Raw genomic sequence first — 71,324 nt, forward strand, 5'->3', positions numbered from 1 at the left:
AACATGCAGGACAGTGGCTCCTCTGGACCAGGAGTGAGAAACCCTGCTTTAGAAGGACAACAAATGCAAGATGTGAATTGTGAGTAACACAAATGATCTTTCTCTTCTTTTCAGTACGGTCACTTACTCAAACCAGAGCTCCCCCACATGCTCCCCTGTGCTGCCAAACCCCTCCCCGTCACCTGTGCCCCAGCTGAGCCCCAGGGCTGACGGGACGATGGTGGAGAAGGGAGCATCGGACCAGGCATCGGACCGATCGCCCACCAACCCCGAACAGCAGCAACCGACCACCCGGCACCAGCGCTCCTGCTCCCAACCCGTGCAGCCCACCAACAGCAACACACGCAGCGGAGGCAAGAACTCCAAGGTGAGTAAAGCAGCTGTCACGACCAGTTGTGTATTTACTCTTTAAGTGTTTCACAATACAACACATAATGAAGGTTTCACAGTTAACTGGTCAATAGCCTCGAGCATCAAGCAGCAAGCGCGCTCATCTTTAAGCATATAAACAAAGTCTAAATATGAGTCAGCGGAAAAACCAACACTCTTTAATGAGAGTAAATGTTTACTGACGTCTATGTCTTTGTCACTAACGTCAGTTTAGCGTCACTCTTGAACTTATTGAGCCGATGACTTAGTAACACACTTTTCATAGTGTTCCTAACTTCTCCATCAGTGCGGTATGGTATGTATTTTTCACATTTCCCTTAGGAATAGTACCAAAATAACCGGCCCAGCTGATTGGTACGACCAAGTAAAGTAAAGGTACTGTTCTCAGTGGAAATGCAAGCCTGACCCAGGCCTTTACCGTTCCAAACCGTACCGTACTGTACCAAACCAAAGAGTTCCATGATGGAAACACGGCTTATTACAGTGTTTCCCAACCCTGCCCTGCATGTTTTAGATGTTGCCCTGCTCCAACACACCTGATTCAGATGGTGATAGAGCTCTGCAGAAGCCAGATCACGAGCTGTTCATCTGAATCAGATGTGTTGGAGCAGGGCTGGGAAACACTGGATTCATACATGCACGTGCATCGAGCAAGGACAGAGGTTAAAGTGCGTTCAAGAGTGGAAATGGAAGAGGCAACTAGTGTTGCTTTAATAACAATTTGGGCATTACCTTGCATGATTTACAGCAAGCAAAAGTGACGATGTGGGCTCACAGGCCTCTCGTATCAAAGAGCTGATCAGTGAATCCAAATCATTCAACGTCATTGATGTTTTTTCCCACTTTAAAGATAAGATTATTTTAAATAGAAGCTTATTTAAAGCCCATAAAGTGGTATATATGAGATACAGTGAGCAGGTTCATCCATGTTGGTGGTCAGAGGATATTTTTGTCACATCATATGAACTAATAGTTTACTAATAGGTCATTATACTGCACAGGCAGTAGGTGATAGTGGATTTTGACACTGCCCTCTGCTGGACTACAAGGCAAACACACACAGTGTTAAGCTTCCCATACAAATGTAACACTTCATATTGAAGAAGTAATACTGTAAAATTGCAAATTATACAGTTATTTATGTATCTCCTTGGTGACTATATACATAATATTATTAGTGTTAAAACTGGTTTATCTGTGACCTGTCACAGCTCTGGTCAGCTGCCTCCACAGTGGAGTGTAGAAAATGACCATCTTTTCCATCTTATCCATCATCGTCGACTTTAGCTGACAGAACCTAACCATTTTCTCTGTTCCAATCTAAGTAAATCATAGCTGATTCTTGTTCTTCAACAAGAACAAACAAAGAAGTGCTCCAATGACGTCACCTGTGAACAGTTCATTTATTTATTTTCTTATTTTGTCCTTCTCTCACTTTCCCCTCCGCCACAACAACAGAAAAGCCAGAGCTGGTACAATGTAAGTACTTTGTTTTTTCTCTCCATGATTAAGATTTACAGTATGCACTTATTTGAAGGTGTGATATGAAGAGTAATTATTTTGGACCATTTTACACACAATACACAACAGATATTTCTGTGTGTGTGTGTGTACTTGTTGCAGCATGTCATTTTTGTGTGTGTGGGTCTTTATGGCTCCATTCACTGCCCATGTCATAGTTCACTCGGCCTTTGCACAAACACCAAATCGACAAAAGGGAGACATTGTCATTGCTGAGTGGTGTCTTCGTGCTGCAGCTGGACTGAGAGACTCATTGTTTCTCATGTTTTTTTCTCTCAGAGAACAGGGTGTGACTTCTTTCCTTCACAGTTCCCACTGTAATATTGTTTTACTAGTATACATTTTTTTTTGCAAATCTCATATTACAGGGATTCTGCAAATCTGTCTCCTATTGTGAGGAGTTTTAGTGTGAAGTTTTGGTGCCAAGAAGTCATAATATGTGTCCCTCTGAGCCAAAATTACCTATTTTCTCTGTGGACTTTGGTGCAAGAGACTAATGGTAGATTATACTTAAACTGTCATCTGTGAGCCTATTCTCTATTATTCCTTCTCTGACAGCCATGTAATCATTGTGTTAGTACCTCTTACAACCGCACTTCAACAAAAAACCTGAACTACCCCTTTATCTTGTAAGGAATGCATTACATAAATGGCCAACACATGAGAGTAAAAAGAATTTTAAGAAGACAGTGTCGTTGGGTTCGCACAGAGTGAATCCTGCAGTTGTATAATTTTGACTAAACACACATTTATTTATTCATTTGTGTCGTGGCTTCTCCTCTCTGTTGGTTTCCTTCACACCCTGTTGTGTTTGTTATTGTTAGTCACAGTTCACATTACTGACAGGCCAAAGAAAAAGAGAAAATAAGCAGGAACATGAGAAACAGTTTAAAAAGAGGACTCCCGTATAACACGTTTTATATCGGAGGCCTCGTCCAAGTGTTGGCACATGAGGAAGAAACGCACACACACACACATTCTGAACTCTAGTAAACCCATAGTCTTCTAGGACTTCCCTCCTTCTATGTTCTCTTTCACTCAGACCACAAAAACACGCTCACACTGGCTCCTCCCACCTCCATGCCTGTTTCCAAACCAGCCTTGGGGCTGTCAAAGAACAAAGTCAAAGAAGGAATCTTTGAGTTTTGCAGCCACATGCAGCTCAACGTGTCTTACGTGCGGACACGAGGAGCATGAGTTCTGTGAGTGGATTTGTGGTACTGATGATGATTCTGAGTCCTCGCTGCTTTACATCAGGCATTGCTGTGGAATTGTGGAAACAATCGACAATTTGCAAAGCCCAGCAGAGGAAACTACTTTGAAGAAACTTCTCTCAGTCGCACTTTTGCTACTTTCAAGACAAGACTTTTTTTGGGGGGGTTTGGGAAACACCTGAGACTGTTGCTGCTGTCAGGGACGGCAGATGAGAAATAAAGCAAGGACGAAAGCATGAGACAAGACAAAAGACAGATAAACAGAAGAGAGATGGCACCAGTGGAAAAGCCCTGTTTATCCTCCCTGGACTCAGAAGCTAAACCCAAAAGGAGACAGGACACGGAGTGTGGAGCCAAGCAGCAGAGCCAGTGGCAGCAGTTGGAATGGTACTCAGAGAGGATCCCTGCTGTAAGTCAGTCAACAAGAGTTTGATTAATGCCAGCCAGACTAGAAGCATTCATTATTCTGCAGAATCTTTGTTGGTTTCGGACTTTAAAATATGTCAAATAACCCCATATTTAATATTAAAGCTACAGTAAGAATTAGTGGCATCTAGTAGTGAGACAGCAGATCACAAACGGAGGACTCCTCCTCCTCCTCCTCCTCCACACACTCACTCCTCGCTTCCCCAAGCACATCAAGAAACTATGGTGGCCTTTGCAGACCAGAAAGGATGATATTCTTCATCCTAACTTCTACATACTGGACCTTTAAAGTGTAGAACCCTCTGCTGTTAGTGGCTGTCTGCAGAATTAGCATTTTCTTTTGTGACATTATTTTCACTCTGAAGCTTATTGTATTGTTGTGGGGGGTTTGTGGGTGGGGTTCCACAGAATGCTTTGCATGATGCTGCAGTTTAGAGGTGTTATTTGGCACATGCACATTACATTAATGACCTAAATGTCATAGTTCCTCTCTGTTGGTTGTGTTGTGTTTCACAAGCTCTGTTATAAAGGATGCACGTTGGCACCAGAGGTGAAACTATCACCCCGTATCAGTGACATCGAGACGTGGGCGTGTAGTGGTTTAACAAACAGGCGGTAATTGTTTTCAGGGTTGTTGTGTGTTTGTTTTTAGGGTTGTTGTCGTCATTGCTTATTGTTGGAATATCGTCACATGAGATCAGATCATTTGCATCCGCGCTGCTGCTCTCGTCAGCTGAGGTGGAGGCTATCTACGTAGGATTCAAGTAGTCCAAGTGTCCAGTTACTGAGCTGTATTTAGTGTTCAAGCTAAATGTGTGTCTCTATATAATGAAATGAATCTACCCAAGATAGGCATATTCTGTTTCAAATTGGTAATTCTCAAGATGTTCAAATGACGTCTGAAGTGTAAAGCAGTGAAAATGTCATTGCTTCTCATGGAATTTTGGACATAATATGCAAATCTGGGCATTTCAGCCTTCAGCCATGACACTTCGTCTGTCGTGTGGCCTCTGGCGTTCTCACGACAGGCACAGACTCGTCCCTTTCGACGTGTTCTCACAAGTGTTGAAAAGCGTTTGACTCTGTTGTCTCTGTTGCGCTTTGACATGCGACACATTAAGGTAGAGATCACCCAATGTTCCCAGGCGTTTACTGCGCACGACAAATGGTTCTCTATGTGTCCCTGGGCAAAACACTTAACAGGTCACTTTTACAGGCACTGCATGTGCATGCTGCAAGTGTATATTTATATACTCAACATTCCTGATTGGCTTGTTTTGGAGAGCCCTGATTATGACACATTAAGTGCAGGTGTGTGAGCACAGGAAGAAATCTACTTTGCAACAGATTTAATCCCCAGGACTATGGTTCATAAGCACTGCTCTGGAGGGGACTTCTCCTTTTACGCCTTATTATTAATGAAACTCTTAATTGAAGTCATGTTATTTCAAAGAAACACCATGTTGACACACACTGGCTTGTCATCAAAGACAGACGTCCCTGTGGTTGCATGTTGTTGATGCACGAGCATTAACTGACGCACGTAGTTTCTGTTGTCATCTGCAGGTCCTCAGTCCAACCTACAAGCAACGCAACGAAGACTTCAGGAAGCTGTTCAAGCAGTTGCCTGACACTGAGCGCCTCATCGTGGGTAAGATGAAACCACACGATTATTATTATTATCATTATTATTATTATTATGCTCCATTTCCATAGATAGTAGTAAATAACGTGACCTTTAACTCCTCCTCCTCCTCCAGACTATTCCTGTGCACTACAGCGGGACATCCTCCTGCAGGGACGCCTCTACCTCTCAGAAAACTGGATTTGTTTCTACAGCAATATATTCAGATGGGAAACACTGGTGAGTGAAAGGATGCCACGCAATTAGATTTTTTCGAATTTCCGTCAAGTCAGTGAGGGGGTGAAAAGCTCAGCTATAAAGAAAGCAAATAAATCATTTAAATTGGAGCTACCAGCAGTATAGCTGGGGTATGCGATGGGTATAGCATAGCGTGAACATAGTATCATTCTCTGCAATACAAAAAACAAGATTAGCAGGAACATTTGCAGAAACAAGACCTTCAATGGTCAAATAATCCACAGATATAAGGTGACAGTATATACTTGTACCACCATTTAATTTGTTTTCTAGTTTTTTACAGAGTTCTTCTTAAATAATCTCAGCTATCCTAGTTATCCATTTGTTAAAACACAACTATAACATCTGGATACCAGATACCTGGATATCTTTGGTCCACATCAGATCCATAGAACCATTGTTTAACTCCAACTAATACATATTTATTCAAACAAAACAGCAGCTGCTTATATTGTACTTAGAGCAGGATGAGCTGGTGAGCTCGTTAAAAGCAAACGAATAACAATTCTTGAATAACAAAGAATATGTGCATGTTTGGTTTAAGCATGGACTTTAGATACTCAGTTGGGACTGTGTAGTTTCGCAATTTGGATGACGGCGTCTTCTGTTTAATCCAAAGCTGGTGGTTCGACTGAAGGACATCTGCTCCATGACCAAGGAGAAGACGGCCCGTCTCATTCCCAATGCTATCCAGCTGTGCACTGACAATGAAAAGGTAGAGATCCTTGCATCCTTTCTTATGCAATAACACAGTCCTCGTCCACTCGATACACAAAGTGATTCAGACCTGCATCACCCTGCCTGTTGGGACAAACTGTGTGATGCTTGTTGATCATTTAGAAGCACACGAATAGTAGTCTGAAATGTTTACAATTGTCATTTATACTGTACTAGATTATATTAGATTTAAAGCGCCCATATTGTGCAAAATCAACTTTTTAATAATTTTAGTACAGATATTTGGGACTCAGGGGGCCATACCAGTCCCCAAAATGTGAAAAAACAAGACTCAGTCATGTTTTAGTGGTTCCACTTAGTGTAAGTATAGGCGATAAAACACGCGATGTTTAAACCTCCCTTGGAATGACGACATAACGACACATTTCACCGCGAATGTTGGCACCCCGCCAGGCAGAGTACTTCAGAGCTCCACCGTAGCTCCCCCTTGTCCCTGTGAAATACGAGAGTGCAGGCGAGGGAGGAAGAGTGGCTGCACAGCGGAGCACAGTGTTTTACACAAACTTCCAGCCTCAGAGGATTTTTGTGTCCAGTGGATATATTTTATTTATGAAAAAAATGTTCACAAGCTTCACAAGCCCTTTGTTGTTGATCGTGTATGTAAATTCCTATGCTAGAAAAACACCTTGAACGCACCAGTTACGTGCCTGCAGTTAGCGAGTGACATGTGTGGAATAATATGAAGAGCATGTGTTTGAAAGCACTGCAGAAAGATGTAGATGTTGTCCTACATTTCTTCTCAACCAAAGGCTACCTTTCTGTTGTGTTTCCACGTTCTCTGCTCATTATTGATCCACACACGTCATTTTCAGCCGCAGTAACACTGGTGCATTCAAGGTCTTTTTCTAGCGTAGGAATTTTTTCTTCGATTCTAATGTTACTCGAGAAGCCAAAATCGTGATCACTCTATGCATTACGGTGAAAAGCAGTGACAACGGGTAAACGGACATTACTATGGGGTATATGGAGCGGGGGTTGGGACGACGGTGCATGACAATAGGTGATAAGTGGTGAAAGTATGGCTGTGGATAGTAAGGCCCAATTTATACTTCTGCGTAAAGTGCTCTGCGTAGGTTACGCAGAGTCCTCTGCGTCGATGCAGAACCTGTTGTAGAGTCTCTGCATCGTCTCCGGCTGCACGGAATGTTTTTTAAGTGTCCGTCACTCCGTCAAGGGACAACGGAGACGGCAAGAGCTGCGATTGGTCCTCAGGACAGGCCGAGCGAAGCTGCTCTGTGCCGGCTCTCAGTGCGCACCGGGCGTCCTGACAGAGGCGGAGCTGAGCACCACCGACTTCGTCGATGCCGAACTATAAATACGTCATATCTTTACACACACAGCACATGTTTAGACTCTGAATGGCCAATTTCTCACCTCAAATTATCTTAAAACTGCGTTCCGGGACACAGAAAAGTGACAAACGGCCACTGTTTCATCAACAACAGTCTTTCTCCCTCGGACGCCATTGCTTACTGTAGCCAAAAGCACAACAACCTTGCGCAGCGACCCCTACTGATCGGGCAGGAAATTGCAGCGCCTATCCGTCACCACGACGCAGAAGTATAAAGGCTCGAGTGGTCTACGTGGTGACGCAGACGGATAACGCATTACGCAGTCGGAGAAGTATAATGTGGCCTTAAGTTAGATCGACACTCCCCTGGAAGCAGCGGGTGTGTGTGTTTACCTGGGTCTCATTCACATGTAAATGACACAGGCACAAAACCGAGCATTCTGAAAAGGGCTGTTTTGGCAGGGTTATTGAACTGCTATTGTGCTTCATCCTTATGATATTTTGACTAAAGCATGACACAGACATGTTCATTAGGGCATCAGGAACTAGTTTAACTTGGGTTAATAGGGTATAATATGGGCTCTTTAAACATTAAACCAAATTAAAAGTCTAGGACAAGTTTGTTCAAATACCATTGGTGCGAAATCACCAAAATTACTTCCGAGTCGGTGTTCAATCCAAGATGGCCGACTTCCTGTTGGGTTTACAGCATAGGCCATCGTTGACTTTTTTGAACATCAGAACCTAATAGACATATGTACCAAGTTTCATTCATGTATGTTTTTGCGTTTATGCAATAGTAACAACAACCAGAAAGAGAACAAATGCACAAACAGAGGGTAACAAGTTTAATACTAATACCATTTTTCTCTACAAAACAAATGTGAAGCATCACCCATTTAACGAATAACACAGTTATGCAACATGACCCTGAACCTAGTTTTTGCTTCACCCTCACAGTGATTTCCTACATTATTTATTGTTTTTCTTCCTTCTGTCTGTATTTTCAAGTTTTTTTAAAGCTGTGGTCTCTGCACTTCTCACTAACCTGTATGTATTAAATAATTTAAAACTAGACAAAGACATTATTATGGGATGGGGGCAGTCCTATTTGTAAAATGTGAGCAGATCACAATTTTGCAGCAGAGTTTTAATCGACCTCCTCAATGGTTGGTTCAGAGCAGCCACCACCAGGAGTTGCACCAGGCATACCACCAGGCATACCGCCGGGCATACCGCCGGGCATACCACCGGGCATCCCACCCGGCATACCACCGGGCATACCACCAGGTATGCCATCGGGCATGCCAGCGCTTTGGTACAGCTTTCTTATAATGGGGATGCACATCTTCTCCAGCTCCTTCTGTTGATGCTCATATTCGTCCTTCTCTGCAGTCTGTAAAACAAAGAACACGTTAGTTTTCAGGCAAATGTCACGCCATCAGGACTAAGAGAAAACTGTATCTACCTGGTTCTGGTCCAACCAGCTGATGACATCGTTACACTTGTTCAAGATGGTCTGCTTGTCGCCGTCACTGATCTTGCCAGCCAGCTTCTCATCCTCCACGGTGGATTTCATATTGAAAGCGTACGACTCTAGACTGTTCTTAGCAGACACCTTGTCGCGCTGCAGGTCGTCCTCTGCCTTGTATTGCTCAGCTTCCTGGACCATGCGTTCAATGTCATTCTTGCTGAGACGACCTGTCGTGAAATGAGCAAGATTAGCAACTGATTATTCTTTGTGGGGAGAACACTGCGGTTACGATAGGGTGATTTTCTAATTCATACCATTGTCATTGGTGATGGTGATCTTGTTCTCCTTCCCAGTGCTCTTGTCAGCAGCAGAAACATTCATGATGCCGTTGGCATCGATATCGAATGTCACCTCAATCTGGGGAACACCACGGGGAGCAGGAGGGATTCCGGTCAGCTCAAACTTGCCCAGCAAGTTGTTGTCTTTGGTCATAGCACGCTCACCCTCATACACCTGTTGGATGTGAGAAGTGTTTATTTATTAGCTCAGACATTCAACAATGCTCTGGTAAAAACAACCAAATATAATTGTCCTTACCTGGACAAGCACACGTGGCTGGTTGTCAGAGTAGGTGGTGAAGATCTGTGTCTGCTTGGTGGGAATGGTGGTGTTACGTTTGATCAGGACAGTCATGACACCTCCAGCGGTCTCAATACCCAGGGACAGAGGGGTGACGTCCAGAAGCAGCAGATCCCGCACATTCTCAGACTTGTCTCCAGTCAGGATGGCGGCCTGGACAGCTACAGAGACACATTAAGCAATGGTTAGGTCTCATCAGCTGTAAAATATGATTAGATCTTACATTTTGAGCAGGGTCTCGTTCAGCTACAGACACTTACCAGCTCCATAGGCCACAGCTTCATCTGGATTGATGCTCTTGTTGAGTTCCTTTCCATTGAAGAAGTCCTGGAGAAGCTTCTGGATCCTGGGGATACGAGTGGAGCCACCGACCAGCACAATGTCATGAATCTGCCCCTTATCCATCTTAGCGTCACGGAGGGACTTCTCCACAGGGTCCAAGGTGCCACGGAAGAGGTCAGCGTTGAGCTCCTCAAAGCGAGCCCTGGTGATGGAGGTGTAGAAGTCAACTCCCTCATACAGGGAGTCGATTTCAATGCTGGCCTGGGTGCTGGAAGACAGTGTGCGCTTTGCTCTTTCACAAGCTGTGCGCAGACGACGGACAGCTCTCTTGTTGTCGCTGATGTCCTTCTTGTACTTGCGCTTGAACTCTGCGATGAAGTGGTTCACCATGCGGTTGTCAAAGTCTTCACCACCAAGATGAGTATCTCCAGCAGTGGATTTGACCTCAAAGATGCCATCGTCGATGGTCAGGATGGACACATCGAAGGTTCCACCGCCAAGATCAAAGATGAGGACGTTCCTCTCTGTGCCAACCTTAGATATTAACATTTTCAAAGTTACTCAGAATAAATGACAATTTATTTATGAACCATGGACATTATTCAAGTACAATTTTGGGCGTTTATTTACCTTCTTGTCTAAACCATAGGCGATGGCAGCGGCAGTTGGTTCGTTGATGATACGCAGAACATTGAGGCCAGAGATGGTACCAGCATCCTTAGTCGCCTGTCGCTGGGAGTCGTTGAAGTAGGCGGGCACTGTGATTACAGCATTGTTGACAGTCTGAAAGGAAATGAAACAAATTTCCGAACATTTCATACAGCATGCACTTTTTATAGGTTGCTTACAGAGCTATGCCAGATAACTTACTCTTCCGAGGTAGGCTTCAGCAATCTCCTTCATCTTGATCAGCACCATGGAGGAGATCTCCTCTGGGTAGAAGGACTTTGTCTCACCCATGTGCTCAACTTCAACCTTGGGGCGACCGCTGTCATTGACGACGTTAAATGGCCAGTGCTTCATGTCCGACTGCACAACTGCATCATCAAACCTCCGGCCAATCAGCCTCTTGGCATCTGAAAGAAGTTTGATTTTAAACATCTCAAGACTCAGACTTACAAGAAAGGTCTTCCAAACTCTGGAGGAGTCTTGTATCATTCTTGTTTTTACATCATAGCATTGTTTATACTCACTTTCTGCAGATCATAGTAACAAGAATGGCACAAGCTCGCTATTGTTCATCTTACCAAAGACCGTGTTGGTGGGGTTCATGGCAACCTGATTCTTGGCTGCATCTCCAATCAGCCTCTCGACATCTGTGAAGGCCACATAGCTGGGTGTGGTCCTGTTGCCCTGGTCATTGGCGATGATCTCAACTTTGCCATGCTGGAACACTCCGACACAGGAGTATGTGGTTCCAAGGTCAATACCAATAGCTAGTTCCTTAGGCATTATTGCTGACAGAAAAAGTGGATAAGAGTTAAGAGCATAAGCAGCCAAAAGACAATTGAACGATTTAAGATAATCAAAGATTTAGGATATTTAATGTTAATATATTGAGACTTAAATACCGTACAAGATTAATAGCTGGCGATTCTTCTTCGTCTTTTTCTTTTTCCAATAAGTGGGTGGCTGTACACTACCAGATGATAAATCCTGAGTGTTAAATGATAGTTAGCTCATGTATTGTTGGATAAAAGCAACACTTTCCTTTCTTGTCACACATGAAAGGAAAGCTTTCTTTCTTTTCTTATGTACACTGAGGGGTGTAATGCTGCCCTCTGTACGAAAAAAACAAAAATAACAGTGTCTCTGCAGTTGCCTGAAGAAACCTTGTCCCTTCTGTTTCAACTTAATTAAAAGCCACTTTATTTCTAACAGAGGGCTACAAAGAATGATAATGCTGACCCTTCTTTTCCATCTCCCACTCCACTTGCCACTTTCTCACAGCGTTTCCCTTTTAATAGACACATCATTTCCCCAGTCAAAGCTTCTTTAACCAGTTTATCACACATTTAATTCCCTTCAACCCCTGAATGTCCAGAGACCCACATAAATATAATAAAGCACATTTTCCCCAACCCTGAATGGGCAAAATATGATTTCAGAAAGTGACTGTCCAACTGTTCAAATGTGCTGTTAAACCCCAAGAACAACAACATAGTAATGTCATAATACTGTGTTATTCTAGATTCATCTTCCTTTTTACGCTTTAGATGGACAAAAGGGCAAAGATTGGATGGAAAAGAAGACAAATCCAGAGGAAGGCAGTTGTGCAAAATTATGGATGCCAACTGCTCATGAAAAACAGTACCAACCAACTGTGTAATATTTTGAGAGAAGCAGCTCAATTTCTTCTGATATCTCGTACATTTCTTATCCAAAGTTGGCACTGCACACACTGGTGCCCTTGATAAGTAACCTGTCAAGTTAAGCAACCCCACATTGGAAAGGTTATGCTATCAACAGTCAGTCAGATTACAGACTTTAATACGTCGCCGTTTAAAATGCAGATGATGCTTCTTGTCTGGAAAGTTGACAGTGGGCCAAACATCTCAATAAACTGTATTTGTATTCCCAGATTAAGATGACGCTGGTTGTGTAGAGCATAGATGCAGAAATAAAACGAATAATATGACTACAAAGTCTTGAAAGGAACACTGTGATCAGAGTCAGTTTCGGCACTGCATTTATTTTTCAGTCACACAGAACTCAGACTGTTGCATGTGTGTCATCCTCATTTATCCATCACATTATTTTATTATTTTCTTTGCTCTTCTCTCAGCACTTTTTCACTTCATTTGGGGCGAGGGACCGGACGTACATGATGATGTTCAGACTGTGGCAGAATGCTCTTCTAGAAAAGGTAAGACCAACACCTTTGTAGTGCAGTAATACACGATTTTGCTTCAAGACCCATCCCCAACCACACCTGCACAACCGTATTTTTAATTAAACGTGTCAAAATGTTTGGTTTCATGTCTCATTCTGTGTTCCTAACACCCTGCCTTTCTTCTCTTTGTATGGATACTCTCTCAGCCGTTATGTCCTAAAGAGCTGTGGCACTTTGTCCATCAGTGTTATGGTAATGAACTTGGTCTAACCAGTGATGATGAGGACTACGTCCCACCTGACGAGGACTTTAACACCATGGGGTGAGTTTCAAAGCCATAAAAGTCGCAGTCAGATCACGCATCAGTCACGTGTCATTTCTGGTCCATCACAAGATTATGTCACCAGGTTTAGATTTATACCTTCACACCAGTGATGACCGTGGTTTTGACCCATTCCTATGATTTGGGTGACCAAAAGATTCCTTTCAAGACAGTGGCATTGTATTTGTGATTCAAACATTCTAAATATCCAGTCTCCATCTCTCAGGAGACTCGGTAAACATTTTATCGCCTTCATCACACCCATTGCCATGCATGCGTAAAGCCCAGTGCTGGCAGTGTGCAGCAAGCTGGTAATCTTGACCTACAGCTGCTGTCCATCTCCATGGTGCAGGTATTGCGAGGAGCTTCCTGTTGAGGAAAACACAGAGAACAACGACACCAGCAACAACCTCACCAAGAACACCGAGGCTAAGCCTGACATCAGCCCTGTTCTGCCCCTCAGAAGCTTCAGCAGTGCTCATCTAGAGCTGCCCAGAACCGACTCTCCAGTCCCTGTGAGTAGACCTAATAACTATTGACAGTTTTTATATCATTACAGCATTTGAGGAGGAGGAAAATCTCTGCATTTTCTTTACATGCTCTTTAATGAGATAATCTATGCCCACAAGTGTGACGTGTCCCCCATGGAGGACGTGTCCAGCCCTCTCCTCGATGCAGACCTCCTGATCCTCCCCACACCTGAGGACCACGGCGACCAAACCCCTTCGCCGTCACTGGGCCTCGACGACAACGAGGAGCTGCCAACTGAGCTCAGTGACTCTTCTGAGACCCATGACGAAGGTGTGTACATTAATATACATTAATTGTTGGTTCTATAGATCATTATTGTCCATATCACATAGTGAAACACTCTTTTTGCAGCTGAGGTGCAAGCTTTCCACCAGGACTTGGGTGGCAGGCAATACATCAACAGGGTGTACAAGCTGGGTGTCGACAAAATGTATGAATTACTCTTCACCGAGTCTGAGTTCATCAGGGAATTCCGGACACAGAGGGGTTTCTCAGGTACAGTCATGATAAAACAATCGCCATCCATTTCCTCTCCTTGCTGCATTGTACTGGTCTCAGTTCTTTGTTCATAAATATCAGTTGTAGATCATGTGATAATGTCAAATATATAACGTTAGTGATCTCACAAAGACGATCAAACAATAATCTCTATGTTATTATTACTCAGATAGATTTATACCTGCACCATGGTGAGAAGACCTTGACGAGGTTAGTTCCATGTTGACATCTTTGATCTTCTGTTGCAGATCTTGTGTATCACCCGTGGACAAAAGAGCAAGACGGAAACAAGACCAGAGATGTCATGTACACCGTTGCCCTGAGTAATCCTCTGGCTCCAAAGCTGGCCACAGTCACGGAGACGCAGGTTGGTGAACATTCCTGTGAGCCTTCTTCTCAGTTGAGTTTGAGTTTGTCAGCAGAAGATCTGACTGTGTACTGTTTTGAGTGCAGACGCTGTACAAGGCCAGCCATGCAAATGGCTGCTACATCATTGATGCTGAGGTGATCGCCCACGATGTCCCCTACCACGACTACTTCTACACTCTCAACCGCTACATGCTCACCAGAGTGGCCAAGAATAAGAGTCGTCTGAGGTTAGCACAGAGCTTTTTTCCTACCTTTATTCAAGTATTCATTTCACACTGAGCATTTTTAAATTTGGAAAGTATTTGAAAGGAAAACCAACATAATTTTGTGTGTGTATTTCCTCTAGGGTGTCAACAGAGCTTCATTACAAGAAGCAGCCATGGGGGATCGTGAAGGGTTTCATCGAAAGGAACTGCTGGAGTAGCCTCGATGACTACTTCAGGAACTTGGGTAAGCACTAAAACGCAAACAGTTATAGAAATTATCGCCACTTTGATACAGGATCTTACTCTCAACACAAAGGTATCTTCTGAGTTTGACTTAATTTATTTGATTTAGCCTGAGGTTAAGGCTGCTGTTGCACAGTATGATACTTGTAGGTAGGATGCAAAATCTGATCTGTCATAGTAGTAACACAATCCAGGGTGGAAACAGAGCAATGTTTATCAGTCCAATTCATGAAAGTTGGAGGGTTAGCAGGAAAAGCAGCAGCATGCACAAATATTAACTGGAATTGCTCTGGAAATTTCACAAGAAGTGAGTGGGTGAGTGTCCTGCCTCCTGCATGCAGGCCTAGACTCCACCCCCTCGCCTGGACCTTCCTGACAATCTTCTGCTGTAGTGAATGCATCTGACCCAGATAATCTCCCACTGCATTCGTCATTATGTGAACGGCAAACTCGATTCTGGAGCTCCTGTTTGAAAGCAGCTGGCAACTAAGACAGGTTAATAGTTGTCAAAAAGTGACCACTCAGCCTAAAATCTTTCCCAAAGTGTAATGGAACGAATCAGCTGATTTCAAAAACTTTTTTTTCTAAATGTTAACCACTCAAACAACCCTTCCTGTGACTCCGAATATAGACCTGGATCTGAATAAGTTGGATCTGATGTTGATGGAGCCCCACAGCCAGTCGCCCAGGACCAAGGCTCTGAGGACGAGCACGAGCCGGAGGAGGAAACAGACGCTGGTCAATCACCTCAGGCCTCCGGGAAACATGGACGCAGTCCTGAGTCCTTCCACCACTCCGGAGGATGAGGAGGACATCCGTCACATCAAGCACGTGGCAGGTCAGTATCACGGGGAACACTGTGACGGAGAGGCACAATGACAGAACAGTACGTAGACGTCAGCACTTTTCTCTTTCTCGCGCAGGTTCCACTCAGACGAGACACATTCCTGATTCTCCGGGGGGCCTTGCACTTTACAACTTCTCCAAACTGCTGCTGTTTGTCAGCCTCGTGTGAGTTACGGTTGTCATAAGTATTCACTTGTATCTGTTAAGCGATCCTAAAAATGCAGACTTGGCGTTCTGTGCTCTTCCCATCTATTCTGCATCATCTACTCTTGACCCAATCTGATTTGCACAATCGCTTCGTTGTTTTGTTCACGGAATGTGAAGAAAAGAAAGAAAATCCTCACTTTTTTTGACAAAGTACTTGACAAACTGTTTTGTTCTTTAAAGCTGCTGTCAGTGAAACGCTTAAATTCTAATCTGTGTTCATCATCTACTCACACTATAATCTGACAGATTCACTTTGAGTGTTGTGTCGGTGACATTTCAGTGTCAGACAGTAAATCTAGAAGAAACATCTTCAGATACAAATGAATATTTCCCTTTTGTTCTTATTTTCCTTTTCCTTTGCCGTGTTCATCTTCAAATGTGATTTAGTTGATAAGTCTCTGTGTTTTCCTCTCACTTCCCCCCCTTCTCTCTTGTGTAGCCTGATACTGCTGGTGGTTCTAAATGTCATGCTGTTTTATAAGCTGTGGATGCTGGAGTACACCGCACAGAGACTCACCGCAGTGCAGGGATTCACCGCACACGAAAGGTAAATCTGGAGCACGGATGTCGACTAAGGAGAAAGAAATCATGGTGTCCAGCTGTGCCCATTAGGATTTGCTCCAGATCTGTAATAAAACATGTGTAGACTATGAGGTCACAGGTGAAGGATAACATACCCACCATCAAGTGTTAAAGTGACATGTACATGTGTCTCATCTGCAGAACCCCTCAGTCCCAGATGGAATGGGTACAACTCCTGGACTCTCAGCAGCGTTACCATGACAATGAGCTCCTGAAATGGAAACTGCTAATCAAATCATCATTGCTGCTGCTCGACGAGGTAAGACAGGTCAAACGCTGCTTAGTTTCTTTGTTGTTGTTGTTGTCATAACTCTCTATTACACTCTCATGTTAGAGAATCTAACATATTTCTCTACTGCCTTTTCGTCCAGCTGAAAGAATCCCTCATCGACCTCCATAAAAGCATCGGCCTCAGAGACGACGACGACGGCGGCCGCGACAACTCAGACGCTGCCGAAGAAGAAAACGACCAGAATCACTGACGGATAATCTGGAGGTGTGTGTGGACATGATGTGCAATATTTAACCGATACCTTCACTGGTTGTGTGGTAGAGTCAAGGCCACGCCTGGAGTTAACAAAAAACACCACAGTACAACCTTCCTTGGTAGCCTCACTTCTTCTATACATCGACCTGGTGCAGCTTTATATTCATCCTTACGGTTCTTCACAAAGGCTTTATTTATTAATTTTTTATCGTTTTTTGTCACAAGCAGAGAAAGATCGGACTGAACCAAAGCAACTTCTGTTTCTTTCTATATATATACACAACTCCAACAGCTGTTGCATCATTTCACTCAGCAGAACAATGAGGAATCAACATGTAACATATGTACAGTGTGTGAGTGTGAGTGAGTGAGAGATTTATAATGTGAATAGCAATCAGGGCTATTTGTACCAGACATGAGATTTGTCAGATCGGGGCAGGAATCCCTGAGACATTATGCCATGATTTTGTGACTCAACATAGTAGAATTTGTTTTTTAAGGCATTAAATATCCGGAACGAGAGAAAACGCAAAGAAAACAGGACGCTGGCTTGGTTCAAAGTCGCCACGGCTCCAAGTTTCTCCAAGCGTTGCCATGGGAATAAAACAGTGTTTGTGCTTACGTTGAAATAATAACGTTACGCCATCTTTTTAAATCATTCTTTGACTCCCCCCCCCGCTGCATCATCATCACTGCCAAGATTCACATTTCTGTGGATTGCGTCATTTCACAGTTGCAAGTGGACCAACAATTAAGCTATGTGTCAGCAATAAAACAAAACATAGAAAATGAGAGACTTTATTTATGGATTCAAAATCTGTGCAAAATAGGATCTGGAATTGAAATAATACAGAAATTAAAATTAAAACCATTTTGTGCTTATTTATTTTTCCACTGACCCCACTTTGAGAACAGCTGTATTAAAGAATGTGTCCATGTGTCAGTGTAGGTTATCTTGGCTTCTGTATCTTCAGCATGTGTATTGTACTCATCTGTAATCGATACGAGACATCGCACACCCTGATCCACGTGTTTAGGGTCAGTTTCGTGACCTGAATTCAGCGGCATGAGCATGAAAGTCACACACACACATACACACTGAGAGTGAAACACGTGTGACAACATTTCAAAAGCCATCACGAAGCTGTAACTTCTCCTGAAGGTTCTGTACCACGGTGATGCATGCAGAATCCCCTTTTATGACTGTTTCTCACAAGTGACCCCTCCCCCCCTGAGGAGACACTGCTACGTGTTGCACTCAAGGACAGTCACAAAAAACAATGTAAATGACCTAATGATATGTATACTTGCATCGAGTGCTTTGTATCTGCAATACTGAACCGACATGTATTAATGAATTGGACGGGGGTAAAAGAGAGGAAGGTGTCGCCAAAACATCAAACTGTAACTGTTGTGTCTTTGAGAGGAAGCAGGGAAGGGTCTTTGTGTGCAGAATCTGTCATCATGACACAACTTTGTGTCCTAAAGGAAACACACAAATTAACTGCATTCTCAATTATCTTTCGTAGGAGCTTAATTTATCTTAATCTTAAAGGTGCATTATGTAATAAATCTAAAGCAACTGGCCATAAAATCCTCCTAATATGTCACAGAGACTCAGGAATAATGTTCATATAACAAACTGAACTCACCAACAACAGTACAGACAAAATATTTGCATTTTAAAAAATATTTTGCAGACTGCAAATCATGTTTATGTTTTGAAATCATGTTTTGGCATGTGGCGCCACCTACCGCCGTCTACCAATCATTGCAGTCAGTAGAGTCTCAGCTGCTGAGCAACCACGGGTTGCCAGTTAGGTCAGAAAACGAAACCTAAAAGACCTCGGTATTTTGAATTTGAATGTCGTCACCGTTTTTGGCCACATTCTTACATATGGCACCTTTAACCCATATTATGTCACTTATTTACATGTCTACAGACACGCATATCAGTGAGTTTGATAGTATTTAAACTATTTGTGGCGCTTAAGGTGATTACACCCAGTTCCTGTTTATGAATTTTAGTTTGGTTTGTGCTATGAGGAAAGAGGAATAAAATATCAATATAGCTTGGTGGACATTGCAAAAGTGTAATCAAGAATGCAGTTTATTTGTGTGAATTTCACAGTGTTGAGTTGCATCACAGTGTGTCTATATTGATCTGCATATTAATATTATATTATATTATATATTATATTGAGCTAATGTATTTATACAGATACGATTCTGTGTATAGTTGTGTTTGAAACCACGCTGGCAGTGGAATCAATGACAATGTTTATTAGAAAAAGAAAAAACAACATGTTCTTACAGAGGCCTCACAGTCATATCAGAGGAAATGAATAAAAGTGCAAAAAAGAAATGATGCGTGTGTGTGAATTTTCTTACACTGCTCAAAAAAATAAAGGGAAACAATCATTACATTATAACTCAAAGTCAGTCACACTTTTCTGTGATATTGGGAGGCAGCACTGATTGTGGATCAGTTTCACCTGCTGTTGTGCAACTGGAACTGACAACAGGTGGAAATGAGAGGAAATTAGCTCAGAAAACCTCTATAAAGGAGTGCTTCTGCAGGCTGTGGTGCCCACAGACCATGTCCTCATCTTTTTGGGTCACTTTTTCCGTTTTTCGATGTTTTGTTGTGGCATGAAGAGCATGGAGGAGTGATACCAGGAGACATGGAGGGGGCCATAGGAGGACAACAACCCAGCAGCAGCACCGCTATCTGCCAGATCCCTAAAAAAATGACCTCCAGCAGACCCACGAATGTGCATGTTTCTGCTCAAACTGTCAGATGAGGGGCCTAAAACATAAGAATGTTATTTAGTTCTCAACGCATTCCAACATGTAATGAATAAACTCATTCCAATATTTCATCTAGATTTATGATGTGTTCCCTTTAACCCTTTCTTATGACTCTTTATAAACACACCGCTGTGTTAAGGTCATTATACAGATCCTATACTGCATATGTGTAGTACACAGGTCATGTCCACTAGGTGGCGGGCTTCGCTTTGCCTCTATCCAACCTTCTGCTAAGGCATTCGCCCCAAACTGTGTGCATTTTATTATTCACACCCAGACACATTTATGATCATTTAAAGCCATAACTTACTGGTCATTGTTGAAGGTTATATACCTCAGGTATATGTTCACAGAACATCTGTATATATGCAGCTACTGTATGTACTTTAAAGAACACCTGCTGTGTGCCCTTCACTTCACTGTACTGTTGGCACTCAACACTGTATATGTGCGTTAGAACATCTGCATTATGTTTTATATCAACTATACACAGAAATCTGGTTTACATTATATGTATTGTGTGCACACAGTGTATAGTTAACACTATATACAGAGGTGACCCTAGACTCTGGGGGGCCCCAGGGCAAAGCTGTGTGCACCCTAAGCCCTCATAAAAGTGGAATCGGAGCAATTTTGAAACATGAACAAATTAATACTATACACACTTAAAATCATCAAATAATCAAATATTTGCAATGCCACACACACAGAAATATAAAAACACATGTTTGGGTTCATCTTAACACTGTTCCTGACCAGAAACGGTCTAAATGTGCTGCTTTTGCACCTTTTTTTGCAGCAAAAGCTGCCATTAAATCTTCCAAGTCTTCTAAAATGCACCGGGGGATCTGTCCTGTCAGTTCATCTCTGATTATATGGCATCCTTGCCAATATTTTCACATAAATATTCTCAATTATTTTGTTTCAAGCTGTTTTTTGTTTAAAATGACTGCACAAGATGAAGTGAAGAGTGTTTTCTGCTCATTTTATAGTTCTTTAATGTGTTCTGAGCAAAGAGACAAACGCACATCCATCACTCCAACTGTCCTAATCCTCACCAAACAACATATTTTTATGGACTCGTTTTTGTGTGGTTTGATATTTATTAGTCATTGTTACTTTATAGAGGATCCCACTCGAGTACAATGAGAGTACAGTGACCTCAGTGGACTGTGGGTGTCTGGCAGAGCCAACAAAAGGCTGCGTGCTTTCATAGGCTCCTCCAACAGCTGTCCAAGTGAGACAGCGCAGCAGAGCGCAGGCTGGAGGGAGGGAGAGAGAGAGGAGGAGGAGGAGGAGGTGGTGGTGGAGGGGGAGATGGGTTCAAGCCCGACAGCGGTGAGTTGAGCAGCCGCAGCCTGCAGCTGATGCCGCTTCACTGTAGATAACCAGAGACATTTGAGGAGATTGGATCATAAGTGGACATATTGAACGTCCTTTTGTTGGGACAGTGGGTGGAGAGAGAGAAAAAAAACAACATAACGGGGAGGCTCCATGTCTTTACAAGAACTCCCGGGCTCGTTTGGAGTCATGTTCCCTGCGTTCTCTCTGCCCATGAAAGCGGAGCGCAGTCGAAATAAGGAGCGGCTGGAGGCCAGTCTGGCCGGCCTGTGTGAGCTGGAGCTGCTGAAACAGAGGCAGGAATGCAGGGTGCTGAGCGCTCTCTGCCTCGGGGACGTTCCTGTGTCCGGGCGTCCGCCTTGGGGAGCGCTGCGCTCGGCCCGTTGCGCACTGGACGCACCAAACGGCAACGCGTCGGATGAAAATGGCCTCAGGCTCCAGAATGTAAGTGTTATCTCTCTATCTCTGTTCTGATTCTTCTTCTTATGTGCAAAAATTTGTAAAAAAAAGAAAGGGGTCCCATTTTGAAGTTTTGGATGCAAAAGGGGCACTTAAGTGAAAGTTCCTGTGCGTCGTGCGCCACTTTCCAAAACTTTGCGCATGAATGACTCAGTGTTTGACAACAAACTCCACTGTGTTAAAAGGTATTGTTGTCAGCAGAAAGATGACAGAGTCAGCAGTTAGTTTTATACATTTAGAAGGATGTTATGGAAACATTTCCCTGGAAAACTGGACATCCATGTTGATCCACTCCAGATTGCTTCAAACTGTCCCACAATATCATCAGCAGTTATTTCTATTCCCCAGGAGAAAGTATAAGGTAACCAGTTTCGTAGTACTTAATGTCCATGGCAGATGATGATGGATATGAAAGACAAGCCTCAGGGTATGAGCCAGCATTTAGCATTTAATGTCATTTCAAGATATGGTTCATACTGAAGACTTATCTGCAATTTGAGACCCTGGATTCCTACAAGTCTGGATCCAATCTCACCAGTATTTAAATAAATAAATAAATAAATAATAATAATAATTTATCTCACATTGGATACTTGATCTCAGTTCCCCAGTAACAAAACCAGATGATCGAAACAGACCATAGGAACAATATTAGTCATTGGTGTTTGAAAGACGTAAGCAGATGTGGTATGATCCAGGAGGACGCTGGTGAGTCTGCAGTCCATCAGCTCTGTGCAGTGGTGGTGAGACGATTGTTTCCCTGGGAAAGGATGCAGCAGAAACACACATTAACCTCCCACCTCCACCACCACCCCGTTTTCGTTCTGCTATACAGCCATGATTCCTGTCTGCATCTGTTTATTCACTGAGATCAACATTTCTTCAGACTTGAGAAGGAGGAAAAAAAAAAAACCTTTACAGTCGGTCCAAGAATATGTCCACGTTTTCAAAGGAATCGCTGCCCTCATCTTGTCCTTGTTGTCTTTACTGAAGAGTTTCCTTCTTCGTTGGAACTTAACGGGAACAGATCACAGGCCTTGTTTTGTGCGTTTCTCTGTGAACGCTGTATGATGCTCCTGCATCGGTGGATCACTTCCAACGTTTTTAGTGTTTTTGTATAAAGTTCAACAAGACAACACCCAGACACTGACTATGAAATAACAAAGAACTGAAGCAGATTTATTTGTAGATAGTGGCCAAGAGTTATGCTTGGACCCATGACCAATGGAATACAATTGGAACAATCCTTAGCACAATGGCGTATTTATGAAATAAATGTCAGATGAAATAACAGTCATCACACTGACAAATCTTTGTTTGCTTTGGACAAGAGTGAACCTGAAGTCAGTTCACCTTCCATCAGACAACAGTTGGTCCTCTGTAACACAGATACCACAGATGTGTACCTGTGATGTCACCGCCAACCATTGTACCATTTGATAAACAGTTTTGACAGGCGGTGATTGCTTTTGTGTGAGGACAGTAAGCAGACGGGTGAAAAAAAAGGTGGAAAATGGTTCAAACTGAGATTAACGTGTTGACGCTCGTTTGTTTAATCCGTATAAACAGCAGAGGAACAGTAGTGTGTCGGGTTGTGGTTGTGGGAACGGAACATGTTTGTTGAAACTCACAGCTCGCTGCGTAATTAGTGAGACGTCACTCAAAAACATGACACCACCGAATTCCATCCACCTCTGGTAATACAGTAGTATCACAATGTTATCGGCACGATATCGTTATGGGCAGATAGTGGCTTTAACCTTTTAACACTGAGCGTATCACTGAGCGCTCTTTATACGATTGCAATTACGCAACAGTTTGTGCGATTGGAAAAATTCCAACTTGAAGACGGTGCTTTCGGGCGATAAAACCACCACTGAGGTTTGGTGATGCGTTTCAGATCAGAAGGAGCTTGTATTGTGTGGTGACTTTGTGTTTGATTGGAAATATGTTTTATACGGTTCAAATTTCCAAATAAAAATGCAACAATATATCTCTGTACAACTAAAAAGCCAGTTTTTCCTGACTGCAAACTGTTGATACACTCTTGCAACATGCAGTAAATTGTTAATAACTCACTAAGTGTTCGGGAAAAATGGGCAAAAGCACTTTGTCACAGGACTTTTAGCAAAAAAAGGCGACCAGGTGGACAAAAAACTACTGATATATCTGCATCTGCCAGGTAGGCAGTGAGACTGACTATCAAATACTGAAATTGGCAATGATTCCTTAGCTTAACCAACTTGAAATGTAGCTAAAGGTGCATTATGTAATAAATCTAAATCAACTGGCCATAACATCCTCCTAATATGTCACAGAGACTCAGGAATAATGTTCATATAACAAACTGAACTCACCAACAACAACAGTACAGCCAAAATATTTGCATTAAAAAAAATCTTTTGCAGACTGCAAATCATGTTTATGTTTTGAAATCATGTTTTGGCATGTGGCGCCACCTACCACCGTCTACCAATCATTGCAGTCAGTAGAGTCTCAGCTGCCGAGCAACCACGGGTTGCCAGTTAAGTCAGAAAACGAAACCTAAAAGACGTCTGTATTTTGAATTTGAATGTAGTAACCGTTTTTGGCCACATTCTTACATATGGCACCTTTAAGGTTTGATATTTAGTTCTTAAACAAGATTATGAATAAACTATGTCTAAAGAAAGTACAATTCAACAAATTATATTGAAGTTTCACTTAGAAAAACTGTTTTTTAAATGTAAAATTCACACATAAATGCACATATTTTCTTCTGTGGTAACTCCTTTCTAAAAAAGTACAGTTAGACAGTAGTTATTACATACATACAGTGCTAGCCAGGCTCTTTCTAAAGGTTCCTGGATCACTTATAATAGTCTCTTAAGATCATCTTGTTGATATCTGACCTTTATGAGGTCTCCATGAGTCCAGGTAAACACCGTGCGTCGTTTGGATCATTTGTTGCCTTTGTTGATATGAACACATTTGCTTTTCACTCAACTCAGCACTTTGGAGAGCAAAGGAAACTACTGTCCGTCGTAAAAGCTTTATCTGACTCGGGTTGATTGTTGATATTTAGGGCCATCTCTTCTGTACAGTACGTGTGTGTTATGTGTTTGGAAGTAAGTGAAGCTCAAGAGGAAACGGATCCAGGCACAGAAAGAATGTGTCTGTATATGTGTGTGTGTGTGAGGGTGAGGGAGAGACACAGAGAAGGAGAGTAGGTGTATTTAATCCTCAGCAGGAGCTGCTGACAGCCATGTGACAGCCGACAGCAGCTGGAGAAGCAGCACAACCTTCACTGTGGCCTCATGCATGTCCAGGGACTAATCAGAGGGTCCATTGAAATGTTGACTCAAAACATGTGGTGCATGCGTGTGTGTTTGTGTAAACCATTGAAAAGTAACAACATTACTTTAAAATAAAGAATGTGTACCCTAACCCACATCAATAAAATACATATTTTAGTAAAATATCAGGATCTGAATCATCTCCTTATGTGATTTCTACCATAAGATGCCACAGCCTTATTCAACTTAAATGTTTATATCGTGTTGTGAAAATCTATTTCTATAGATATTAATTAGAAATTCAGACAATAGAAGTCCAGATACATAGATGCGTGTTCACATATACAGTAGACAGCATGTGTCTTAGAGATAGTGAAGTGATAAGACAGACACGGCATCATGAGGGGAGCTTCTGTAAACACCAGAGCAGCTGATACAACACGATGAGGAAAGTACACAGAAACACTCTCCCCTCCTCCACAGCTGCTGCCGCCGCCGCCGCCACTGACTTGTACTTGAGCAAGGCAGTGATTCCACCGCAAACACTGGGTGCGTGTGTTCACATTTTTACTCAGGTGGTGTTTGTTTGCGTTTCCAAACATCCAAGTGTTGTTGCCAAGCACGACATCGAACTAAAGGCTCTCGTTTACCTTGGCTGTGATGAATATGTGGCACGGAGAGCAAAGAGGGAGAGACGGAAACCAATCTGATACAGGACTTACAGACCTCTGCGTGGGTGAGTCCACGTCATTGTCAAGGGGTTAAGGAGAATTTCCAGTGTATTATTCAGACACATTTTTTCATCCAGAGTACACTTTATCTCAAAATCCACGGAGAGAGAGAACTACGTAGAACATCTTTCGTAACATGGACGAACAGAAAGCAAATCTTGGAGTCAGCGAGTCTACAACACAACTGCAGCAACAGAAATACGGTTTGTGTTCGTAACTCAAGGAAAATACATTAAGCCCTACGATGTGTTCAAGGTCTGGCTTTAATCAACCGAGAGCAAAAAAATGGCCGCGATCTCTCCAGAACACTGGATGCGATTTCCTGTGCTAATCAATCGAGGGATCAACTTATTTCAGTAGACAGAGGAAGAAACAATCCCTTAAACGGCTCCATCTGACTCTGATAAACAATCAGCTGAAAGACACAGGCTCCTGCGCAATGTTATAGACTGATAGCAGCAGAGCAGGCATGCACAGTCCGACGTCAACACACACACACACACACACGTGTACACTAGTTGTTTGAATTCCTTTAAAGCCCCTATATGTGCTGCTGTAGATTCCGTTCAAATGCTTTTGGCAGCAAAACAGCCTGAAGTGCAGCCATGGATGTCTTATTTATTTATATATGTATAAAAAGACTGCATTTATAACACGTTTCTATTCCAGATTGTCCTATAAGTGAGTGTCTTCTAATACCACCGAGTCGTACATGTGGAACACGCCACACACACAGTCGAACTATATTTGAAAGAGTATTTATAGTTTATTCACTGCTGGGTTTAAACAAAGCTGTAGTGCATTTTTATTATGTGAGAAAGAAAAAAAAGGCGTGCGCAGAATTTGATCCTTCACCCACTCCAGAGTCAACACGACACCACACCACAACAGAGTGCTGTACGACAAGCTTTTACGTTGTTTAACTCACACAGATATGCCGAATGAGAAATTTAATCGCCGGGTCGGTCGGTCGGTCTGGGAGGACGCGCGGTGGGTCAGCGGTTTTTTTTTTTGTCTCTGTGTTGTCAACTGAGCTGATTCCCGGGCCCCACAGACAGAGCTCAGAGGAGATTTGGTGGAGGTATGCACAAACTGAATAGGACGGGATGTGGGAAGGAATGAGATAGGAGGATGACGGGATGAGAGTGGGTGGAGAAAACTGGGACAGAGTGTGATGGATTGACCAGGTACAGAAAACAAGCAGGCTGGACAGATGTTTCCTGAACTTGGGATAATTAGTTAGTTACTCAATATGGTACTTTTGGCAAAAGGGTCCTGTAATATCTCACTTCACCATCGGATGGCGGTACATGTGTGAACGCAGGGAATAGGACGCCAAAGAAGAAGAGTACGATGCTACAAGTCCCTCGGACACGGCTCATTGGGCAGGGGAGTTGGGGGTGTTAGCCGGTTCGAGGGTTGCCAGGTCGAGGCTCAGGTGACCATCCTTGGCGACGACTTCTTCTGTTGTTGAAATGGTTTTTCTGCTTGGTGGGCGGGGCTTATACTCCACCTACTGGTAGGGCTGAATATCAATTACCCACGTACCCAACACGCTCTCTGCGCGTGGTTCCAAAATCTTGGCGTTGACGGTGTGCGTTGACATACGTTTATGCTACAAATAAAAATTCAAATAGTTGCCTGCAAAAGCAGATAGAAATGCAGATGCAGATTGGAGAGGCATTTGTTATTTTTAAACTGTGATATTTTATCACATGGAGGAAAAAAGGTAAACCAGTCTCATATATCGACCATCGGCTGCACTGACTCCACTGTTAAAGATCGGCACCAGCCCTGGAAAAACAAATATTGATCAAACCCTAGAATGTAACTCTAGCATCATTTAATTCAGTCAATGTTTACTTGTTGGCTGACTCGTGAGCTTCCAGCTCAGTGTTTACCGTCTCACTATACCAACCGTTATAGAGTTTGGATCGTGTGCAGCCAGAGCCGATCAGATAACACTAATGGGAATCACCACAAATATCAACTGGCAGTGAAATGTCTTCATCAGCATTTGTTTATAAACAGAGAACTTTGGGCGGATTTTAATTACAACCAGTAGCACAGTAACAAGACGCTCGCTACAGCCATGAAACGACTCATTTTGCTTTCAGTAATAAAGCTTGACATAAAGAACGTTTTTGTGATATAATGGTTTATTCTCAACTGCACAAACATCAATAAAACTCATAGACTTTTCTGTTGCTGAGGAATCATTCGTCTGTTTAAAAACTCTGTCGCTGTTCAGTCTGCTACTGTTTATTTTTACTCCTTTGAAACATTAATCCCATTTACTGTTTCCTGTTTCCCCTCAGTTGTTTTCCTTCTCCTCTTCGTCTCTTGACTGGAGTCCTGTCATCCCACTAAAATTATACAACTTCTTACATCTCGATCTTTATCTCTCCATCGTTTACATCTTTAATCATCCATGTTCTGCTGCTGAAACGATAAAAGCACCGACATTTTGGGGGGTATTTATGACTGATGATATGACCTCCACTCACAGCACAACGACCATGGGATAAAGACACAGATTCAACAGTTTTGTGAGAACTGCTGACTCACTGTTTAATATTTGCAAAATACTCTGTGCCCACAGAGTTTAGGCATCATCAAACATCCCTCTCATCTCTCCCACAACTTCACCTCCCTCTTGTTTTCCGTCAGAAGGTGCAGGAGCAGCTACTCCAGGGCTGAACAGCTTCTTCACCACAGCAATCAGGCTGCTAAATCTTAAAATGGAAACTGCATGACACAAATTATATATTTTGTTATTTACTTACTACTGAAGCAAGTCTGAAGTCTGAACCTTTAAGTCTCAAGCAAGTCTGAAGTCTTTATCTTCAAGTTTCAAGCAAGTCTGGAGTCTTAATCTTCAAGTTTCAATCAAATCTGAAGTCTTAACCTTCAAGTCTCAAACAAATCTGGAGTCTTAACCTTCAAGTCTCATCAAGTCTGAAGTCTTAACCTTCAAGTCTGAAGTCTTAACCTTCAAGTCTCAAGCAAGTCTGAAGTCTCAACCTTCAAGTCTCATCAAGTCTGAAGTCTCAACCTTCAAGTCTCATCAAGTCTGAAGTCTCAACCTTCAAGTCTCACCAAGTCTGAAGTCTTAACCTTCAAGTCTCACCAAGTCTGAAGTCTTAACCTTCAAGTCTGAAGTCTTAACCTTCAAGTCTCAAACAAGTCTGAAGTCTCAACCTTACTGTTTCAAGCAAGTCTGAAGTCTTAACCTTCACCTTCAAGTCTGAAGTCTTAACCTTCAAGTCTGAAGTCTTAACCTTCAAGTCTCATCAAGTCTGCAGGCTGAACCTTCAAGTCTCAAGCAAGTCTGAAGTCCCAATATTTGAGAAAATTTCAATATTCCATAAATCATGTAATTTCAAGTCTCAAGTTCTCAAATTTGCGACTTAAGTCCATCCACGTGACTGGAGTCCCAAACCTGTGATCTCAATTATCTTTAATTTTTCTCTCGTGTTTCCAAGTGTTGCTGTAAACGGACGTGCATGAAAATGACTAAAAAAGGAAAGATACAATTGAAATTCTTTAAACAGAACCTCACAGTACAAGAATGTATTATCAAAATCAGTCCACTGCTGTCTGACACATTCCTTCGAAAAACAGAGAGCGAGTGTTGGTGGAAAAGGTCGCTCTGTTGAGTGGTCATAGTTTTAGGTGTTAGTCAGAAATACCAGTGTAATTACATTCTTTCAGCCTGCTGTGAATTTCACGCCGAGGTTTCCTCGTTGTTGCACGAGCGTGGAGCCGGATTGATTCATGGGAAATCATACTTTGTGAACGGAGGTCGGAACTTTTTGCAGACTCTATACATAAACGGGCTTCCTTCCTGAGAGTGACTTAAAGCCGGAGTCGAGTAGACTATACACAGTGTTAATTGTCTGTGACGCAGTCTTTAAAGTTTGACCCCTGCAGGACCACTTACACTCCAGCTGTTAGTTTTACAACTCGAAGGCTTCAGTCGAGCTGGAAGGTGTGCGTGCGCACATGCACGAGTGTGTGCACATGGGCAACTGCCATGAACGTTGTGTGTGTGTGTGTGTGTGAGGAGAGAAGGCAGCCATTGAGTCAGTGTGGTCTAGCTGCTCAAACCCACACACAGCTCCTTTTATACAGTGCATGCCTATATGAATCCTGCTTAATTTTATATGCACACATATCTCCTGGTGAAGACTCTTGTCTACACTAAAGGAGAAAGTGGGGGGAGAAAAACCAAACTGTTTCATTAGAATTATCGGAATCTTATCTCTGAAATCTGGTCATGATAAGACATGATGTTATTCAGATGTTTTATGATGATAGTCATGGATTTGCTCCTTAATGGAATGATGAAAATCCTCTCTCTGGCACACAAACTCAAACGTCAAGTGTTTCTTTAGTAATCTGGACGTGATGCTTGAGCTGGAGTCAAACTGTCTGATGCTCAGGAGACAAAACAATGAATTGCGAAATGTTTTAACTGTAAAAAAAAATGACTCAAGATAGTGAGCTTTGAAGTTTTCACTGTAAATAAATCAACATAGCTAACTTCATTTGATCACTTTTTGGTGGCACGATGTCAACAAAAGAGAAAACGAGTCGGCATGGACAAAATGACGTGTTAAAAAGTGCAGGCCAGACAGAGAGAAAGGGGAAGACAACAATATTTTCCTGTAAAAACTCACCGTTGTGTTGTCCGAACATTCTGCTCGTAGGTGATGCATTCATCGACGCTCGTAAAAGCGTACACATATGTTTACAATGGGGGACTTACGCAAACCTGGAGTTTTTTTTTACTTGTGTCAGTGGCACAAACAGGGCTTAAACACTGTTGCGACTTAGTACACTTTCACTTCTAGTAATTTAATTTCCACTCTCTTTTGCAGAATTCCTGTTGTGTTCCACTTTTGCACAATTTTATTCCACTTTGCTCACCATCATCGGGGTGTGCAGCCAGTATCTTGCACCGTCGTCCTCAGATGACTCTCTAGATTTATCTCATTCTGATGTGTTCATCCATATTTCTATAATGAATACTGAGGTCACCTTTCTTATTATAACGATTGCAAGATTAGATAAAATGTTCAAATTGCTCGCTTTCCTTCCAATCATTAATTGTATAAAAAACGCCTCTGTGGTCACTGGTTGCAATTAAAACGTGTTGCGTCTTCCTGACTCGATGAAGCACATGTTTGAAAATGCTCAGCTGCCGCTGCATGGATTGAATTAACAGTTGGCAGCTGGAGTTGTGAGAGACCTGCATCTAGAAAAATAGCCAATGCGGGCTTGTGACTTTTTGATGCAGGCTCTGACAAGTTCGACTTTAAACAACTTTTGCTGTGATTGCACTTCTCCTAAAATAAGAAACAGTCTCCGCGAGAGTGTCGAAACATGACTGCCTTTAATATACTGTGAAACTTTTTTTTTTTGAATATCTCACCAAGTAGAGAAAACATTTTACTCTTTGTAAATATATGTAACAGGAGCACTAGAATTCCCCTTAACTCGTACAATATAATCTCATAATCTCACAGTCCTCCATCTTGATTCTGCCAAACAGCTTCTCCTCCGGTTTCAGAGGTGTGTGGAAAATTGGACTGGATGTGAAGTTTTGGGGCAGCTTCTCAGCCACCGCCGCTATTTTACTGAAACTTTCCAACTCGTATCCATTTTCTCAAGTGGAGAGGCACATGTGAGTGAGTAAAGGGGGAGAAAAAAGGCCCAAAATTTCAAAATGTTAGTCCACATTCGTATGACCTAATTGTGCAGTGTGGTCCGTTTTGCACATGACTAAATAAGGAATCTATAGCCTGATTTATTTTGTCAAAAGAAACACATGTACTTGTTTCTCTCATGTCTTGATCTGTATAGGCCTAATTTTCTCCAATAACCTTGTGTTTCATAGGAAGTATCTTGCTGTGGAATTGAATTTCCTCCCCTGGGACCATATATCGTAATAGCTATTTATGGAAAAAACATTTAAAGGCAATTTTTTTAATAGCATTCCCATTGTTGGCATCTAAATGGCCCTGATTTGTACACGAGTTTTCTGCATGGCCGATTCATGGAAAACATAAGTACTACAGATGTTTCCCCACTGAGTATGTAACCTTCACTTTATGGTCTTTTGTGTATCTGCTGCAGTATTACTCCGGGGCTTCCTTTTCTAACAAATAGTAGCTGCGCTATAAAGCAAATATACTCGTATAACGTCGCTCCATTATTTATTATTTGTTTACAACAGCTCTTTCGTCTGGAGGCGCAGGGGAGAATTCCTCCAAAAAGGCAGGTTTTTTTGGAATCAGGTGTCCTAAATGTGAAACATGTGGGTTTGGTTAAACATGTGACAGCGACTTCTATAGAAATCAGATGACCAGCTGCTGCTGCTGTGTCCCCGGGGTCCTTTTAACGTTCTCTGCCATGGTTAACACGACCATGTTTTTATTTGAACTTGTTTTGAATTCCTGCTTTAAACGACGTGTTATGAGTACCAGCGTTTCTGGTCAGTAATGTGGATTTGAGACAGCTTCATCTTCTACATAACAGAGTCTGTTCCCATCCTTTAGCTCACATCTGGGTGATGCACACTCACTATGTGTGTGTGTTGAGGGGTCGAGGGTGTTATTGTTCCAGTGTTTTGATAATAAGTGCAACTGTCTGTGAATGTGAAGGTTGACTCCACGTTTCATTGTGGGAGATCAACGGGGATTTGGTGTGCGTACTTCAAACGAAAGAGCATTTACAGAGTCCTCACAGTTTGTCCTGCTACTTGTTGGGTTATATTCACGGACATTTGTGTTGTAATATCAGAGGTAAAGTTCAGGATTTTTGAAGTGTGGTTGTGTTCAGGTACTTTACCCATAGTCACAGATGTACTGCACACCAGGGACGTTGGGAAAAACAGAGTTTAGTCACTCAACAACTGGGATAATAGTAACACAACTTACTAAATGAGGCAGCAATAGACCAGCGACTCCTCTAAGGCTGTTTCCCATGATTCAGTGCAACCAAAAACAACTACTTTACAAGCCAATAGTCACGAGTTTGTGTGTAATAAACAAAGTCACGACAGTTTCACTTGGCAGTTCCGCTGTGAACAATAAATACATCAGGCTTATAACAAATCCCCATTTATCGGGGGCTGTTACTCAGGACTTCAATGTGTAATCAGAATCAGATGCAAATTGGGGCAAAACTGATATTTGTTGAAATATTTTCTCGAGAAAGTGGCACTTACTTAAAATAAGCTGTAAAAATCACTTACGAGGACCAGCTCTGGAAGTGAAAATGGCTGCTCACAAAGACATTTGTGGCGAAAGTGCTGAAGGGTGAAGTCGTGGAATGATTATCGGAAATGAAGGGACATCAGAGCACAAACACGTGTTCTTGTGTCCTCTTGAGAAAGAGAGAGAGAGCATTCCCTTATAAGTACAAACAGTTGACTTGTGCTCTCTGTGTGTTTCAGAGCAGTCTCCAGGCTTCTCCCGTGGGTGTTCGGTCATCTTTGGAACAGCAGGTGGCGGAGCTGAAGGTGAACACCGAGGTCAGATCAACAGAACCGCCCACGGATCTGGAGAACAAGAGATTCAGTTCAGGTAAAAACCATCAACTCCCACTGCAGAGCACATGCAACACGAGGGTGGACACAGTATTCGCCCGTTTTACGTCATAATAAACATCAGGTGTCCTGTCAGCTAAGATTGGTTCCAGCTCCCACTGTGACCCCAAAGAGGCTATTAAAAGCTATTAAAAATGAATGAATTTCTCTGTTAAGAATCAAATAATTCTCTATTTGTATTTTCTGTCCTTAACCTTAAACCCAGGTGAGGAAAAGTGACCAAAGCATATCCTTAAAAAACCTGAAAGTGAGAGATCCAACTGCCAGGACAGACAATATTTAGATAAATATCATTAAAGCGAAATGTCTAACAGCAGGGGGTAGTCCACCATGTCCTAACCCAACAACACCATAATGAAATGGTTAAAACTGAATTATTTGCAGACACAAATACTGCAACATAACTTTAAAGTAAGTTAAAGTAACATGAAGCTCACGGGGCCTTATTTTTCTGTGATGTTTCTACAGCTTGGCTGCAGTCAAACTGCGCTAATTCAATTGAATGGATGCGATTTAGGACTGAATCTAAGTGCAAAAACAAAGCCATCTGGTCAAAGGAACTGCCCAGAGCTCAGATCCAGCTCTGTGTGCATCTGAAGAATGGGCTTCAAACCATTGCTGCATTGTCCTCCTTTTTAAAATCGTGCCATTATGGTTAGCATTTCAAAATTTGGATGTCACTTTTTTTTCAATTATGGGGGTAATACATTAGTTTTGATTACTTTTTATTTTTAGCATCTTGGCTGCAACATAAGATAATGAGGCATCTGTTCTGAATGCCTTCTGAATGCATTGTGGTGCAGTGCATGACTCAGAGTCATTATTAAAACCAAGGCTTCTTCCACGGTGCTGTAGACACTGAGGTCATTAATGATGCAGTTTAGTGTCTGGCAAGCAAACGCAAATCTATTTCACGTCCCAGTTTGGCGAAGCGTCTTCCATCACATCTAAGCCCATGCTTCAAATTAATAAAATAACTGAGATTGAAGTGGGATTTGAAATGACAAGCCTTTGACCTCAGAGGCATTCATCTCATTGTGCTGGTTACACAAACATATAACTACACTGGAGTCGAGTGAGACCACAACTGGATTTAAACATGTGTTTGATTACACTCAGAGAAAATGATCTACTGTCGTGTGACTGCATTTTGCTTATAATAGATATTGCACAGCCTGCACAAATTAAAGAGGCATTCATCGAACGGATTGGTTGTGACTTTTTCAGCTGTGCGGTTTCACCATTTCACGCATAATCCTGCAAACAATGTCGTTTTGTATGTTTTTATACAAAAGTTCACTTGTTTGTTGACATGTTTGCTTAATTTCAGCAGTATTGCAGCAATATGAGTTGTGGTTGCGATCTCAGTTTGTACAATGAGGCATAAATGATCAGAATATATCACTTCTTATTCTGTTTATTATCTGTTTGCTACAGGGTTTGTGCTCCACTGAGACAAGATTAGTGATAACAACAAATGCAAAACTGATCATCGTCATTGTCTTTCCTCTTTTTGTCAGGAGAGGTCCTTGTAAGCTGCCAACATAGATCTCCTGAACCAAACTACCTGCGTTCCCTCTCAGCCACTGTGGGAACAGGCGAGACAGAGCTGAGAGAATCATGGCAGTCAGACTTAACCAGACAAGCCATGGTTACCGATGCCTTTGGGGAGGTGAGGGATGTTGAGCTCGGTCAAGAAAACCAACAACAAACTCAAAAGGTAGAGACTTATCTTGTTGGACTGATCCAACGCCGAGCGTTACCGCCACGGCCCACCAAGCCTCGCACCAGCCTGGCTCACGATACCCGAGCTGTCAACGTGGTGAGACAAAGTAGTTTATGCCGCAAGGAGGAGCAACACTCACCACCAAAGCAGGTGTCAACTCAGCTGAGCTCATCTTCGCCTGTGTGCCCAGACAGGACTGCTCCACAGGCTTGCCACAACCCAGATCAGGAGCGTTATCTGGGGATGGAGTTTAACGAAGATCCTCCACCACCGTACCACCACGTTGCAAGTGTCCATCATCAAACAGGGTTTTATCACAAGCCCAGACAGGCCTCGGGGGTGACCACCTCCCGTTCAGCCTCCCCAGACTATCCATCTGGTGTGCAGCAAACCCAACAAGACTCCAGCAATAGTGAGAATGATTCACCGCAACATTTCCACAACTACCATCCCCACCCAGCTCAGTCAAAGCCTCAGCATCCCACCTCTCCTGATGAACAGCTGGTAAATGCAGAATATATTCCAGCACAGCCTTGCCATGCCTCCACCAGAGCTTATGCCCACCAACACTCCAACCCCCACAAGGGATCTGGCGCGCCCAAACCCAACAGAAGCGTGTTTCCGCCAGAAAGAGGCAATAATCATGAAGAGCAGCAGCCAACTGCGTCTCAGATCCAACCCTCAAGATGCAGAGGGGGTCCAAAGAAGTGTCGTATGAATGAAGAGAGGAGCAGCGCCAGTAGGAAGCCAGGGAAGAAGGCGTGCCGCTCTCAGTCAGAAAACAGTCTGCAAAGGGTTCCAGAGCGCAAGTACAACACAGTAGAGCGAGATGGTGGAGGAAGTGGAAGCGGCGGGAGGGGAAGCCGCAGTAGTCAATCCAAGAGCAAGAAACAACAGCCGGGGAGCGGTAGCTACCGGCGCTGGCAGTCATCTCTCGAGCTGAGCCAAGATGAAGCTGATCAGCAACAACCCACGCAGGCACCTGTTCAAGGCTCCTCGGCGTCAAACCAAAGGGACCAAAGGCGCACGCGCAAATCTCGTTCCACGCAGCCGTCGTACGCTTACCCGCACCGCAGCCAAAATCACCACCATCACCACTCCCACCATCATCAGCACATGGAGTACCACTCAGAGAGGGATCGCGTGCCACTGTGTAAGCCCAGTGCGGACTACCACCATCAAGGTCAGGGCGAGTCTGAGTCGAGCATGAGCGAGGCGGACTCTCCAGATTCCAGCTCCACGTCCAGTGACTCAGATGAGAGCGGTGGCCTGGTGTGGCCCCAACAACTGCCCCCTCAACTGTCCCTCCCATCACCTCCTGCTCCACCTGGAGCTCCTCTTCAGCCCAAAGCGTTTGTCAAGATTAAGGCGTCACACGCCCTCAAGAAGAAGATCCTACGCTTCCGCACTGGATCGCTCAAAGTTATGACCACTGTATAAAGTGGAATATTGGCCAAATTGAAGAAAGAACTGTGAATATGAATCTCAAAATAAGATGTTGACATGGCAGTGTCAAAGATTGGTTTTTCTGCTTTGCTAAAAGGTAGCACGCTCCAATTTGCCCACATTGGCTCCAACATATCTATTAACACACCACAATCTTAAGTCAGATAATCAGATTGCCAACAAGATTGACAGCTCACGGACAATCGTTCCTCGTCAGCACATGATCGGCAGTTGCCAAGTGTGAAATATCCAAGGGTCACGACGTGAAAATGTGCCAAAGATCACAGACTTCGCACTACGGCGGTAAAAGTTCAGCGGTCACATCCCATAGATATGAAACCAAATTAAGTCATATAGTGTGAACTTGTCACCTACTTCTCCAGTTACACTGCGTGTTTCAAAATGTTAACCGAGGATAAAAGCGGGGATTGTCGCACCAGAGAGCTTCAGAGAGCTCTGCTGTTTAAAATTAGCCGCTGCAAACATAACAAAGTGGAGCCATTTATTATTACAGCTGACAACATCAGAGCACAGAGCAGCAGTGAGGGAATGTTATAAAGCGTTATAAAGTCTGGCCAAAAGCAAAGCAGTGAATGACGTATATATACGTGGGAGAGTTGGGAGTGGGGTAACAGTATGAGATGGACAAAGAGGCAACTGCCATGAAGTTTCCTTGACAAACCATGTGAATAGAGTCATGTAATCTAAGAAAGTAAACACTATCACTAAAGGTCTTGACATGGGCAACAAGAGTTCACTTGTAATTTTGCTTATTCGTCTTATTTTAGTTATTTATTTTTAATTTTGTGTTAAGCAGAATGAATTCTGAGGTTGTCACACAACATGAGCATGTGTAATTAACCATACAGCCAATAAAACTCAGCCAACAGTATTCTTAACAGAGTTCAAGCAGACTCTCTTTGATGGAGTCCTGGCTGAAGGTGTTTTTACGGTTTTCCATAAGACAGAAATGCAACATATGCAACGACGATAGAGGCTGGATAAAGTGAAGACTGGGGACGCTTGTTTTCGGCCCCTGGGCGCTGATCCTCAGCTCTGAACTCGGCTCTAGAAAAAAAAAAAAATCAATCCACGTTTTCTTCATCTCAACATTCCTATGAAAGGGAAGGTGTGTTTGTTTGGGGGGGGGGGGGTGAAAGAGGCTATGATCCTTAGCTTAAAATAGGTGTTGCCAAAAAAGAGCTGGAGAACACCTGATGCTAATTCTGAGGATATGGTGTTTGCTTGGCGGTTTTGGTGAGTGTGGCAGCAGCCGCACCCAAAGACTAGTCTGAAGGTCTGACTCTACAACTCACTCACTGCTTTTGCATACAGTTTCTAGCATTTATTTTGCAAAATGCAAGCTCGGAATTCTTCCCCCTTTCCCCAACTTTCCCCTTTTAAAGGATGCACAATGCAACAAACACATATGTTGTCCGTGGCAACATAAAATCTGACCATGTAAACCATGACATTATAATTAAGTGGAACTCTTAATTTCTACGGAAAATTGTGTCAGGACATCCAAAAAATCAGAGCTCGAAGAAATCCGAGAGCTAACAGGTGTTGAATATGACGTAGGTGCGTTCAAATGAGTGAAAAACCCTATTTGAACGTGGCCTCTTAATACACAGGGTCCAATGGTTCCGATGGTACAGAGACAGTGTGTCGATGTATGACATCACTGATATCTCTACTTAAGACATCAGTACTATATTAGGTGTTAAATAAAGTAATATTTGTTGTTTCTGGCATCTTGTCAGGCTGAATGTTGTGTATTGGACTTTAAAATAACAGTGTTTTTTGCGCCGATGACATGACAGGTCTGCACTACTAATACCTTTTGTTCCTGCCTGCAGAGGAAAGAACTGAAATCTACTGAAATCGTACATTTTTAATCACATAGTCATGTCGAAGTGTGTTTGTGAACTCTCCAGGCAGCGCATTACGAAACACTTGGATTCATATTTTAATTCTTTGTCCATCAACGTATCCTGCATGCTTTTGAAAAAATAATGTTTTCATCACTGGGATGTCAAAGAAGGATCCTTTGTGTCTTAGTCCAACCCCATGCTGCTTTTTCCCCTCTCCCTGATCTTCTTTCTTATATTCTCTCTCTTCTCTCTCCCTCTCTTCAACGTATGCTCATTGGAAACACATTGTCCAAAATGCGATTTTTTTTTTTTGCAACACGTTTTTCTCATCAAAACGTCAGCTGTTCAATATTTTATGGGCGGATGCAAACGTACGGTTGTGACTTCAGACGACAAAAGGGAGGAGATGTGAAGGAGAGGATTGTTAGCGAGAAAGTACAAAGTGCCTGCAAATTTGCGGTTGAGATAAATCTCGCTGGATAGACGTTCAACCTAAAGGAGTGTTTATATGTCGTATAACCGCTGCAGCAGACACAACAATCTTGAAGGATTTTTATACAAAACGTTAAGTGTTGATGTTAATATAGGGCACTTGCAGACTCTAATGTCACTTTTTGAGTATTTTGACAGTATTATCATTCGACATGCACAAGCCAACTCACTATCTGCTTATATTTGTATGAAATTGCTGTATAATATGTGTTTAAAACATTAAAAATTTCCCCCAACAAAAAAAAAAGAAAAACTTAGTGTTTCTTTAACAAGCAGTATAGTGTCATCAGTGGTTCACGAGGCGTCAACCAGCCAAGTGTCAACAAATGGCCTGGCCCATGTAAATGTCCTCAGGCAAGAGACCACACACCGTGACCCAGGTAGAGAAAACACTCAAGACACACTCGGGTACACACAGTGTGTGTGTGTGGGGGGGGGGGGGGGTTAGTGTATGTGGAACACGAGCTTTGGCTTGTTTAAGAGAGCTGATCTCTTAAGTGTAACCAGTAACAGTTCCTGGTCATCTGGAGTTCACCACTCCTTTCACAACCTGGTTTTAATGGAATACTAATAATGCGACTACGACTAAAGATGGTTTATTACTTTTACTTCTGTTTCTAATTGTGAAAACCATCCTTACTACTGAGGACTGGGAGATATAGGTCATATTTCAAATAAGCCGATACCAATACTTATCTTAATAAAATGAGAGATTTAGTTAATTGTGGTTATATATTGTTATATTTACTCATTTATTTACTTCTCCAACCACCACTTCTGCATCATAATTGCTTTATAATACTTCCTGGTTTCCTACAAACCACTCTGTATAAGACAAAAGTTTTTGAGAGTCAAAACCAAAAGTTATCCTGGCAATCCTTCTACGTTAATACTTATGTTAATGCTTTTAATTGAGAGGCTTTTGATGCTTTGAGGAAAAAAAACATAACTTTCCTGACCCTGATGAGATTATTTTTGTGCGTGCACCACATTCATAACTAAGCAGAGCCACAGTAATGTCCGTGTCAATAATCTTTATTACTGTGTAAGTAATGAAGTCATGGAATTTTTGCTTGAGAAAATGATCGCACACAAATCTGTACAATAAGATCCAGACAGGACGGATATAACGCTACTATTTTAACTAACTACGACAACGGCGACAGCTCCTAAGTCTATTACTCTGGTGATAATAACGGTGCTACTCATAATACTATTACTAGTACACTAATGGGGTTATAAATCTGCCACTAAAGGACTACTACCCATAAAAATATTTTCCTGTCTGTAAAAGTAATTGAGCTCATATAGTACATCGCCCCACACGTATACTGTATAACCTCAACTAATAAGAGGTCCACGGAGATTTGTGTGCGTGTGTGTGTGTGTGTGTGTCCACAGGAGACTGCGAGGGGATTTCAATGGGCTTGGCTGTTTTATGACATTAGGATACAGTTCCAGCTGCCTCGTTTCATTAAAGTGGAAGAGAGAGGGATGGAGCGAAAGAGGAGGACAAGAAACCAAAAAGCTACAACGGGGCTCATGTGAACAGCGACGAAACCTCTCACTTCTGCAACATTCGCAGCTCTTTATCATCTCATCTGTCTCGGGCATTAGCAACATTTTCACAGCCGCCGTCCTTTCACTCTCGTATATATATGTGTGTGCTTCGCTTCCATCCTTCATCCCTCCATCTGCAAGTGGTTAGAAGAAACATGCTCCCTTCAGGGCCAGGAACCTGGAGTATTTCCTGCTTTGCCAGAGAGTCGGGGGTTGGGGGGTGGGGGAAGGCATGAGGAGGAGGAGGAGGAGGAGAAACAGAGAGAGGCACTGAGCCTGAGGAGGAAACCCACACTGAGAGAGAGAGCGAGGGGGGAAGAGGAGGAGGCTGCATGAAGGCCTCGTGCACAAACATCTGGCTTTGATTAGGGCGGACAGAGAGGGTGATGGTGAGAGAGGAGACAGAGGGGCTTTTATTTTTGGCACTTTTGGAGATACATTGTGAGTGACCTATTTTCCCTGAACCCATCCCCTTCTTCTCCTTTTCTTTTTCTTTTTTTTGGGGGATTTTTCAATACTTCAACTCAGTTCATTCTCATGTCAAATCTCGGAAACACATTTTTTTGGCTGCAGACAAGGCTGTAGAACTGCAGTTCATGGTGGAGCCCACTTAATTCTTCATCATTTTAGTTTTCTTTCTCGCTCTTTCTCACTCTGCTCCAGTCACACTGTTTAATTTTACACGGACAACAACAAAAAATTACGTTTTTTACAGCCCTATACATCACCCATGCATGATTTGTGACATCACAAACAAAACGAAGGCACCACAAGGCTTTTATTATGAATTTTCAACCTTGGTCTCCCTTTAAATCAATCATTACGATGATCTGATTGATGCAATTAAAGAAAAGAAAGATTGCAACAAACATTATATGGCTGGACGATGAATGCATGTCGTAGCTTTGCAAAATTACAGCATATGAAGATGTTTGAAATTAACTTCTTTCACGTAATGCCAATTGGAGCCGAAGCCAATAAAAACCCATGTGGAGTAATTTGACCCAGGAGTGACATTCCCAACAGTCAAAAACATGTTTAATCAGTGCATTCAACAGTTTTATTTAATGGAAACGGGGGCATCTGAGTGCTTTCTCTCGAGCTACGTCATTTCTTTTTCGACTGTGCCTCCGCAGGAAAACGGACCGTTTACCTTTGTTGGTGCGGTACTTTATTACAACTCATCATTACATTTGGCATCCTCCAGTGACCATAAGAAGGAAGTCCAATGACGCAGTTTTTCGAGACTGACAAAGTCCACATTGTGATGTGGTCGTGCACGGGTGGGCTGAACGACCGTGAAACTTGAGCAGCGTGTGTCTCAGTGTGTCTGCTCGAGTATTTTCACGGGGGTAAAGACGACCATTTTCAAAATGCATATTCATTTTCTCAGAGACTGTGCTAGAGTTTGAGGATGGTCCATGGACCAGCACTGGTCACTTGACCACATCTGCAAGTTTTTAATCCACATTTAAATCCCAACATTCATGGTTTTTATGGGCACCAAAGTTGGGATCGTTTACCAGTGTGTTGACAGTGTAGACCACATCAGTTTACTCAGATGTTTAGTCAAGGATTAATATAAAAAAAACAGCCCAGAGGTAGAGACGGATCCATCAGTGAAAGCTAAAAACAAACACACAGACACAGACACAGACTCAGAGTGTTAGCATACTTTCTCAAATCCCTGGGCAATGTCAACCAACCCCTGTTTTTCCCCCCCAGGGCCTCCCTCCCTCCCCCAAAGTTTAAATTCAGCAGCGATGAATGTGAGACAGAGCAAGTGAGGTCTATGTATATGTAACAGAGAATACTACACACAGCAGCTGCACGGGCATTAATTGAAACATGGGCACATTTCACACTGGAAGGCAGCCATGTTATCCACAGTGTCTCTGTGGAGATAGCAACATGTACCTCTGCAATAAAACTGAGAGAAATAACACCACTGAGCAAGTTTACTTATAATAAAGGGGTAAAAACATATCCTATTTTGCTCTGACTGTAAAAGTTGTTGTTGTCAACTTATTGCAAAAGTCCCCCCTCTTTGTTTTTTCTTCTGACAGATTATTTCAACACAACAACTGCACTTGGTCAACGTAACTTGTGAGTGCCTGTCATCAGCTATGTACCCACAGGTCTAGACTCATTTATGGACTGTCAACGGCACGAGTATTGTCAGTGCTTATTGTGAGCACATTTCTTCAAGAAAACAAACAAAACAATCTCATAGATTGGGCAAAAATTTTATTATTTCCTGTATGTTCAGGAAATGTGTTGTGATATTAAGCGTATGGTTGCTATAGAGACATATATGACATATGACTGTGTGGTGGGAACTTTAGTATTTCATATTTTTTGAATTCTTTTCACCAGTCAGTGTTACTGTATGTGTTGCTTTTCTGCCCCCAAGAGGCTAAGTCCTGCAAACACAGGATGAGTGGTGTAACCTGATATAGGGTCTCTTTATTAACCCCACAGTTTCACACTCCAGTGAAACTGGTGATGACAGACATGTGTTTGACCTTTTAAGTCGTCAATCAGTGTAAGCAGAGGTGTGTCGTCGATGCTTCTTTCAAACAAAACAAACCTCTGAGTTGTTAAAACATAAGATACATGAACTTTTAAATCCACGTGGAAATAAAAACAACTTTATTGTGGCACAAACTGGCCAGGTATCGAGGAAATGTGCGTGCAATTTCTATCAGACAGACGCCAAACACGCTCAATCAAGCAGTACAAATAACATTTATGCATTTATGAAAACCCAGAGAGAACGATAACTCTTACAAAGCTTTTACAAACAAACTGAAAGAAAGAGCAGTTCACCCGTCACTCTGACGATAAAAGGGATAAACAAATAATTGTACGGTAATATCCAAGAATAAAGACATTTAAACAGTCGATTAGGGTTTTTAATTTAGACCTGTAGTTTCCCCCAATGTCTTCTAAATTCCATTTGACATTGAAAATGAATTTATTTGGCAATAAATATAGATTACACGAGTCATTGCTGGCACAAACGTGGTCCAAAGACCTCGAAAACTGCTCACTCAACACACCGTGTAGTCGTTTAGGAAAATAATAGAGCTGTGCCACATACAGTCGGTCCACTAATGTGATGAAGGAGTTGTTCCATGACACAGCTCTCATTACTATGGTAACAGCCATAACATGGACAGTTTTGGGTCCAGACCAGGCTTTAGTAAACGGGCTCTGATAGTCATTTATCATATGTGGAATTAAAGTGTTGTCTCTATAAGAGGAAATTGACCCTGAGAAGAAGAGAGGCCACCATAGATTATTTGACTGAACTAAATGTAGCGTCAGATTAGCTCCATGTTAGTGACTCGCTCCATCTTTGCTTTACTCCACCTTCCCTATATGATGCTGCTCACGCTGCAGGTTCAACTCTTCACACAGGGTGGGGCAGCCTCGTGGGGGGTGAGGGAGGCTGGTGGGTTCAGCCGGGACAGAGATGGTTGACTCTGTGATGGACCAATGGAAGATTTCCTGGCCACAAAGCTGCAACAGTGATATTGGACAGACACAATCACGACAACGTGTAGCTTGGAGGAGTGGATTAGATCATCATTAAGACACCACAACATGTTGTTCGTACCCTTCATCCGCCCTCCTGTCGTCAGGCTGCTCTCCGTCCAGAGAGGCCTCGCTGTGATCGCCGCTGCTGCTCTCGCTCTCGCTCTCCGAGTCGCTGAGCTCCGTGGGCTCCACGACGATAGAGGGGAGTCGCTCCCTTCTGTAGAGGAAATCTTCAGGGTAGGAGTCCGAGTCGTCGCTCACGTCGGCTTCTGGGAAGATCTAGAGGAGGCAGATTTCTGAGTTACATTCATTAGACTCTCTGGTTTTCCTCCCACAGTCCAAAACCATAGGTATGAGTGTGAGAGTGGATGGTTTTGTCTTTATGTGTGACCCGACCTTCTGCCAAGTGGTGGAACCTTGGAAGGAGTTTGTGTCTTATCCTAAGTTATGGCTGCTAATACTGAATATGTGAGTAATTCAACTTAAAAATTGGCTGAAGATTAGAATTTCGCAGAAAAGGTCACACTTTCCCCTGAGATTGAGTAAAGTGCGTCTAAAATGACGGGAAACTTCCTGTTTCTGTGTCAGACAAGGTGAGCGAGAACAGGCCCATTTATGAAATGATATATTTATATGTGAACACAACATAGTAGACTGTGCAAGATTCAGATTTGGTTTTCACATTTTCCCCTTATATTATAAGCATGTCTTCCTTTTCCTTGTGAGTCTGCATGTGATGGTGAGATGAGTTGCAGGTGTGCATGTCTGATTGAATGTCATGTGTGCAGGTGGATGCTGGGAGCTGATTGGTCCTGCACAGGAGGTTCCAGTATAAAAGACCTGATCATTGCAGTAGTGGAGCTCCCATGAAACACACACAGAGCCAGGCTGCTATCAATGAATGCTTGTTGTGTGTCATAAACCTTCAAAATAGTTTGTTTAATGTGCTGTTGGTGGTTTATTGGGAGTTAGAAAGAGGGAGTCTCCACAGTTTCCCCCTGGGACTGGTCGTAACTCTCTGTTTAGTAACAATATGAGAAACAATGTCGACTATATAAGTGTTGAGTAAAGACCGGTCAGTCGTACCTGGTAGGCTTTGCTGCCTCTCCTCTGTCCTGAACCCTCCTCCATCTCTGCTTGACTGAGAATGGTGGTCACACTGTGAACAAGACAACATATTTAAGTACTTTTGATCTGAAACCTCCTCACATGCAACCTGTGTGTAAAACAAAATGACAATTTTATCCCTTTCACACATGATGTACGTTAAAAAATAGTGCATTTTAAAACCGTTTGTGTAAAACCGCATGTCTAAATATATGACTCACTGGATGCCCTGCAGCCACGGTTAGCGTCGCTGCTCCTTAAACACTGTCGTGATTTAAAAAAACCCTCTTTATTGCACTTTATCTGCAGTTTACGCACTTAATGGTGAGGAACTGCACCTGCTCCTTTGCTTTGCTAGAGACGTTTTTGTCTTCTCTGGATGCAAAAAAAAAAACTGCACAAGAAAAAGCTCTTTAATTAAGATTTAGTGGAAAGAAGAGCAGCTTCCTGCTGTGAGGCTGCAGGTACAGCTGTTAGAGGAGTGTAGCTAAACCTGTGCTGTATTTGCAGAGGATGCTGAATTTCACAGGATTTGAAGCCTTTTTTATAATTTAAATGTGGCAAGATAAGGTCTGAGGATGAGGTCACAAAGTCAGAGGAGAGGTGCTGGACAACTGAGAAACAAGACGTCTTGCACACTCTTGCCTCACGTTCATCCATTTTTTATGAGCGTAAGTGTTTCAGCTTTCAGTTGAACAAGACACCCATGAAGTTGCAAAGGTGTTGCAAACCTGGGATTTGACTGACAGCAGTTGTTTGCTTCCTTTTGCAAATAAGATGAACAAAACAGTCGTCAGTATTTACAGTAAGTGCAACTGTGAGGAGCAAGTTGGCAGAGTGAGAGTTTCTTCTGTGTTAATCTGCAGATAAGCACTTAATGACATGAGAGGCTTGAAGAACAAGTGACTCATCGTGTGGGGGGGAAGGGGGGGAATGAGGAAAAACAGGTGGAACAAACCAATAAAGGATGGATAAAGTGATGCATTATCAAGTATATTTTAAAGGTACTGTCTGAATTACTTACTGATAAGAAAAAGATCAGACCTAATTTATTTATTTACAAACATAATGCAAACAAAAGACCAAAAAAGGGGCCATATTTCATGTTTGCCACACATATACATTTATTGTTTCTTGAACCTTACAAGAATTACCTCCTTATATTTCCTTTTAAACTGGATTATTATGTTTCAGCTTCCCCGTTTAGCTGAGTTCCATAATGTTGGCATCAAATCATCATGAGTGTGTTTTTTACAGTATGCACTAACATTTTAGCACAAGTAAAACATCCCACACTCCACATTTCTATCACAAGAGCAAAATTAGTACATTTTATCAAGTGTATACATTTATCATGCTCAGCATAACACATTATATCTGGAGTTTTTGTTGTTTGAAGTGATGTAGCTTACCTGTGTGAGGCAGTGCAGCTCATCTTTACAGGGATCTCAAGATAAAAACAAAGGACAATTCCAAATGACTTCTTTTTCAAAAAGAAGGCTGAGGATCTATTGCTTCAAAGTGTCCTCTGTGTGCTGTCACTCACTCTTCTTTCCTTCTTCCTGACACTCACAGGCTTCACCTTCCCTCCTCCTCCATCCTCCTCCTCCTCCTCTGTCTCTCCCCATGACGCACACCCTGCTGCACATTCCGGGCAGCGTGCAAACCTGCTTTGCGAGTTGACTCGGCTTAGTATCAGCTCCAATTAAGAACACGACCTTGATGTGACATGTGAGTGTGCAGCTACACGGGGCCTCACTTTGTCGCTTTGCACATACGAACACAGTAACATGCACAACATTATTTTGCACCCAAAACCAGGGGAATCTGACTGTTTACAGTGGACAGTGGCAGGTGGGGAGTTTGACTGGGGCGGTGTCGCAGGTGTCCTAAGGCGAGCTCAGGGAGGATAGAAACCTTCTAAAGTAGAATGAAGGAAACAGGGTAAAACAGTTAATAGTACGAACCCAAGTAGTGTGTACCATGTGGAAGAAGTGGATAAAATAAAAGTCACTGAGCTCCAGGGAGGGGGCGGGAGGGGGCTGTAGCTGTACCCGATTCAGGGCAGCCCTGGCCCATGTAAGTGGTGTTGGAGGTCCCTGTGTGGAGGTCCCTGTGTGGAGCTCCATGGGTTAGGGGTGGGAAAAGTCATACCATGTGAACCAGGGTCCCAGAGGTCCCCGTAAGGAGATACAGTGGAAACAGTAGTTTCCACTGTAACAGTCAGTTGTAGCCCCAGTAGTGAATACCAGGTGTAAAAAGTGTCAAAAAAGTGAATAAAATGTAAGTCATAGAGCTCCAGGGCGGGGGAGCGGGAGGTGGCTGTGATTGTACCCGGCTCAGGGCAGCCCTGGTCCGGGTAAGTCTCTGTGGAGGTCCTGCTGTGGACCTCCAGACAGTAGAGGGAAAATGACAAAATGTCACACAGGTGAACTAGGGGCTCAGAGGCTCCTGGAAGGAGATACATGACAACCAAGGAAACGGGGTAAAACAGTCGTTAATAACCCCCATAGTGTGTAAAATGTGTAAAAGGGGAATAAAATAAAAGTCACGGAGCTCCAGGATTTGGTGGCGGTAGTTGTTGGTGGTTGTACACGGCTCAGGGCAGCCCTGGCCCGGGTAAGTGTCTGTGGAGGTCCCGGTATCGACCTCCGGACAGTAGAGGGAAAATGACAAAGTGCTGACTTCCAGGATTTGGGGGCGGTAGTTGGTGGTGGTTGTATCCGATTCAGGGCAGCCCTGGCCTGGGTAAGTGTCTATGGAAGTCGCGCTGTGAAGCTCCAGAGAGTAGAGGAAAAAAATGACAGTGCTGACTTCCAGGATTTGGGGCGGTAGTTGGTGGTGGTTGTAGCCGGCTCAGGACAGCCCTGGCCGGGCAAGTGTCTGTGGAGGTCACGGTGTGAGGCTCCAGAGCGTACAGGAAAAAAATGACAGTGCCGACCTCCAGGGTTTGCGGGGCGGTAGTTGGCGATCGTTGTATCCGATTTCGGGCAGCCCTGGTCGTGTAAGTCTCGGCGGATGTCCCGCTGTGGAACTCCAGAGAGTACAGAAAAAATGACTAAGTGCCAACCTCCAGGGTCTGGGGGCGGTAGTTGGCGCTCGTTGTATCCGATTTCGGGCAGCCCCGGCCGGGTAAGTGGCGGTGGGTGTCCCCTGTCTGGAGGTCAAAAAAATTTAAATTTGGGAAACAGTTAATGTTAACCCCAATAGTGTGTTTAATGTGTTTTGGGGTGAATTTTATACAAAATAACGGGGAAAAAACGTCCTTCAGTGGGTTTCACCCAGGTTCTCTACTAAAAGTCCTTCTGCTGGTTCTGTGTGGCACTGTGCATAATATCAGGAGAGAGCTTTTTCAGAGCACTTAGAAAAATTCTGACAAGTGGGAATTTTGCACTTTTGGAATTTTAGACTGTTTGCCCACATCCATGCAGTGACAACTACACTGACCGAGCGGGCGGGTCACGTAATATCTTATATAATAATAACTACACTGATATGAAAGAAATATTGGATCTGAATGTAGAACTTTATTTTCCACAATAAAAGTATCTGTGCTGAAGCCGCCTTAAAAACATAATAAGATAAGATAATCCTTTATTATCTCACATGGGGAAGTTACAGCTGTAATGATTAGTGGCGTGGACCCGAAAGCAGACGGAGACGGAGGTGGCTATTTCAAAACAATATAAATTTATTTACGAAAAAATGTATAACAAAAAACGACTTCCCAAAAGTGGGAAGCGATAGGGGATAGGTGGAGAGAAAGGAGGAAAATTGTCCTTGCAGCTACTGCGGGGGTGACTCGGCAGGTCGGCGGAAATCCAGAGTGGAGATAACTCACGAACGTGGCACAGGAGATCCCAGGAGAATAGGGAGACCGGAACAGCCAGGGAGTTGAAGACCAGCAGGAGACGTGACGACCTGGAGCGGAGACGAACGGGTAAGTATTCTTGTGAGGTAAGTACAGCGAGAGAGCTGGTAGCATGACTTTACCCATGTATGTTCGAAAACGATCTGACACCGGTGAGGAGAAATGGCTCCGCCTTTAAGCCCCGCTGATTACACATCTGGTGCAGGTGAGGAGGAGCCGCGCAGGTGCAAACGATCACCGGTGTCTGGGAACTGGGTCAGCCACGCCCCCTGCAGAGTCAGAGGAGAGGGGAAAGAGCAGCAGCCACAAAAACAACACTAATAATAAAATTGAGGAGAAGGTGCAGGTGGAATCGTAACAGTACCTCCCCCTCAAAGAGCGCCTCCTGGCGCTAGGCCAGGCTTATCCGGGTGGGTCCGATGGAAGTCCCTCAGCAAGTCTTTGTCCAGGATGAAATGGCGTGGGACCCAAGATCTCTCCTCCGGGCCGTACCCCTTCCAGTCGACGAGGTACTGGTGACCCCGGCCCCTGCGTCGGCTGTCCAGGATACGCCTGGCTGTGTAGGCCTCCCCCCCGTCGATAAACCTGGGTGGAGGAGGAGGGTTGGAGGGTGGGACCAGGTCCGACTCCTCCACTGGTTTTAGGAGTGAGACGTGGAAGGTCGGGTGGATTCGTAAAGCTCTAGGAAGCTTCAGGCGGGCGGCGGACCTGTTGACCATCCGCTCGATGATGAACGGCCCAATGAAACGAGGTGCCAGCTTCCGGGACTCGACCTGCAGGGGAAGGTCTTTAGAGGACAGCCATACCTTTTGTCCTGGGTGATAGTCTGGAGCCGGGATGCGGTGGCGATTGGCCTGCCTCTGGCTCTGGATGGAAGATCGTTGAAGGGATGACCGGACCTGTCTCCACACCGCGTGGCACCGGCGAAGGTAGGTCTGGACAGAAGGAACGGCGACCTCCTCCTCCTGGAAGTCGAAGAGGGGTGGTTGGTAGCCCAGGGTCGCCATGAATGGAGAGATGCCGGTAGAAGCGGAGACCAGGGAATTGTGCGCGTATTCCACCCATGGAAGCATGGAACTCCAGGAGGCGGGGTGGCGGGCGGCGACACAACGAAGGGCACTCTCCATGCTCTGGTTGGCACGTTCTGTTTGGCCGTTAGACTGGGGGTGATAGCCCGACGTGAGGCTGGTGGACGCCCCCAGCGCCGAGCAGAACGCCTTCCAGACCTGGGAAGCGAACTGAGGCCCTCTGTCTGAGACGATGTCCTGCGGGAACCCGTGGAGTCTGAAGACGTGTTCGACTAGGAGGTCCCCCGTCTCGATGGCAGTTGGGAGCTTGGTGAGCGGTATGTAGTGGACGGACTTCGAAAACCGGTCCACCACCGTCAGGACCGTGGTGTTTAGGCGAGACGGTGGTAGACCGGTAACGAAGTCCACCGCAATGTGGGACCAGGGACGACGTGGGATGGAGAGCGGCTGCAGGAGACCAGCTGGAGGGCGGTTCGAGGTCTTCCCTCGGGCACAGACGGGACAGGCTCGGATGAACTCGGCAGTGTCCTGAGGCATGGAGGGCCACCAAAATCGCTGGCGGAGGAACCGGAGAGTGCGATTGTGGCCGGGATGACATGTGAGCTTAGAGCCATGTGCCCACTGTAATACCTCAGATCGTGCCGCGCCCGGGACGAAGAGCCGGTTGGGAGGACCGTTTCCTGGGTCTGGTTCCTCTCGTTGGGCCAGACGGACCCTCTCCTCCACCGGCCAGGAAGCAGCTCCCACGATGCAGGCTGGGGGAATGATTGGCTCGGGAGATAGAGAAGGTGGGTCAGGTGAGAATAGTCGAGATAATGCGTCTGGTTTAACGTTCCTCGACCCAGGTCGGAAGGTGAGGGTAAACACAAATCTCCCCAAGAACAGGGCCCAACGTGCCTGTCTGGAGTTGAGACGTTTAGCGTCTCGTAAATAAGATACATTTTTATGGTCTGTCCAAACGATAAATGGAAAAGACGCACCTTCCAACCAATGTCGCCATTCCTGGAGTGCCAACACGACCGCCAGCAGCTCCCTGTTCCCCACGTCATAGTTCGCCTCGGCAGGGGAAAGGCGTCGGCTGAAGAAAGCGCATGGGTGCAGTTTTTGGTCGGCAGGCGAGCGTTGCGAAAGAACGGCTCCAACTCCAGTGTCGGAGGCGTCGACCTCGACGACAAACTGTAGGGAAGAGTCAGGGTGGGAGAGGATTGGTGCGGACGTGAACAGTACCTTGAGTCTCTGGAAGGCATTCTCGGCGTCATCGGACCAGCAGAATGATTGCAGCGGAGAGGTGAGTCGAGTGAGGGGTCCAGCCACCTTGCTGTAGTCCCGGATGAATCGCCGGTAGAAGTTCGCGAACCCTAGGAACCGCTGCAGCTGCTTCCGGTTGGAGGGGGTCGGCCAGTCCCTCACCGCGCTGATCTTGGCCGGGTCTGGAGACAGTTTACCCTGGTCGATAATAAACCCAAGGAAAGGAACTGATGATGCGTGGAAGACGCACTTCTCTGCCTTGGCATATAGTTTGTTCTCCAGCAGTCTTTGCAGCACCATGCGGACATGCTGGACGTGTTCCTGCTCGGACTCCGAGAAGATGAGGATGTCATCCAAATACACGAACAGGAATTTGTCCAGCATGTCACGCAGAATGTCGTTGACTAGGTGCTGAAAGACTGCTGGAGCGTTCGTTAATCCAAACGGCATGACCAGGTATTCAAAATGACCCATAGGCGTGTTGAAGGCGGTCTTCCACTCGTCTCCCTCCCTGATACGAACCAGATGGTACGCGTTGCGAAGGTCGAGTTTGGAGAAAACTTTAGCCTTGCACAGGGGACTGAAGGCAGCGTCCATGAGCGGCAGAGCATATTTGTTGTGGACCGTGATCTCATTGAGACCACGATAGTCGATACAAGGGCGCAGGGTACCATCCTTCTTCTGGACAAAGAAGAAACCGGCTCCGACAGGGGATGAAGAGGGACGAATGAGGCCAGCGGCCAGAGACTGGTTGACGTATTCCTCCATGCATGAGCGTTCGGTCTGGGATAGATTATACAGCCGTCGGGAAGGTAATGTGGACCCCGGAAGCAGGTCAATGCCGCAGTCGTATGGTCGATGGGGAGGAAGAGAGAGAGCCAAGTCCTTGGAGAACACCTCCCCGAGGTCGTGGTACGCCGCCGGAATCGTGGAAAGGTCTGGTGGCTTGGGAACCGGAACCGGAGAGGTCGAAGGAGCGGGCAGTGCTGAGCGGAGGCAGCGGGAGTGACATGGAACGCTCCAGCTGGAGAGTTGCCCAGACGACCAGTCGAACCGGGGATTGTGAAGCGCCAACCAGGGCAGGCCCAGCACGATCGGGGAGGAAGACGAAGGAATCAGGAACAATTGAAGCAGCTCGTGGTGGTTGCCGGACAGGACCAGGGCGATGGGTCTGGTGCGATGAGTGACTGTGGCCAGGATCTTGCCGTCGAGGTCGTGGATCTCCTTCGGAGTCTCGAGCGGGATCGTGGGGATCCCGGCCTGGAGGGCAGTGTCCAAGTCCAGGAAACAGTCGTCTGCGCCAGAATCGACCAGACAGGGGAGCGTGATCGACTTCTGATCCCACCGGAGTTGACCTGGGAGGATCACACGTCTCCTTGTGGCACGGGAAACGGCACCGCCTGCCAACACTCCTGCGTGTGTTGGAGGGCTTAGTCTTTTAGGACGTACTGGACAGTTTGCCCGTTGATGGCCCAGTTCGCCGCAGTAGAGACAGGTCCCGCTTCTCACCCTCACCATCCGCTCCGCGGAGGTGAGTCGAGTACGCCCCAGCTGCATCGGTTCAGGTGAACCAGGAAAGGTAGGAAAAGGAGGCAGAGAAATGGGAGCCGGATTGAGGGGACGTGAGTGGCTAGTGACACGCCGGCTATTCGCCGTTCTCTCTCGATCCCTCTCCCGGATGCGATTATCGAGCATGATACACAAGGCAATGAGTGAATCTAAATCGTGGGCGTCGTTCCGTGTTGCTAGTTCATCGCGTATTTCTCTATTCAGATTTCTAACGAACATAGCGCGCAGCGCCGCGTCGTTCCACGAACTCTCCGCAGCGTGAATGCGGAACTGAATAGAAAAATCAGCCACCGATGAATTAGCCTGTTTGGTGTTGATTAGTTTGGAGGAAATATCGGACTCCTGAAGAGAGTGATCGAAAACTTTGCACAACTGGCTGGTGAACGACGAGTAACTAACTGAAGCGGGGGCTGCGTTGGATAGCGTGGCCGTTGCCCACTGAGCGGCTCGCCCCGACAATAAATTTACCACGAAGGCAATTCTGGCGTTGTCATCGGGGTAGGTGCGTGGTTGTAAGCTAAAAACTAGCGAACATTGAAAAAGGAAGCTTGTGCTTTTACCAATCTCCCCGGAGAATCGTTCGGGGATGGGAACAAAAGGTTCCCGCGGCGAACTAGTGGAAGTGGCTAAGCTAGCGCTACTAGCCGCAACTACCTGCTCCGCGCTAGCGGACACGGAAGTGGCGGAGGCTACGGGAGGGTTAGCCGACCTAGCAGCATTAGCCATGAGTTCGCGGAGTGAAAGGGATACCTTCGAAAGCATCTGACTATGGCGCCCGATGAGTACGCCCTGGGCGGAAATAGCCTGCTTACACGCGTCAAAGTCCGCCGGGTCCATGTTGGTCAGATCGTTATGTAATGATTAGTGGCGTGGACCCGAAAGCAGACGGAGACGGAGGTGGCTATTTCAAAACAATATAAATTTATTTACGAAAAAATGTATAACAAAAAACGACTTCCCAAAAGTGGGAAGCGATAGGGGATAGGTGGAGAGAAAGGAGGAAAATTGTCCTTGCAGCTACTGCGGGGGTGACTCGGCAGGTCGGCGGAAATCCAGAGTGGAGATAACTCACGAACGTGGCACAGGAGATCCCAGGAGAATAGGGAGACCGGAACAGCCAGGGAGTTGAAGACCAGCAGGAGACGTGACGACCTGGAGCGGAGACGAACGGGTAAGTATTCTTGTGAGGTAAGTACAGCGAGAGAGCTGGTAGCATGACTTTACCCATGTATGTTCGAAAACGATCTGACACCGGTGAGGAGAAATGGCTCCGCCTTTAAGCCCCGCTGATTACACATCTGGTGCAGGTGAGGAGGAGCCGCGCAGGTGCAAACGATCACCGGTGTCTGGGAACTGGGTCAGCCACGCCCCCTGCAGAGTCAGAGGAGAGGGGAAAGAGCAGCAGCCACAAAAACAACACTAATAATAAAATTGAGGAGAAGGTGCAGGTGGAATCGTAACAACAGCAACACACAATCACAACAGTGTCGAAAAGTAGAACTAAAATAAGGAAATAAAGACTATTAAATATGTGCAAATGAAAACAAGAAAGGAGGGAGAGTTGGAAAAATGCCTGTACATAGTTTCCATTTTTTGGGCCTGTTTTTGGACTTTGAGACAAAGACTCAAACAGATGTTATTTTAAATATGTGTTATACTGTTCACATTTCAAATTTAACACGCCAAATCTGGTGTTCATTTACAACTACAATGTTTTTGTTTTTTTTATTAAATACAACTAGTTTTTCTTCATTTTAAATTGTTAATACACCATTTTGACATAAATAACTGCCACATATTGAAAGTTATTCTGGAAAAATGCCCTTTTTTCGGGACACTAATGATTCACAATTTCATAAATATACAGTTTTTTTTCATGATATCAATATAACCAATGACTCACATGTGACTGGTAAGTCCAAAATTCTTAAAAATCATTTGCACTCTTACTGGAATAAATATCAGTCGCCCTCACACAGTGACTTTGATCGAGACAATGCAGTTATAAACAGTTATAAAGTGGGGAGATTACACATTTAAGGCGGTGCTGTGTGGCAGCTGTGGTGTATTTATAAAGCGAGAGGAGAGGAAGAGGCAGTGCACTCCAAAAGTCAACAGGGAGGGATAAAAGGGGGAGCGCGGACACAAAGAGCCACAGATAAAGGATGGACTAAAAAAGAATGGAGTGCAAGAAGAAGAAGAAGAGTGTGAGGCAGTTTCCAAAGAAGAAGAAACAATCTCTGCTGCATCAGTGACATGGAGGGGAGCAGAGGGAAGCATGGCGTGACAGAGGGGTGAGAAGGGAGACGAGAACTTTGAAAATATGACAGTGTGATTCAGGTCAGTGGTTCCTGTTTGCTTTGTCACCGTGGGAAGAAAAAAAGGGGAAGACGGGCAAGTACAAGGGCGGCTCATAAAAAATGATTATTGGCTAAATGAAAAGGAAAAGAGGAAATTGATTTAGTGCATGTTCACACTTCTCACTTAGGTCTCATTGTTTTTAATAGAAAGTGTTGTTGTTGTACTTTGAATAGAGACGCTGAGACAAAGAGAGAGGGGGAGAGAGTTAATTGCCAAAAAAGGTCTTGAGCCAGAGTTGGAGAAAGTGCAGGCTTGACAGATGCTTCACAGCCATGGAGAGTCACAGGCAGACAAGAGCAAGAGCAGAGACACAGACAGAGGACAGAAGTGACTTATAAAGACAAAAAAAAGGTGACATTTTAGGCAAAGGAAACACGATCTGTCAGGAAAAAGGGGATGTTTGCACAGAAAACACACGCTCCTGTGCAGTAAACAGGTCAGGGACGGTGGGTGGGGTCAGGTGATGATCCCAAACAGTGACTGTATGTGAGTGTGAGGGTGGGCTGTTACTGTAAACTGTGACACTCAAGAGGAAACCAAGAGGAGCCAGCTTGTGTCACTGTAAATTCAGCAACAGATGAACGCCACGGTTTCACTGCAGTTCTAAACCGACACCCACACCGGGCGTCATGTCAACCACGCCTGACCCGGCTCAGGGTCACCAGTCGACAGGACCCGTCGGCCTCCAGACCCTGCTGGACCTGCTGGTGGGGGTCTACCAGGAGTTCTGCTCCTCACCCTTTGCAAGGGAAAAATATGTCTCTGGTTTCCTGCAGTGGGGTGAGTGCTTTCCTTTTACTGTGTATTTGTGTTTTTATTATTTTACGACATCCTCGTGAAGCCAGTGATATGTTAATAATCATCTTATCCATCAACAAAAAATGATACTGATCAGAATTAAAGTCCATGTTGCTCTGTGGTCGAGAATGTGCCATAAATCACTCCACGATAAGTCACATTAACACCATGTGTAACCCACACAACACTTGATACAGCTTCATTCAACAACATGCATTTAGTCATTCATTACCTCCACCGTTGCAAACACATAGCAGCCATAGCAACTTCAGTCTCAGTTTTAGTTTAAGATTAATCGAATGCACGTGAGACAATTCACAAAAATAAAGAATGGATTAAAATGTTCCAAATGAAGATGGACTCTAAGTTTAATGTGCATTTAAATGAATCTAAACCCAAACAAGATTATTTTGTAAAGACTGACCAAAAGACACAGTCGTCATGGTCAACAATCACACACACACACACACACACACACACACACACACACACACACACACACACACACACACACACACACACACACACACACACACACACACACACCTGCCTCTGTGAGGAGGTGCAGCACTCCAGATCAACAGGAGACCATTACAAGGTCATGAAAGTCTTGAAAAGAAAATCACTGATGAGTCACCGTGACATTGGTCAACTGGTGTCACATCACTCAAATCCCCCCACCCAGAGACACACAGACAGACGGTGGACACATGTGGATAATAATACACACACACACACACACACACACACGGTCAGTGCTTACATTTAGTATATCGAGCATGTGGCCGTATTATATTGTCATGTAGCTGAATAGATATGTGGGCGTGCGGGTGCGTTTGATGACCTCTATCATTCCAATTTTAACCACATCATCACGTGACCTGGGATGAGAGGATCCAGTGTCAGAGGGTTCTGTGATGAAGCACATTGCTCCTCCTTTTTAACAAAGCAATATCCACAAACCTACTTGTCACATGACCACCAAAACTGCTGATACTGGTTCTTTCCTTCTTTTTGGCCAGTCATATGTCTCATCTTTGCCCTCGCTAATTCATGAAGGACCACCTCACTGCAGTGCCCTACATACAAAATCCTTCTCACCAAATGCTCCATCGTGCAGCTCTGTTCTCAATGGACTCTGGTGACTCCTTACAAGGCTTTCAGACTTGATGTCTTGATGGGTGAAAAGCCAGAGTCAACATTTACAGGCACTTGCCCATGTCTCCATCACTGTTTTCTTCAAAAATATTTCAAAAGCAGCAAAGTTCCAACAGAGTTGACGAGTGGAGTGTGTGCACATGAGAGTTAATGCACTTTAATAATAGTAATAATCAGTCAAAAAAAGTGACATAAGGTACTCATCTTTTAGCAATAAAGCATTAAATACGTTATTTATAAGATATTTACAGTTTGCACAATGGAAATTTAAATATCAGCGATTTTACATTTTTGTTGTTCTCTGAAAACCTTGGTCTCCACCTATTTTCCTCGTGGAGGGGAGTGATTTCCGTTCATGTTGACAGGAAGCTGGCAGAGCACTCGACGGTGGTGGAATTGAATAAACACACGCAGACACAGGCTTCAGTGGAAACACAAAGCTTTCATGTCCCCTGTACTTTTATATAGGATCTACTTTTGTTGTGTTGTACATTCTGCTTTTCATTGATACACACTGTTAAAATAATCAATTTTAATAGACACACACACACTTCCTCTGCAAACACATTATAATCTCAGTTCCTCAAGGTAATTGGGAAATGGTAGTTATTATTTCATATATATCACAATTGGAAAACTGGCTGCAACTTCTTAAATCTATGTGTGACTCAGTGAGTATCGAAAATCATGACAGAAGTCAAGGCCAAACACATTCTTTACACACACAGATTCACATGCAAGCGCTGTTTTTAATAGTTACAGAGTTACTTTTGGGAGGATACATGTGCAGGAAGCACAGAGAACAGGATGGAAAGCAATGTCCATGTCCTCTGCAGAGAGAGAAACTGTGCCAAGTGTGAAAGTTATCAAGGTGCTGGACACGTGTGTGTTCAAATAACAGGGTTGCAGTAAGGTTTGGGCATCATTTATGACAAGATTTTTATTTTGTGCCGCTCTACTGAACCTGGGATAGAGTCTTCTCATTTGGCTCCTGTTGTTCTAGGAAGCTGTAACAGTGTGGAGGGAATGTCCGTGTGCACCGGGGGCTAAGTGTGTGTTCCCAACGTTTACACTCTTTCTGTCTCGCCTGCATTCCTCTCCGTGTCTTAGGTATAGAGGAATGAGAATGAAAATAAAAATAGCGGACTGGAAAACTTTGCCTCAATTCATAAATGACCGCTGCTATTTTTAGCCACACGGAGTGACTCCAATTCAGAGACTCCCTTTATGGCAAAAAACATTTTTTTTAAAGTCTTATTTTGTTTAGTTTTTATAGTTTCAATTCTTTTCCATCTTTATTTATTTCAATATTGGTGGTTTCTGTCATTAATTACACATTTTAGTTAGTGGAGCCTGGTGCACTTATCTTTCTATTTCTACTTAGTTTTATAACCTAAGTATAATATATGTCTACTTACGGGTACAAATAACTGGAATAACAGGAATAATCTTCACACAAACCACTTCATCTCATAATTTAAAGGTGCATTATGTAATAAATCTAAAACAACTGGTCATAAAATCCTCCTAATATGTCACAGAGACTCAGGAATAATGTTCATATAACAAACTGAACTCACCAACAACAACAGTACAGACAAAATATTTGCATTAAAAAAAATATTTTGCAGACTGCAAATCATGTTTATGTTTTGAAATCATGTTTTGGCATGTGGCGCCACCTACCGCCATCTACCAATCTTTGCAGTCAGTAGAGTCTCAGCTGCCGAGCAACCACAGATTTTTCGTTGTCAGAAAACGAAAAACCTTAAAGACCTCGGTATTTTGAATTTGAATGTAGTAACCGTTTTTGGCCACATTCTTACATATGGCGTCTTTAATCTCTGTCCTCCATCATAGCTGAGCCCCTGGTGAGGCAGGTGAAGAGGACTCGCATCAAAAGAGAAGACTTTCACATACTGAAGGTGATTGGCCGAGGCACATTCAGTGAGGTGAGCACACCTGCAGCAAGGATTCAACATCTGGAAATATTTGCAATTGGCATGATCTGACTAGAGAATTAGAGAATTATCTCGAGTTCGCGTGCTTGTGTTGCAGGTCGCCGTGGCCAGGATGCGACGCACACAAGAGGTGTACGCTCTGAAGATTATGAATAAGTGGGACATGCTGAGGCGAGGAGAGGTACACACAAACAAATCTGCACTCACACTCACAGGATAAAGAATATATGCTGGATTGAGATGAAGGAGGAAAGGAAGGAAAGTATAACAGGGGGGGGTTACTTTGTTACTGTGATTTAACCTGGACGACGTCCTCGTTGTGGCTCTGACCCGGTTGTTTCTGTCTCGTGCAGACGGCGTGTTACCAGGAAGAGAGGGAGGTTCTACTGAAGGGTGACAGACGCTGGATCACAGAACTGCACTATTCATTTCAGGACGACAACTTTCTGGTATATGAACAAACTGTGTCACACAATGCAATGAATATCCATATCCTGCTAATTTATTGTGTATATAATGTGTTTTTTAAGTACCTGGTGATGGATTACTATGTTGGCGGCGACCTGCTGACTCTGCTCAGTAAGTTTGGAGACAGAATTCCCGAGGAAATGGCTCAGTTCTACCTGGCTGAGATGGTCATGGCTATTGACTCTGTCCACAAACTGGGTTATGTCCACAGGTAGATTATTCTCCTATTCTCTGATACCACTTTCAATTACTGATTGAATTAGTTTCAGATGCATGTACAGTTCTTAGAGGAGTCTGCACTAACTATTCGTTACACAGAGACATCAAACCTGACAACATCCTGCTGACAGCTGACGGTCACATCAGACTGGGCGACTTTGGTTCTTGTCTCAGGCTCCTGGATGATGGCATGGTCAGTTTTGGTGTTCATGAAACACAGCAAATCATGGATCCGGACCAGCTATAGTGACAAAATAATAATCCTGACCTATTTTGCAGGTCCACTCATCTCTAGCAGTTGGGACCCCAGACTACTTGTCTCCAGAGATTTTAAGAGCACTTGATGGAGGTGGAGGTTATGGCCCTGAATGTGACTGGTGGGCTTTGGGTATCTGTGCCTATGAAATGCTGCTGGGGACCACGCCTTTCTATGCAGAGTCCATCTCTCTAACGTATGCTAAGATCATCCACTTTCAGGTACATAAACTTATACATACATCCATGAACACTCAGATATAACAGTGTATCCAAAGAGCAATCCTGTCCTTTTTCCTCACAGGAGTATTTTCAGTTCCCTCCTTCTGGCCCCGAGATCTCAGACAAGGCTCGTTCCTTCATCACCGGGCTCATCTGTGAGAGGGAAATCCGTCTGGGGAGGAACGACTTCAGTGACTTCAGGAGTCACCCGTTCTTCTGTGGACTGGACTGGGGTTCCCTGCACAAGCTCTCTGCCCCCTACCGACCTGATGTGTCCAATCCCACTGACACGTCCAACTTTGACATCCTGGATGACTGTCTAAGTGAAGCGGTTAGTGAAGAGAGTACACTTACTGGTGCATATGTATCTGAATGTCATGTGGAGGATAAAGAAGTACACAATTCTAAGAAGTTAATACCCAATTCTTCGGCAGGAAACCCTCTCTGATGTAATGGACAGAGCACCAATAGGAATACACTTGGCCTTCGTTGGATATTCTTACACTGCCACCAGGTGAATATATAACTTATTATCTGTCATATTCACCTCCAACTTGCTTCCATAAGGATTATAGAACTCTCTCCTATAGTCAGACGGGCGCCATAGACCGCAGTCATGACATCATGATGCAGATTGACCGCACGAGGCTCAGGGATCGCGAGAATCTGTACGCAGCGGAGAAACTGGTGAGACGTGGGGCACAAAGGAAAAACTTCCTTCTACCTCAACTTTTATGTTGACTCTAATCTACCTGCCTGTGGTTTAAAATTCAGAGCCAGCTGTTGCATCTCACAGATACTCTGCCACACTCCCTGCCCGCGTTGCTGGAGCTGCCAGTCACCGTGGAACAAGGCTGTGCTGCATCCACCCAAACCACCACTGAGGAGGAGGAGGAGGAGACTGAGCAGTTATCGGCACTTGATGAAGACTTGCAGAGGTCGGTTTTCAACACTCAAATTAGTGTCAGACACGTCAATACAATAGTGTTTTCTCCACTTGAAATTAATCTGATTACAACCATTTCCTTGTGAGTAAAGTTTAGGTGCAAAAGAGTGGTAAGGAACACAAGGCAACTGAATAAGACCATCATTTTCACTCAAAATCTCTATATATGCTGTGTTGCAAGATAAAAGCATGACAATTCAGCAAAATCTCCAACAAATCTTCTGACGTTACAAGCCACAAATACCACACGAACATTCCTTTCAAGTATCGGGAACAGACATTCCACATCGAGAAAATCTTGAATCACCCAGTTTTAAAACTTCCATGTGAATCTATATTTATCCATACTCAGAATATGACTAACACCTATAAATGTTAATTCCCATGAAGCCTCTTAATGCTGCCAAGACCTCTACACGGGGGGGTGACTAATGTTTCCCAAACAAAACAAAGTTAAAGTCATTTTCAGAATTCTGTAAAAGTAAAACAATGTGGTCTTATTTCCTTATGGGAGAACAACACATTGTAGAAGGCAAAAAGAGGACCTTCAACATCTGACATCACAACCTTGAGTACCCATATCAGGGCTATATTTAAACCTCCAGAGTTGTGATGATGCACTGACCACCAAGCGATAACCATAATAGTAACCAAACAGTGTGGTCACATGACAGAGGGGTGGCGCACATCTATCTTTATGGCGTTTGCTTAGTGAAGGTTTAAGGATGTTGTCGGCTTCATGTTAATCACTCTGTCACCACTTTATTCACCAGTAAGTTAGACGAAGCAGAGAGGAGACGCTGTGAGCTCGAGGAGACGATGGAGAGACTGAAGGGCGAGATGCAGGACTGGAGAGCCTCCAAAGAAACAGGCAAGGGAATCGGTGTCTGTGCTTCCTCTTCCACACACCATCTTCATCATCATTAAAGTTCCACTCCTTTTACTCAAGCATACCATGGCATAGAATTTTTACACATCCATGAAGCAGCATTCTTTATGCGGGACAGTGAGACAGCAGTGAAGTGTGCAGCAGGAGTGACAGGTGGCTTCAAGGTGAGGGTGGGATTACATCCAGGGATCAACTCTGAGCCCCGTCTTGTGTGCAGTGGTGATGACAGGTTGACGGATGAGGGTGCAGGCAGGAGACTCGAGACGAGTTGTTAGCAGATGCAATTTGGAATCTGTAGTGAGTGTAAGAGGACAGGTGGAAGAGAGAGAGAGCCTGGAGAGGTGGAGGTATGCAGCGGAGAGGAGAGGAATGAAGGTTAGCAGGAGCCAGGCAGAATACCTGGTGGTACGGTGAAGATGCAAGGAGTAGAAATAGAGAAAGTGGATGAGTTTAAATACTTGGGGTCAACCAGGCAAAAGCAATGGACAATGCACAAGAGAGGTAAAGAAGAGAGTGCAGACAGGAGACAGAGCTGGAGGTAGAAGAGCTGAAGATGCTGAGATCTTTGTTGGGGGTGACCACCATTTGAGATGGTCTGGTCACATGTCAAGGAGGGATTGTGATTGTATTGGACAAAGGATGAAGAGGAAGACATCAGAGAAGGTTCATGGATGTTGTGAAGGAGGACAGGTGGTGTAACAGAAGAGGACACAAGGAAGAGGGCGAAATGGGGAAAGGGAGAAGCCCAAAGAAGAAGAAAATAAGATGAACTCGTAAATATCCTTTCAAATCTGATGAAAAGCAATGAAATCCACAGAACATTAAGGACAAGGGCCAAACAAGTGTGCCGATTCCAGTGTACGATACAAAGGCCTGAGGCTGTTTTTTTATTTCAGTAACATTATCTAATCACAAAGACGCCCGTAAAAACCTAAGCACTACTTTTACAGTCCCGAGTTTCCTAAGAGCAACATAAATGTGAGGTTGGAATGAGTTCCAGACAATCTGAATAAACACCAGCGCTGCACATGCAGGCCCTGCAGCATCTGCTTACACTGGAGGCCTCAGTCAGGACACGGTGGTAAATACCCACGCTAAGAATAGCCTGGGTATGCAGCGACCTGAATGCCCTTCTCCATAAATCAATAGTTAGTCATGCACTTTTTAGAAAATACAGGAGTGAACGTCTCCGTGCTGCTGGATGAAGGCGGTGTGAATAAAGACGACATCAGCATGTGGATAATATGCATGAATTGTTCCTTTCTGTGTGTTATGATAAAAACACAACAGTCCCATGCTTGGCTTCACTTCACTCACCTCTGTCACCTCCCTCATCACCACACACACATGATGTTGTTTTCGGCATCTCAAGGTTTAAGTGCCTGCAACGTCACTGCTGCACTCTGATGTTCCTTTCTCTCCCTTTCAGTCACAGAGCTGAGTATCTACCCAGCATCCCTTGCTGTGCCTGCCCACTGTGTGGATGCACCAGGGGATGTAAGCCTTTCTTTCATCCACTTCCACTTTTTTTTTTTTAACCTGTGTGACTGTCGCAGAAGCTTTTCAGAAGTCAGACAGACAGCATCTCTATCTATGACATGTGACGTGTCCACTCGGTCCTTTGTTGTCTGTCCACTGCTCTGACTCTCGCATGTGTTACAGAGGAGGAGGAGGAGGACAGCGCCCCCTACTTGCCATTACCCACTGGTGATTTCTCTCCACCGTCACCTGCTCCTGTTCCACAGGGTACAGACAAAATCCAAAAGTCTCATCATCTTATATATGAATATATGTGGATGATTTAGTCTTCACAGCAGCTCTAGACTAATCTGACTGACTGAGAGTCACTAATAGGTAATAGTATGATTATTTCTGATTTAAAAGATAAAGCAAAATCAATGGAATTACCACAATTAACCTGGTTTAGATAGCAAGACCTAATCGTTATTTGGGAATGTCATTGTGTGCAATGCCTGTTACAAACAACAACAAACCTAACCATTTTAATGGTAAATTGGTGTGGAAATAACACACAACTCCTTATATGGACATCCTGGTTGTTTGTGTTTATAGGTCACATATTCAAGCTTTAAAAAATGTCTTCATATGTGTTGTTGAGTCAAAGTTATGATTCATTTTGATATGGCTTTTTTAGTAGTGAGGTAAAAGAGCAATAATTGTGCAGAAGTCACAAAATTAGAGTGCTTTTCTCTGCTTTTTGTTCATAAAAACGTGAAGTATTTCCAAATTTCACAAACCCAGTCCGATTTTAAACATTATGAGTATTTTTTTTGCTCAGGTGTGTTTATATAGTTGTTGAAAAAAAGGATATAAGACACTCTATATTGCACATTCTTATGGCCTCTGTATAAACAGATATATAACTGTGTTATAAGGGTTGAATAAAAAAGCTGACTGATCATGAATCTAATTCAAAGACTCTCTGTGGTTTGCCCTTCAGGTTCACTTAGCACAGACGATGAGTGAGTCGTACCTGCTGGTGTGTGCAGAGCGGGGGGAGGTGGAGGTCTGGGAGAGGCATTGTTACACCGAGCTCTCCTGAGTGCACACACACACACCGACTTGGACCGTTGACCAACGCTCGACGACATTCACTCACTCTCACCTTCCCAAGTAAGAGAAAGAAGGAAAAATACTTTATTTTCAGAAGCTTTTGAAGCATCCGAATAATACTCGCGGAAGTTTGTGAGACAATCCTGCTGGGAGCTAAGGAGGAAGACATGATGAGGACATTCTCTGACCCACCTTTCCTGCTCACCAGAATGAAAACCATGACTAAGATGTACTGAGTTCAGAGACCACTGAGGAAAAACGAGACTAATCTGTTGCCAGACACTGATATCTTAGTGTGCAAGGCTGAAAAAAAGACACAAACACGGAACAGATGTTTGTTTTTCTATTTTTGTAGCAAACAGAAAGTAAGATTTATTCAAATCAAAAGTTGTATCTGTGTTGTGCCAAATCACAATTTCCACTTGCTTTACCAGGCACTTTACATATAGTAAGGTTGAGACCTTACAGTGTTTTGGAACGGTGAATGAAGAGATGACGGGGCTTTGAATGAGTTATAGACTTTATAGCGGTGCCTATAGCATATTGTGTTTCTTGTGTCTCATGTATCTGCACTTTGGTTTGTCCTGTTTCAGTATTTCAAAGGTTCTGAGTTGCTCTTACATGTGTGATGTGCTGCATGACGTTGGACAGCTCGAGTGATATGATGTCTGACATAAAGCACAGAGATAACTCAGGCAGATCTTTTCATATTTGTTTGACTTAACTCCTTTACATTTAAGGCTGTACTTTAATAAATAATAAAGTCAGTTCCAGGTGTAACTGTGGAATGTAAACTCGAGATATGAACTAGAGAGGAACACCAGTCAGCAGTTATTTACATAAATTAAATTAAATAAATGAAAACATATCAACCACAGCACAGTGGATAGTTTTTTTTTTCTCCCAGGGGCCTCCTCACCCACAGTGGGAGCACAGATTCAGGAAAATGTATGATTTCTATACATTTTTGGTTTTTGGCTGTAAGCTTATGCTTATATTTAAGGGAAAATACGCAGAAATGTACCTTTAAAAAGTGCTTCGACACACGGGTGTTTAAGCATGAAGTTAACTTGCACATTTAATACACACAAGCACAGATGGAGGAGAAAAGCGTGGTTGACATGGTGTAACTGAATATGACTTATGAAAGTAAAAGAAATAAATGTTTTTTAAATTTGTTTGATGTTTTTTTTATTGTGTTTTATTTCAAATCTACGGAATAGTCCAAATCATTCAAAATACTCTCCACTCAGTTATGATTATAGGCAAAATCGGAGGTTTTACTAACCATGTTAACCACATTTGTCCACTTGAACAGACCCACTCGTGTCGTATTAATGACATGGAAAGTGTCTGAAATGATAAATCATCATATATCAAGAATTATGATGATTTTATTGGCATTTTCAAAAAACGACGGATGCATTATCCTCCTTTTGGTTGAAACCAAGTTCATGTATTGGAATAATATTTATAGAGTTTGAATATTTGAAGAGAAAAAAGGTGCTATCTGTGCTAACCTAGACATTTTCCTCTTGTCAACAGCAGGTTTACGGACTGTTTGCTTTTTTTCCAGAATTAAAAGACTTCAAGAAAACATTCAGAATATTTTTTAGTTTTTCATTTTTATTCTGAAAATAAACACGAGTTGTAACAAGAATTTAACACGTTAATAAAGTGGCTTTACATATAACAAATCTAAGACTGAAACAAAGGGCAAAGGTCATACACATCACTGGCCTGTTGGAAACTGATGACTTTGGTGATGAATTGCTTGTGACTCAGCTGTAAGTTATAAGAAATCCTATGGGAAAGAATTTACATAAAGTAAGCAGGATTTGAATACAGCAAATAAGGATTGAGTTTACAGTCCGCTGATGCAAAGCCACCGCCGCCGCTGCTGCTGCTGCTGTCGTGGGCCTGTCGACGGTAGTACCTTCGGAGGGCAGGGCTGCCGGGGTGACATTGTCTCACATGGAGGAAATATTCATCAGGGCGTCCAGAGGTGAAACCACAGTCTTCGCACACAAAGATCTTGGAGCGTCTCTGGCGGTAGGCGTACTGTTGGTGAACGCCGTGGATCTTCCTCTTGTGCGACTCCAGAGAGCAACGCTGGGTGAAGGCTTTCTCACACAGCTCACACTTGTAGGGACGGATACCTGTAAGCAGGTGGAGGCAAAAGGCTTTATTTTCAGAGTCTGAGTAGTGTGGAGGCAAAAATCTTGGAGGCCCAAACGTTTGAAGCTCATCTGATCTGACCTGTGTGTGTTCGCATGTGCCGTTTGAGGTCAAAGGTGTCGTTGAATCCTTTGCCACAGTATCGACACGGGTGCCTCTTCATCAGGCTGTGGCACTTGAGGTGGCGCGTCAACATGCGCTGCAGAGGGAATATCTTGTGGCACACTGAGCACACAAAGTCGCCCGAGCCTGGGGAGCTACGAGGACGTGGCTGCAGGGGAAAGGAGAAATTTAGTCAGAAAATGGCTTCATAAATACAACAAAAATGTTTCAACAATTAGAAAACCAAATCTGAAAATCCTCTGAGGCCCAATCTGACCATCAACACTCAAGTCTACGATCAATAGTTCCCATGGACATTACTGTTTTGAGATACAACAAAATCAGTTTCCTTTAAAGGTGCATTATGTAATAAATCTAAAGCAACTGGTCATAAAATCCTCCTAATATGTCACAGAGACTCAAGAATAATGTTCATATAACAAACCGAACTCACCAACAACAACAGTACAGCCAGAATATTTGCATTAAAATAAATATTTTGCAGACTGCAAATCATGTTTATGTTTTAAAATCAGGTTTTGGCATGTGGCGTCACCTACTGCCATCTACCAATCATTGCAGTCAGTAGAGTCTCAGCTGCCGAGCAACCACGGGTTGCCAGTTACGTCATAAACGAAACCTAAAAGACCTCGGTATTTTGAATTTGAATGGAGTAACCGTTTTTGGCCACATTCTTACATATGGCACCTTTAAATGACCAAATGACATTGACCACAAATACTGAAATGTTTGGCCCGTATGTTGACCGACTGACACTGGATACATGCACATGAAATGTCACGATAATTAAACACTATCATTTGAATATCGTTCAGATAGGTCAGATAAATGAAAAAAGAGCACAAATCATTTCATTTACAGCAATTTAAAACAAAACCGAAAAATTAAAAACACATTTATTTATATTTAATGACCTTTCACGGCTCTTTCATGACCTTTCGGTGGCTCACATTTTGAGAATCGCTGGTCTAATTTGAACATCTGACATCTGGTTGAATTTGTTCAATCAAAGGTAAAGAAAGATTTAAGGATTCAAGGATTGTTTTTTGGGGGTGGAAACAAAAGTCATTGCGAGCTCATTTGCATGTTTAAAAGAATAGGGGAATTACGTCAGGTCAAGATTCATCCTCAACAGTTGGTGTCTATTTCCATTTTTCAGAAAAACATTGTTCAGATCATTAAACCTCTGACAATTTCCTGACTGCTCTCATTCAGTGATCTGCACAGATTTCAGCCATTTTTTCAGAGTGAAAGTAAAGCAGAGTCTGTGTCAGAGCTTACCTTGGCTCTGGTGACCGGTGCCAGTGCACTGTGATGGTAGAAGGAGCTCCGGAGCATCAATGTGGACCAGTTCAGCCTGGCATCAGCCCCTGCTCCTCCTGCTCCTCCTGGTAACGGCACTCTCATTGTCGTTGCTGTCCCGTGTCCTAACGTGGCTGCTGACTGACACACAGTGACAGGATGCTTCGTGTCAGGACTGCTGCACATCTGCTCCTTCACACTGTCACACTCTGCAAAGACATAAAACAAGTGTTTATGAGACAATATTAGGAGGTTTGTGGATGTCACATCATCAAGTTCTTACCAACTGTGTCATCTTCTTTCCACTCGTGCTGCTCCGGTTCCTTCCACTGCCACGCTCCACAGGGCCCACGCTTCTTCTTAACAAGGAAAGACCTCGGCATCCTTTCTGGTTCTTAACTTCTGCTGATCTACTTCATCATCAGTGGGAAATTCTTAGAGCTATGTAGTAGGGAGGGGAGGGTCAGTCAGTGTTTTGACTGGAGCACACCTGTGTTGACTGTGCGCGTGCGCCGTTTTAACTGGTCCCCCGCCGGTTTTGCATGTCAGGTAGTGAGAATCCGGGGAGAATCACATTCAAGTGGCCCTTGACATGCAAAGTTTGGCCCCAGACCAAACCCTGGCCCCAGACAAAGGGCACGGTCTGAGTAACAGGAGTGAGCACAGAGGAGCCACAGCTTTAACTGCTAGGTAAATCAGGCCCTTTCTCGTCCTCGCCACCCTCTCCCCCCCACACCCTCCCTCCTGCTGCGATTGTATGGTGGGATTACTCAGCCATTCACACGCGCTGAAAAGATGTCAAACATTTGTTGTGTGTTATTGACAAAGGTGTTTACATAATTCCACATCCACGATGGCACTTTCTATCCCCGTGTTCCCAGTGCACTGCCGAAAACAGAAACAGACGATGAATGGATGAATCGAGGGAATGAATGTATGATTTTTATGTGAATGCACGTGAACAATGACAAGTGAACTGCTCGGGCTTTATCTAATTGTTTGAATTGACAGTGTATGCTAAAGAGGAAAATCAACTGAATGCGTACTCCACCTTATTTCACTGGACTCTGCATAGCAAATACAAATGTGGCCGGGGACTAAAGCTCGTCATGCAAATATCAATAGAGGTCACTCCAAGAACGTCAGGTGAATAATGTTGTGCAAACTGTCGAGCACTATAATCACACAACAGCCCGTGCACACTGTATATTACTGCCTATGCATTTATATACGGCACACGGTAAAGGTGTGTTATGTGAAAATGGAACAGCAACACACACATAGTTGTCCACTGGATGAGAGCATGGAATAAAATGTGTGGGAACGATATTTAAGGTGCTAAATAATAGTGAAACTAAAGCTGCTTTTTTCCATTACTTTGTTAAATGTACAGTATATACAGAGGCTATTCGAATGTGCAATATAGAGTGTCTTATATCCTTATTTTCAGCACAACCTATAGGCAATCTGATTTTAAAAAATGTAGTTTTTACTCATTTTGAGTACTAAAAGTACTATATAGAGCAGGGGTCTCAATCTCAGATGACCCAGTGTCCAATGAGCATCTAGTCTGGCCATTGGGGGCCGAACGAGTGAATATTTTTTTTTACTTTTTTGGGAAAATCAACTGTTCAGGAGCTTTTTTTTGCAGAATTTCAAAATAAAAGTGTCTGTGTTGATCTGGACTGATATAAAGTTATAAAAAACTTTTTTATGATGCAAAATGAATATATTACAAAAGAAAATAACTCACTATAACTTGATATTATTGAAATGGAGTTATTAAACGCTCCCCTTTTGATCAGGAATGACAAAGCGAGTGCAAGGTGACATGGTGCCGAAATGATGCTAGCGTTTTCTCGGCAGCCTGCTGACTGTACCGTGTGCTGTTGCTGTTTGGAAAGCTGCGCTCTAACTGTATGCAAAGCTGCAGCCTCCAGTGCTGCAGCATGGAAATGAAATGGTAAGAAGCTCGAGCTTCACTCTGTCAGAGACAAAACGTGGCCCTTCACAGGCTTTATGTGCATAGAAGTTGTGGATTTGATCTTAATTTCATAGAAAGAGACGTCACATGAATGTCAGATATGTAAGTTTCTATTTGTTTGTTTGTTTGTATTGGAGCCTAAAGCCTTAGGCTTTACGTTGCAATTGAAGATTGTATCCTTTAAACTAAGAATTCATTTTCCACCACTTATTCACAAATGTTTACTGTACTTATCCCAGGTGGACGATACATGTGTTTGCCTATAAGCCTCGGTCCTCTCCGAGTCTGCTGAAAGAAACAATGCTGTTCAAACACTCTGTGTGTGTACACAGTGGAAGTTAAACAGTGGGCTCCACTCTTTAGTCTTTAGCCTGTGAATGAATTCCACAAAGTTTGTTCTATGCAATCACACACACACACACACTGGCCTGTATTTGAGTGTTCAGTTCAGATCTCAAAAGCATCTTCCTCTCATAAGTGTGATCAGAGAAGGACCCCTACTGGTTGAAGCCATTTACTGAAAAAAAAAAAACTGTGACAGAGGATCTCAATGCATGCTTTGCTATATTTGGAGATGATAATACATGCTGTTATATCCACAAGTCTGGACTATTGTAACAGTCTTTTTACCTGTTTAAATAAGAACTGAAACACACAAAACTATGCGTATATCATAGCCTGTTATAGCCTCGCTTCACTGGTGAATACTAGTGAATTTGAGAATCCATTTTTTACGGTCAAACTCCTCCTCACGTCTCTGAGCTGCTGCAGCTTCACAGCACCGGCCCTGCAGTCTGAGGTCAGCAGGTCAGATGTTACTTGCGGTTCCAAAGAGCCATTTTAAGATGTGAGGTGATCGCTCACTTTGAAGCAGAAGCAGACACCACACACTGTTGACGCCTTATCAGGCTTTTAGTTAGACTATGGCTCTTATTGTTTTATTTATGAAACTCTCAGTATTTTATGTATTTTACTTGTATCGTCCTATGAAGCACTTTGTGATTCCATATCTGTGAAAGGTGCCATATAAATAACTTTACTTACTTACTTATTACTTATGTGTCAAATATTTTTTTAAGTATTAAGAAGTATTTTTTGTTGCTTCCCTGTTCAAAAGTTGAAATAACACGTGGGTAGCTGTGGCACAAGTCATCTCTTAACCTGAAAGTAGGTGGTTCTCGCTTCTCTATTCTGGATGATAGTGTGTCT

The 71,324-nt window shown here is 43.7% G+C and overlaps 5 protein-coding genes across 5 annotated transcripts; 3 read left to right on the plus strand and 2 right to left on the minus strand.

Moving 5' to 3' along the window:
• The first annotated feature begins 214 nt into the window (after positions 1 to 214).
• LOC310944713 (protein Aster-B-like) lies at positions 215 to 17,156 on the plus strand. The gene is made up of 18 exons (XM_083910521.1): positions 215 to 367; positions 1,849 to 1,869; positions 5,118 to 5,202; positions 5,312 to 5,415; positions 6,053 to 6,148; positions 12,643 to 12,723; positions 12,897 to 13,012; positions 13,365 to 13,527; positions 13,642 to 13,813; positions 13,895 to 14,038; positions 14,290 to 14,408; positions 14,495 to 14,637; positions 14,757 to 14,860; positions 15,491 to 15,697; positions 15,783 to 15,870; positions 16,352 to 16,459; positions 16,636 to 16,753; positions 16,866 to 17,156. Exons 1-18 carry the CDS (start codon positions 218 to 220, stop codon positions 16,974 to 16,976), a joined length of 2,130 nt encoding a protein of 709 aa, XP_083766647.1. The 5' UTR covers positions 215 to 217; the 3' UTR covers positions 16,977 to 17,156.
• Positions 8,613 to 11,309, minus strand: LOC310944762 (heat shock cognate 70 kDa protein-like; the record flags this gene model as incomplete). The annotated part of the gene is made up of 8 exons (XM_083910576.1): positions 8,613 to 8,858; positions 8,931 to 9,163; positions 9,251 to 9,449; positions 9,534 to 9,736; positions 9,836 to 10,391; positions 10,488 to 10,640; positions 10,728 to 10,933; positions 11,105 to 11,309. 8 exons carry the CDS (start codon positions 11,307 to 11,309, stop codon positions 8,613 to 8,615), a joined length of 2,001 nt encoding a protein of 666 aa, XP_083766702.1.
• A 4,108-nt stretch (positions 17,157 to 21,264) lies between the features above and the next one.
• On the plus strand, positions 21,265 to 37,398 carry LOC310944709 (uncharacterized protein). The gene is made up of 3 exons (XM_083910517.1): positions 21,265 to 21,577; positions 33,061 to 33,190; positions 34,734 to 37,398. The coding sequence occupies exons 1-3, from the start codon at positions 21,287 to 21,289 to the stop codon at positions 36,377 to 36,379; spliced, it is 2,067 nt and encodes a 688-aa protein (XP_083766643.1). The 5' UTR covers positions 21,265 to 21,286; the 3' UTR covers positions 36,380 to 37,398.
• Positions 37,399 to 54,858: 17,460 nt separating this feature from the next.
• On the plus strand, positions 54,859 to 65,808 carry dmpk (DM1 protein kinase). Its single transcript, XM_083910110.1, has 15 exons — positions 54,859 to 55,818; positions 58,855 to 58,946; positions 59,053 to 59,136; positions 59,309 to 59,404; positions 59,486 to 59,634; positions 59,742 to 59,835; positions 59,922 to 60,119; positions 60,202 to 60,450; positions 60,554 to 60,633; positions 60,710 to 60,806; positions 60,894 to 61,057; positions 61,839 to 61,936; positions 63,384 to 63,451; positions 63,617 to 63,700; positions 64,416 to 65,808. The coding sequence occupies exons 1-15, from the start codon at positions 55,668 to 55,670 to the stop codon at positions 64,515 to 64,517; spliced, it is 1,806 nt and encodes a 601-aa protein (XP_083766236.1). The 5' UTR covers positions 54,859 to 55,667; the 3' UTR covers positions 64,518 to 65,808.
• A 538-nt stretch (positions 65,809 to 66,346) lies between these two features.
• Positions 66,347 to 68,514, minus strand: LOC310944714 (transcription factor Ovo-like 2; the record flags this gene model as incomplete). The annotated part of the gene is made up of 4 exons (XM_083910522.1): positions 66,347 to 66,687; positions 66,788 to 66,971; positions 68,111 to 68,340; positions 68,415 to 68,514. 4 exons carry the CDS (start codon positions 68,512 to 68,514, stop codon positions 66,347 to 66,349), a joined length of 855 nt encoding a protein of 284 aa, XP_083766648.1.
• Positions 68,515 to 71,324: the final 2,810 nt, after the last annotated feature.

This window comes from Microchirus variegatus (genome assembly GCF_963457635.1).
Source record: "Microchirus variegatus genome assembly, chromosome: 2".
In the NCBI taxonomy this organism is placed as follows: Eukaryota; Metazoa; Chordata; class Actinopteri; order Pleuronectiformes; family Soleidae; genus Microchirus; species Microchirus variegatus.

What these genes read in the sequence shown, in the direction of transcription:
- LOC310944709 (XM_083910517.1), top strand. Translation starts at nt 21,287, where the DNA reads ATGTCTTTACAAGAACTCCCGGGCTCGTTTGGAGTCATGTTCCCTGCG. An exon ending in ATGGCCTCAGGCTCCAGAAT is followed by an intron (nt 21,578 to 33,060) that starts GTAAGTGTTATC and finishes TGTGTGTTTCAG; the next exon opens with AGCAGTCTCCAGGCTTCTCC. An exon ending in GAACAAGAGATTCAGTTCAG is followed by an intron (nt 33,191 to 34,733) that starts GTAAAAACCATC and finishes TCTTTTTGTCAG; the next exon opens with GAGAGGTCCTTGTAAGCTGC.
- dmpk (XM_083910110.1), top strand. Translation starts at nt 55,668, where the DNA reads ATGTCAACCACGCCTGACCCGGCTCAGGGTCACCAGTCGACAGGACCC. An exon ending in CTCTGGTTTCCTGCAGTGGG is followed by an intron (nt 55,819 to 58,854) that starts GTGAGTGCTTTC and finishes CCTCCATCATAG; the next exon opens with CTGAGCCCCTGGTGAGGCAG. An exon ending in AAACTGGGTTATGTCCACAG is followed by an intron (nt 59,635 to 59,741) that starts GTAGATTATTCT and finishes TTCGTTACACAG; the next exon opens with AGACATCAAACCTGACAACA.
- LOC310944713 (XM_083910521.1), top strand. Translation starts at nt 218, where the DNA reads ATGGTGGAGAAGGGAGCATCGGACCAGGCATCGGACCGATCGCCCACC. An exon ending in CTGCTGTTTGTCAGCCTCGT is followed by an intron (nt 15,871 to 16,351) that starts GTGAGTTACGGT and finishes TCTCTTGTGTAG; the next exon opens with CCTGATACTGCTGGTGGTTC. An exon ending in GGATTCACCGCACACGAAAG is followed by an intron (nt 16,460 to 16,635) that starts GTAAATCTGGAG and finishes TCTCATCTGCAG; the next exon opens with AACCCCTCAGTCCCAGATGG.